The 72,089-nt window shown below is 43.2% G+C and overlaps 1 protein-coding gene across 2 annotated transcripts; it reads left to right on the top strand.

The window, feature by feature from the left end:
• Nucleotides 1-27,148: 27,148 nt before the first annotated feature.
• On the top strand, nt 27,149-68,220 carry GDF10 (growth differentiation factor 10). Of its 2 annotated transcripts, none has more exons than XM_030204854.1 (3): nt 27,149-27,204; nt 57,419-58,323; nt 67,291-68,220. In XM_030204854.1, the coding sequence occupies exons 2-3, from the start codon at nt 57,478-57,480 to the stop codon at nt 67,480-67,482; spliced, it is 1,038 nt and encodes a 345-aa protein (XP_030060714.1). In that variant the 5' UTR covers nt 27,149-27,204; nt 57,419-57,477; the 3' UTR covers nt 67,483-68,220. The 2 variants fall into 2 exon arrangements, with proteins under 2 accessions (XP_030060714.1, XP_030060713.1); XM_030204853.1 differs by lacking the exon at nt 27,149-27,204 and adding an exon at nt 36,608-36,874.
• Nucleotides 68,221-72,089: the final 3,869 nt, after the last annotated feature.

Raw genomic sequence — 72,089 nt, 5'->3', positions numbered from 1 at the left:
TGAATTAGTTGTAATGTACTCATCAATTTGCATGAAACACCCAACTATAGAGAGTTACAATAGTCCAATTATGTCAACAACTCGACAAGTACCCTAAAATGCTCTGTAAAAAAACAAGAGCAAACTAAGAGCTCCTTTTACAAAACTGCAGTAGTGATTCCTGGGTAGGGTTACTATATTTTGTCCCCCAAAAAGGACGACATATGCCCCGCCCCACCACACACCGCCCCGCCCCCTTTCACACCCTGCCCCACGTCACATTTTCCCCTCCCCCCTGTCACACACCCCGTCACCCCCTCCCCTTACCTTACTACTGCCCTGGTGGTCTAGTGACCTCTTCGGGACAGGAAAGAGCCTCCTCTTTCCTGCCCGGAGCGCTGCCCTGCATGCATCTTTCCTGTTGCTGATCTCGGCGCCAATTCAAAATGGCCGCCGAGAGTTGAAGTCTCATGAGGTTACGTCAACTCTCGGCGGCCATTTTGAATCGGCGCCAAGGTCACCAACAGGAAAGATGCATGCAGGGCAGCACTCCAGGCAGGAAAGAAGGGGCTCTTTCCTGCCCCGAAGGTGGAAGAGGTCACTAGACCACCAGGGCAGTAGTAACTAAGGGGAGGGGAGGCTAGCAATCTGCCCGTTTGTCCGGATTTCTGGACAAACGGGCAGGCTGGTGGGCGGGCCATGTTATAGGGCAGATTGGCAAAACCTGCCCGGTTTCCCGGACATGTCCTCAAAAAGAGGACATGTCCGGGTAAATCTGGGCATATGGTAACCCTATTCCTGGGTGCCAAATGTGACAAACTCTATAAGAATTGAATGAGCTTCATTGCATTTGGTGCGCCACTAATCCCTAGCACGGCTTTATAAAATAAGCCCTAATTGTACCTGTTTAAACTTACAAAAAAAATCTTCTTACTTTAGGGGCCCTTTTTCAAAGGCACGCCAAAAAGTGGTCTGCTTATGCCCACATATATGTGAAACTACCCAGAAGGACTGGAGGAGAGGACAGGTGAGAGGAAGAAGAATAAATACATCAAAGTCAGAGAGACGTAGGAGAGGAAATGAAGTGAACAGGAGAGAGTAGCTACAGAAATTGGAAAGGAGACCCTAAATAAGGGTTGAAGGTCCTGGAAGCAGAAAAAAGACCCCATGCCAATGTGATTAGAAAAATAAAATGCCCAGACCACAAAAGTGATTGGAATATGTCAGCTTTGGGAAGATGCATCTCTGATGTCTTAATATCTTGTGCAGCAGTGGATGAAATAAATTTCTGTTTCTCTTTCGCCAGTGTCGCATACATATAGAGCCTGGCAACTTGAGTTTTCTATTCCTTATTTAAGATTCTTCATTTATTTGGTGTTGGATTTAACAACTCGCTCCAGATTTTCATGAAAGTTTTAGTTTCTTTATACTCTCTAAAGCACCTTTTGCAGAGCAAAACAAAGAAGGGTGCAAATAAATTAAAATCCATAATGATGTTGACAGAGTGACTAATCAGAAAGGAGGGAAGCTGTTTAAAAAAAAAAAAAGGTATAGAAAAGGATCAGTGAAAGAGACAACTGTCTGGACATCAGAGAAAGGCCTATGAGCCCTGTGCTTATAGCATGAGCCATGAATCCTGAGCATTTTAGTTAGGGAATGCCTTGGCAAAATACCATGAGGGTCTTTTATTAAAGCTTAGCTTGAGTTATCTGCAGCAGGGCACATAGGAATAAAACGGGCCTTGCTGCAGGTAACTTGAGCTAAGCTTTAGCAGGGCTCTTTTTGAGGAGGTACTTGGGGGTACTGAGTACCGGCACCTTTTCCATTGTCTACTAAAATTGACCCATGGTCCCCAAATTATAATGAAAGAACTCAGGTTCAATACACCAATTCTGCCTTGCCATAGATTCTGTGACTGGTTGCAGGGGGCCTGACTATTGTGGGGTGGGTCCTTAAATGATCACCCCACCCCTGAAGGGTGGCCTGGCATTTGAGTACCGGCACCTTTTTTTGCTAGAAAAAAACGCACTGAGCTATAGTAAAAAATCCCCCAAGGGTCTGATATCCAAAGCGATTTAAATTGCTGGCTCTAAGCTACCTGGCAATATTCAGCGTCATTAAACCAGGCACTGCCACTGAATATTGCTGCCAAATGGCCAACCCCTAATCAGCGAGGTTAGGGCTGGGTCAGGGTTGGAAATTGTGTGTGGCATCACCCAACACAGTTAGTGGCAATATTCAGACTGCTAACCAGCTAGGTAAGTGCATAAACTTAGAACAGAAAAAAAGCTGTCCTAACTTTCTGCGCCAAGTTTAACCAGGCACTGGTTTGAATATCGGTCAGTGCCTAGTTAAACTCACCTCAGATCTTGTGAGCCCTTCCTGATTCCCAAAGAAAATAGAAAACTGCTCCAGCCCCACCCCACCCTCTTACCTCTGCAGGCCCCCGGGCATACCTAGAGATGTCCCTGGTGGTCTAGGAGAAAACTGGGCAGAAACGATGTCCACTTGATCCTGCCCAGTGCTGTCTCCTCTTGAAAAAACTGATGCGACCTCTAGCGGAGCCTTGCAGTAATTCAAGTACCATGGTACCTGAAGTACTCGCAGTAATTGAAATACCGCAACAGCCATTGTCAAGATGAGACAGCACTGGGCTGGATTGAGTGGGCATTGCTCCTGCCCATTCTTCCCCAGACCACCAGGGATATCTCCAGGTAGTTAAGAGGGGGAGGGCTGAGGCATCTTTCCATTTTCTTTGGAGGGTGGGAGGGGGGATTTGTATGAGGGGGGGCACCAGACTTGTGTTTTTTAATTTTTAATTTTTTAAATTTATGTGGGTCCCAGCTGAATATTGGCAGAACCCACATAAACCCCGGTAGCCACTAAAGCAATAACTAGGCCAGGATATCTGGTGACTGCTGCCGGCTGAATATTGACTTGCAAGTCTTCAACCAAGATTTACATTTTGAGAAAATACAGCTCAAACCTGAGTACAAGTGGAAGAGCATTCTGAAATGGTGGGGCAAGGTAAGTAAAGTGCTTCCTATTTGCAAAGAGGTGATCTATATTTTCATCTGTTCACGGTCCAGTCACAAACATCCAAAAGGAGTGAGTTAGCATTTTACAATAGATCCTGGCATGATCCCACATGCTTTTCTCCTAAATCTCTTCCTCTCTAATTGCGTTCTGGGCTTTTTAATACTGTACATTTTAGTTTAAAGTACCTTATCTGGCATTTCAGTCAAGTGGCCAGTGGCCAATGACCAGCAAAGATGACAACTTTGTGAAATTTGGTTTGGTGTGCCACAAAGATCAAACAAGCTCAAAAGTGAGGCTCGAAATTAAAAACAAGGTTGAGAAGCATTGTTTTAGGGTGCTAAATATCCATGCACTGGCCCTGGGTACACACCCGGAGTTCTGGGAAAAAACTCAAAAATAAAATTGCAGAGCTATTACTTCTCATCCATAACCTATCATTAAAATCAGCTGTAGTCTTGTGGATTAGAGGGTGGCCAGTGTAACACTAATTTTTTAAAAGGGCTCCAGAGGTGATGTTGGAGACTACAAACCAAAGAGTCTGATATCGGTGCCAAGCAAAATGCTAGAAGCTATTCTGACAAACCAAATTACTGACCATGTGGAGAGACATTGCTTAATGAGGCAGAGCCAATGTGAATTTAGCAAAAGGAGGTCTTGCATTACCAGTTCTTTAGTTCCTTCTTTTTTTTTTAAATGTGTTAATAAGCATGTGGATAAGGGTGAGCAGGCAGATATAATACACACACACACATGTTTTTCAAAGATATTTGACAAAGTCCATAAAAATCGTGGAATAGCAGACAATGCATTATGGATTGAAAATTGGTTAAAAGATATGAAACAGAGAAAAGGACTAAATCGTCAGTTTCTCAGGGGGGTCTTTTACTAAAGGTTAGCTCAAGTTATCTGCAGCAGGTCCCATTTTATTCCTATGGGCCCTGCTTCAGATAGCTCGAGCTAATCTTTAGTAAAAGACCCCCTCAGTGTAGGAAGGGAAATAGTGACACCCCAGGGATCTGTTCTGGAACTAGTGCTTTTCCAACTATTTATAAATGATCTGCAAAAGATAGCAATGAGAATAAATGTGCAGATGATAAAAAAATTATCCAAAATTTCTAAATCATAAACAGATTGAGAAAATTTGCAGGAGAACTTAGTAAAACTAAGGAGGAATATCTAAATAGCAGAGTAATCAAGGTGAAGTAAAAGACAGGTTTCTACCAGACCTTGATACCTGTGGTATCTCAGTAACACAGGTCACTGACCTCCATTGTAAATGAATAATACAGCTTGCAGGCCACCTCGCAACCAGTGTTATTTCACCAGCCTCAGAGCATCAGGCCACCAACCCACAGCCAAATGTTCCCAGGCTGCACATTAAAGGAGCCAGCACCTTTAAGAAATAGCAGTGGCCAAAGCAACCTACAGACCACGGTGGCCTTTGGCTGAATGGTAAACTGAAATGGTAGGGTAGTACTGTAAACTTTAAAGACAGCCTAGTCCAACTTAAAGGGACTTTTTCTTCCTCTTTTTACAACACTGAGATCACTGAAAACAGAAACAGCTTGCACAACTGAACACTTCAGATGGAAAATATTTATTTACATGCAGGGAAACATATAATCTGTTTTCTCCACAGGTCACAGGTAAATAAACATACAAAGTCACTTCTTATAGTCACAAGCATTCTTTCCAATGGCCTACTCCTATTTATTTATTTATTTATTTAGTGCATTTGTATCCCACATTTTCCCACCTATTTGCAGGCTCAATGTGGCTTACAGAGTTTGGTTATGACATAATCATTCCATGATATCAGATACAATTAGTAATATACGAAGATTAGGTGAGGGAAGAGAGAAGGAAGGTGTTAGGCAAGATATAAGGTGGACTGTAATAATTGGGTGAGTTGGTGAGGTAATTTGTAAGGCTATGGGTTCTCTTTGTAGGCCTTGTTGAATAGATGTCTTCAGAGATTTACGGAAGTTAATTATTTCATCAATAGCTTTCAGGGCTGTAGGTAATGCATTCCACAATTGCGTGCTCATGTAAGAGAAGGTGGTGGCGTGTATCAGCTTGTATTTTAATCCTTTACAGCTGGGGAAGTGCAGATTGAGAAATTTGCGGGATGATCTTGTGGCGTTTCTGGGAGGCAGGTCCACAAGGTTTAGCATGTAGATTGGGACATCTGCGTGAATGATTTTGTGTACAATCGTGCAGAGCTTGAACGCAATTTGTTCCTTGAGTGGGAGCCAGTGAAGTTTCTCTCTTAGGGGTTTTGCATTTTCTTATTTGGTTTTTCCAAATATGAGTCTGGCGGTGGTATTCTGGGCTGTTTGGAGTTTTTTTGATGGTCTGTTCTTTGCAGCCAGCATACAGTGCATTACAGTAGTCCAGATGACTCATTACCATTGACTGTACCAAGGTATGGAAGATATATCTCGGGGAAAAAAGGTTTTACTCTTTTGAGTTTCCACATGGCGTGGAACATCTTTTTCGCCCACAGCACGTTTGGTCACCCCTCCATCAGGCAACCCAGCTCCCTTGTTTCTTCCTGGAATCCCCACTATTCCACTCTCACTGACTTCCCAAATCACACTGTCTGCCAGGATATAAGACAAACTTGTCCTACCTGAATTCTGCTCTGTCACTTACGGGATAGCACTCCCTGCTAAGACCACTGTTCTTCCCCAGGCTCTTCCCAGGTACTGCAGTCTTGCTTGGATCCTCTGCACTCAGCGCCTCCCTCTCTCTCACTGACTCAGGGCATTTAATTCCCTCCTGTCCTGAGCCCCACCCCTCTGACATCATCTCTGCAAACTAGAGCCACCTGCTGTAAGGAGGCTGAACTGTAACGTCAGTGAGGGAATGTTTCTAGGAACGCCTGACACTATGTCACTCACTCTCTTACAATGGAATTATGTCATTTTTGAAAAGGAACTCATTTTTCCCTTCCTTATCTTTTGAAAGCTGTTGGACTCAGTGACTGCTGACTGGAACAGACACCTCTGCAGACTCTTACTGGATTTTGTCTATTTAAAAGAGGCATAGTGGGTCTTTTCTCTGCAGTAATCTTTTTTGCAGCATGTACCATTTCCGGCATGCCAGAAAACATATTTTTATAGCGCGGTGCTAACCCAGAGGTAATCGTGCATCACTGCACGTTGCCCAAGTTACTGTTGGGTTACCACAGGAGCCCTTACCACCACCTCAATGGGTGGCAGTAAGTGCTCGGGGGGGGGGGGCATTTTATCCGCTGCGGTAAAAAGGGCCCTGGTGCAAGGTAAAAACAGACCCTGCCACTACCACAGGACCCTTTTTCCTGCAGCTTAGTAAAAGGGCCCCTGAATGATCAAATTTGTGTCCTAACCACATGTGGCTAAAATAACAAATTTAAGTTTAAAGATTTTTTATTTACAGGACTCATATATGTGAACAAATACCATATGGCATTGTTCTTAAGCAAGAAAGCTCTCACTAGATTGTCAGCAGTAATGAGAGCTGCCATACCCATTCTTAACGTAAATATATATTAACAAAGGACACAAAATATGATAAATGAAACTAACTAAAAAATATTCAATTAACATACAAATATAGCAAGAAAAAACCCTTAAAAAAACAAAAAAAGTGCTCACCATATTGCTAGCTGTTAAAACACAAAGGCGCCGAGCGTATGAATATTGGTTGGCACAAGGATAACTTCTGGCAGCTAGGCACAACCCAGATGTTCAGTGACCTTGCCCAGATTGGGCCTGGCATTGAAAATCTGGGTGAACTTGTGACCACAGCAGTCAGCACCTTAAAAATCATTGCATAGTACAGGAGCTCATCATTTTTGTATAATGAATTTATTAATTGGCTCCCACTAGTATAATTGAGTAATTTACCATTTTCAAATGTCTAATCGTTTTTTTTTTTTATTACTGCATTGGAATGTATATATCACTAAGGAGGTGTAAAATTGATCTGAACAAAAATCAGGGGTCCAATATTCAGCCGGTGGCACTCAGCATGATACTGACTGCTGCCAGCATTATGCTGACTGCTGCCAGTGTTATGCCTGGGAATTCAATGCCAGGCCATGTCCAGGTTCCAGCGCTGAATTTACAGCTGTACAGAGCCAGAGAAAACATAGCTGGTTAAGTGCAATATTCAGCACATAACAGGTCAAGATTAACCACATTAAGATAGAACAGAATACCCTAGTGGTTAGTACAATGGGCTAAGAGCCTGAGGAACTGGGTTCAATTCCCACTATAACTCCTTGTGACTCTGGGCAAGTCAGTTGGCCCTTTTACTAAGCTGTGTAAGGCTCTAAGCGCACCCAATGCGCGCAAAAATGGAGTTACGGCACAGCTACTGTGTTGCTCTTGTGGTAATTTCATTTTTGGCTCATGGCCGAAAAATAATTTTTATTTTTGGCCGCATATAATGGACGCGTGCTAAGTGGCATTTGGTGCGCATTGGTCATTACTGCCCAGTTACCACGTGAGATTTTACTGCTAGGTCAATGGCTGGTGGTAAGGTCACAGGCCCAAAATGATTGCATGGCAATTTTGATTTTTCCACACATCGATTTTCGGCAAAAATTTTAAGAAGGCGTTTTTTACAGGTGCGCTGAAAAATGATTCTGCACACGCCTCATACCCGCGCCTATACTACCACAAGCCATTTTTCAGTGCACCTTTAAAAGGACCCCCTTCGGGGTCCATTTACAAAGGCGTGCTAACATTTTTAGCACACGCTAAAAATAAGTATTCACTAAATGTTATAGACGCCCATATTTTTTATGGTCATCTCTAGTGTTTAATGTGCAATAAAACCGCTAGCGCACCTATGTAAAAGACTCCCTTAACTCTCCATTGCCCCAGGGACAAGAGCTTAGCGCACCATTGTAAAAGGATCCCTTAGATTGGGAACTCACTAGGAGCAGATAAAGTACCTGTATATAATAACTGTATATTGTTTTGATTGTACCAAAGGAATGCTGTATATCAAATCCTATTACCCTTAACCTTACCTCTTCAGCAGTACTATCCAGTTAAGTGCAGATGAATATGACTGGTTAGCCTAGATCAAGCAATTTAAACTGGCCATTTCTGGCCAGTTAAAGTGCTTTGAATATCGACTCCCATGTTACCAGACAGAGGGGCCCTTTTACAAAGCATCGGTAAGCCCAACACGGGCTTACCGCATGCTAACACGGAACTACTGCTGGTCCATCGCGGCCGGCAGCCGTAGTTCTGCCTTGAGCACGTATTATTTCAGGTGAACCAGAAAATTTTTTTTATTTTATAATGTGACGCTAACCTAGAGGTAATTGAGCATCGCCACACGCTCCCAGTTACCAGTGGGTTACCACAGGAGCCCTTAACGTCATCTCAGTGGGTGGTGGTAAGTGACCCCCCCTGCATGGCCACATGGTAAGAGTAATCTTAACACATGGCCATTTTTAGGGGCTTTTTACCCGCTGAGGTAAAAAGGGCCCTGGTGAGTGGAAAAAATGGCCTCCATCACTACCACAGGGCCCTTTTTCCCGCAGCTTAGTAAAAGGACCTCAGAGACCATTAACTATGAAGGGGGATTATTAGCTCAGTACCACACACCAGGTGCAGTCCTTGTAGAATGGAACAGTGGACAGAGTTAGGCTTCTACCTCCAAAGCATGGCAAATATAGTAGTCTCCAGTCATTCAAATACTGAAATAAAAGCATACTTTGTAGCTAATCTTGCAGCAAAGTGTAAACTTAATAAGGCCAAGCTGCTATTTCTACATGGAGAAACATTCTAACTTGTTACCATTTAATATATTTGGTTTCATTTTTCAATATTTCCTTTACGTGGATTTAGAAGAAAAATATTTCAGCTCACTAACACACGTATCATTTATTTTTCCCACATACTTCATTACACCGAGCCACACGCTGGCAAGATTGCTTTGGAAAAATGTTAAAACCAGCAAGTTAAATTATGTGTCAAGAAAGTCTCCCCTCAAAAAGAACAGACTCAAAGTATTTTCAACTTCTGAAACCAGATTATCGAGTTAAATGAACAATACCCCTGAGTTATGAAAGTTATTTTGTATTTCAAATGATGAAACTATGCATTCAACTGAAGTTTTTCAGAATGAAGACCCCCCCCCCCCCCCACCCCACTCTCTATCATGGTTGCATTTTGATTTATGCAGCCAAAGTAAGGGGCCCTTTTACTAAGCTGCGGTAGGGCCTACGCGCATGCAGTGCATGCTAAAAAAAAGACCACCGCCAGGCAAATGCACCCCCCCCCCCCAATGGCAATTTCAGATTTGGCGTGCATTCATTCCAGCAGTAGAAGTTATTTTTTATTTTCTACTGTGCGTGGTATTTTGGGCGGTAATCACCAGTTGGTGTGCACCGAACGGTTACCGCATGTGTGGAGCATGAGCCCTTACTGCTAGATCAATGGGTGACGGTAAGGCTCAGGCCGTAAATAGGCGCATGCTCGTTTTAATTTTAGCATACGCACATTTCCTAGCCCATTTTAAAAAATGCCCTTTTTCCCAGACACAGTAAAAAATGGCCTGACATGCACCAAAAACACATGCCCACACTACCACAGGCCACTTTTTACCACAGCTTAGTAAAAGTACCCCTAAATTACTTTCTCTGCCAAAAATTAAAAAAATAAAATAAAATCCTCTGCAAATCCATTTTTTCCATTTCATTTTTAAATGCATCTGAAAGGGAACATATGCTATACAGTCCTTAAAACGTGTTCCTCAGAAGTCCTATATTTACATTTGGAAGGAATAATTCCAGATATAAAAGGGTACACTTACATAATCAGTCAGAATGATAGATGACATCACTTCATGATTCATGTGTGGACAATTATTTATATGTGGTGAGCCACAAAAAAACTAAATACCACTGTTTAACTGGTAAAATAAGTATTGTGCTTTCTCTCCCCAGATGATCAGAGCAAATTCCTGGATCTGTACCTATAAATTAAACCTGCAGCCTCTTTGTACTTGGCTAGGAGAATTGAGGTGCACATATGGGATAGATGGCACAAGCTTGTTTCTAATGCTTCCTCGGATTCTTTGTGAATGGAAAGAACGACAATCAGGCTCATGGGATTCTAAGGTTATCAGCACCAGTCCCACATAATTCAAAAATAAAACTTTTACTGGGAAACTTGTTTTAAAGTGGAAAAATCAATAGAGGCTCACACACTTGGTTCTACTCAAAATAAAATACAGAACTCATAATTTAGAGAAAGCAACATGTAGAACACAGATTCACCCGGATTCTATATAGCGTGACTTAAGTGCATGCGCAAATCTGGTCATATTCTAAATTTGCACGTGCAACTTAATTAGTTAACAAGCCAATCAGCACCAACAATTGCCACTTAACAAGCAATTATTGACAATAATTGGCATTAATTAGAATTTACACACACAACTGTCTAAGCATATTCTGCAATGTGATGCGCGTAAATTCTAAGTCGCATAGTTGAAAAGGAGGCATAGCCATAGGCGTGGAAGGGCGGGTCAAGGGCATTTCTCAAATCTATTCATGTTGTTATAGAATACATCTGGTCAGGCGTCGGGATATACACCAACTTTTACTTGGCATAACTGCCCGCAACAAATTTAGTCACAAGGACGGGTGCTCAGAGTATTCTATAAATTTAGGCTTATTCTATAAAGTACACCTAAATTTAGGCGTACTTTATAGAATATGCCTAGCTGTATTTTTGGCACAGATTTTCCAGGCGCCATATATAGAATCTAGCCTATTACAACCTTCTTCCTCCACTGCCCTCCGGTTTCTGAGGTGTTACTCTGGGAAAGGACCCTCCTTTCTCCTCGTGGTACCTCCACATTATAGGGAAAAATTCTATAAATGCTCAAAATTCGATATAAAAAATGGTGCTAAACAGTATTCTATAATGGGTGCTATGGGATCAGCACCCTTTATAGAATAGCGCATAGATCCGCGCTCAACTTTAGGTGGATTAGGAATTGGTTATTGGACAGAAAACAGAGGGTAGGGTAGTCATTTTTCTCAATGGAGGGATCCGCCCTCAACTTTAGGAGCAAAAAGTTATACCAACTGAAACCAGGTGTAAATCCTGGCATGCAAGTTTTCACATCTTGGAGTTTTGTTTTTTGGGTATTTTGTAAGATCTACTGCTTCTTTTTTCCATGCTGGATCTTGTACACAGGTGGCGTACCAAGGGGGGGGGCAGTGGGGGCGGTCCGCCTCGGGTGCACGCCGTTGGGGGGGTGCTGCTTTTGGCTCTTTGTTTTCATGCTCCCTCTGCCCCGGAACAGGTTACTTCCTGTTCCGGGGCAGAGGGAGCATGAAAACGAAGAGCCGGCAGGCGCGCGGCACCCCCCCCCCCCCCCCCAGCGGCGTGCACCCGGGGGGGATTCTTTCACTGGCGGATCAGGGGTTCTTTCGCCGGGGGGGGGGCATCGGCGATCCGCCCCGGGTGTCAGCCCCCCTAGGAACGCCACTGCTTGTACATCGATTGCCTATTTGTTTTCTTCTACCTGTTCTCCATCCATACCTTGCCTCTGAACATTAGAATTTCATAAAAGTTTGTGGATTCTTGTCTTTATGTGCATTTGTACAAGGGGTAATTTTATAAAGGAATTTTTTTGCATATACTCTCATATATAACAAAGGTGCTTATAAATCCCAATATATAAATAAACCCATGAAAATGCCTTTTTATTTATTTATTTATTTATGATATTTATATCCCACATTATCACAAACAAGTCTGAGTTCAATGTGGTTTACAATAAACAGTACAGGACACATAACAGCGACTAATGCATAAGAAAGTAATTTTTTATAAGAACCCAATTAAACGATACAATACAAAATCATAGATGTACTGGGATAGCTATGAATATTAAGATCTTTAAGTCTGTTTCCATATGCTTTATGAGGGAGACCACTTAAAAAATTACCCGCCATAGCAATTCTTCAGTGACATCCCCATAGTAGAACTTCCTGTCACAAATCTTCCCTTTGTTCATCCTTCTACCTCTAAATATTCTATCAGAGAGTTCTCTCATGTCCCAAATGCCTAGGCATCCTGACCTAGGGCCCTAGTCACCAAGGAAGTGCTGATAGCAGAAACTGCCTCTGCAAATAAGTAAATAGAACTTGTGAATATTCAGTTGCTGGGATATTGTTTGATTGAGGAGCGGGTAAGTGAGAAAATGTACAGTACTTTTCATACAAACATTTAAGTGGTTTACAATAAAAAGCATATAGCATTTGCGGTAAAAGAAAACCTTGAACCTTAAAACAAGTTCCACAACCACCCCAAGTTATATTGAGGGACTCATAATCAAAGAAAAAAAAATGTTCAACAATTTTAAGTGGCAGATAGACATGTTTCTCAAACGAAAACATTTAAACCATATTAAGTCCGATATTTGCCAAAAACAAAACATCTTCAGAAGGGGTGTAAGATGGGCAGTATTATGTTGACATACTTGTTTGGGTTATGGTTTTACAGATAGCAAAATAACTTCCTGGAGCCAGAAAGAAAAATGTTATGATTTAGACAGTGGCGTAGCAAGGGGGGGGGGGGGGGGGGCGTTCCGCCCCGGGTGTCAGCTCAGGGGAGGATGCTCCCTGCCAGCTCCCCCCCCCCCGGGTGCAGCACGATGACACCCCCCCCTCGCCGCATCACCCCCCCCCCCGACCCAGTACCTACCCTCCTCAGCTCCCTCCGGCTCCAACCAGCTCCCGCACCCTACCTTTAAAGAAATTTCGGAAGCCTCGCGCCTGCATGTAAAAGAAGCGTGGATCGTCATCGGGCCTTCCCTCACGCTGTCTGTCCTGCCCTCCGCTGACGCAACTTTCTATTTCCGCAGATACTTTCTTGTGGGTCTAACAAGCACACAGTCATTATAGTCGAATTCCCACTTAACTCAACAATTATCTGTGTACCACAAAATCAGCCTCCTTTTATTCACTTATATTACTTCCATAACTCTATATTACAGTATTTTAACATCATTCATTCAATAAAAGTATAAATCGTTACTCATCTGAGGATGCAAATTTACTCCCAGGTCAAGGACCGACTATAAAGAGCATACAGAAATAGTCAGAACACCCCTGACATGCCCATGCCATTCCCATGTTAATGCTCAAGTTACAGAATAGTGGCATAAGTCAGTTATGTATGCAACTGCTAATTAGTGCTTGTTAATGCCAATTATTTGTATTATCTCTAAGTACCAATTAAGGGAAAGGGAAATGGGACTTGATATACGGCCTTTCTGTAGTTTTTCAACTACATTCAAAGCGGTTTACATAGTATATACAGGTACTTATTTGTACCAGGGGCAATGGAGGGTTAAGTGACTTATCCAGACTCACAAGGAGCTACAGTGGGAATCATAGGAGCCGACTCTGTGGGTGCTTGAGCACCCCCAATATTGGGAAAATTGCTTGTATGTGTCCAGCGAGGGGTTATTTCCATTGGGCTTAGCATCCCCAATAATTTTGAAAAGTTGGCTCACTGGGAATCAACCCAGTTCCCCAGGATCAAAGTCCACTGCACTAACCACTAGGCTACTCCTTCAATTCACTAATAATATTACATGCGTAACTGACCCTATTCTATAACTGGGTGCCAAACTGAAAGCACCATTTATAGAATCTGGCATTATATAACCAGTACCTATAGTAGACACCTTGTTATAAAATAACCCTGAAGGTGACTTGTTTCAATGATATTGAAATAATTCAAAAGATATTTTCTTCACATGAATTCAGAATTATACTTCACCTATATAAATGCTTTTTGGAAGTATAAAGTGTGATTATGAGAAGATATTTATAGCAGATTCCCCAACATTATAAACAATTGTGCATACGTGCACCTTTGAATGATGATTAATTTTGGGGGTTTTTTTTTGGGGGGGGGGTTAGGTGAGTGATGATTACATATGATTTATTTTTTAAGAGTCATATATCCTGCACTGTGTACAAATCTGGGTGGTAAACAAAAAACCATACATAATTCAGTAGGATAAAATAATAAATGAAAGTAATATAAAATTACACAAAAAATTAAAAACAATACAAACACAAAATAAAAATATGATATACAAAAAATAACCATCAAACAATACTACAGAGCTACAGTACTGTACCAAAATAATACAGAATAATGCTCTACAATAAAAATCATAAACTGTCATAAACATCATCATCATAATGATGACACTAACATCCCTTTTTACAAAGCTGCATTAGCGGCTGCCGTGCGGCATGGGCTGTGTCGGCAGTACTGCACCGCCAGCCGCTAGCACAGCTTATAAACAGGAGCCTAAAACTTTTCCTTTTGGGATATGAATTATCACTTTATAACATACCTTTTTCATCAATTTTTTTCACAACTTTTTTTGAGTTGTGTAAACTGCTGATTAGGATTTCTCAGTTTGCATTTTTGTTAAGACAAATAATATATTTTTTTAATTTTACATTATATTTAAGTTAAAAAAACAGAATCTGTACATATCATAAAGCAATGCAGATAAAGAGAAAGAAAGAAAGAAAGAAAGAAAGAAAGAAAGAAAGAAAGAAAGAAAGAAAGAAAGAAAGAAAGAAAGAAAGAAAGAAAGAAAGAAAGAAAGAAAGAAAATTTAGGTTATACACCCAACATCTAGGAAGAACCAATAAGCATATTACACAGGCAACACCTAATAAAACATAAATCTGAAAAATCTCAAATATAGGGGTCCTTTTTACTAAGCCTCATTAAACAAGTAATGCAGGGTTTTCAGTGGGGTAGACAGTAGTACAGGTGACATGGGCAGGCAGAGGTGTGGTCAGCTGTGACAGCTAGAACATGGATTGGTACCACGCACTAGCTGTAATGACTGTCAAATAGCACAGCTGAACTTACCATCAGCTCTCGAACCCACCTAACACATTTACAACCCCCCCTCCCAGACCCTAACCCCTTATATGGAAGGATGACCCCCCTAGTGGCAGTATGGCAAGATTACCACTAGGGGCAGGTGCCATTTTGTATGAGAATGCCAACCCAGGCACTTTCAGAGGGGGATCACTGCTGCCAAGGACCACTGCCCCGCCAATGATGGCCCAGGTATGTCCCGGGGGAGGGATCAGGAGGTCAGGTGAAGGTTGGGGCTGGGTGGGGCAAGGCTTTCTGTTTTTGTTGGGGGGTGAAGGCCTAAAGGGGGAGTCTATCTTGTATGATTGGGGACGTTGGGGTCTGAGGGAGGGTCAGAATTGTGTCAGGTGGGTTTGAGGTCTAACCAGGAGGGTTTGGGTTAACACTACCGCAGGTGGCATTACAAGTGCAAGCTGATAGCACGTGACACAGTGGCCATGCATTAACTGTGTGTCCTGTGTGCTAAATACAGGGCATACCCCTTGCATTTACCACACAGGCTTTGCACTTATCCAATGTTACATTTTGCAGTAAATGTGTGATAAGAGCAAAAACTACTACACTTTAGTAAAAGGGCCCCCATAATACCTTTTTCACTGAATTATCCTATCTACGCTCCCATTTTTCAATTCTTGAGAAATAATAGCCCATTATAATTAGTAAGAAACTTAAAAGGAATGCTCAAGTAGAAATGTTTCCAACTGAGAAGGATCAAAGATATAAAAGCTGCCCTGAAAAGTCATTAAACACTTGCAGGGCAGCTTGCAACCAGCACATGAGGCTTTAACAGCATGAAGGACCTTCTACAAATTTGAATGGTCCATGCCATAGCCACAGCCACAAACAACTGAAATGTATAGTAACATAGTAAATGACGGCAGATAAAGACCAGAATGGTCCATCCAGTCTGCCCAACAAGATAAACTCATTTTACATGGTATGTGCTACTTTATATGTATGCCCAAGCTTGATTTGTCCTTGCCTTTCTCAGGGCACAGACCGTAAAAGTCTGCCCAGCACTGTTCTTGTACTAAAAGTTCTGAAGCTAACATCGAAGCCCCTTAAAATTTACACTCAAGTCCATCCATATCTATTCAAATATGATCAGGGCGTAGGCCGTAGAAGTCTGCCCAGCACCAGTTTTGCTTCCCAATTACCGGCGTTGCCACCCAATCTCCGCTAAGATTCCTTAGATCTATTCCTTTTAAAGAGGATTCCTCTGTGTTTTTCCCATGCATGTTTGAATTCCATTACCATTTTCATCTCCACCATCTCCCATGGGAGGGCATTCCAAATATCTACAACCCTTTCCGTGAAAAAATACTTCCTGACATTACTCCTGAGTCTGCCGCCCTTCAACCTCAATTCATGTCCTCTAGTTCTACTGCTTTCCTGTCTCCAGAAAAGGTTCGTTTGCGGATTAATACCTTTCAAATATTTGAACATCTGTATCATTTCACCTTTGTTCCTCCTTTCCTCCAAGGTATACATGTTCAGGTCGACAAGTCTCTCCTCGTACGGTTTGCAACACAAATCCCATATCATTTTTGTGGCTTTTCTTTGCATTGCTTCCAGTCTTTTTACATCTTTAACAAGATACGGCCTCCAAAACTGGACACAATACTCCAAGTGGGGCCTCACCAATGACTTGTAGAGGAGCATCAACACCTCCTTTCTTCTGGTGGTTATACCCCTCTTTATGCACCCTAGCATCCTTCTGGCCACAGCCGTCACCTTGTCACATTGTTTCTTCACCTTCATATCCTCTGACACCAACACCCCAAGGTCTCTCTCCTGAGTCGAGCTTACTAATCTCTCCCCTCCTGTTCGGTATCTCTCTTTTGGATTTATGCACACCAAATGCATCACTCTGCACTTCTTGGAATTAAATTTTAACTGCAAGACCCTCAACCATTCTTCTAACTTTTGGAGATCCCTTCTTATCGTTTCTACTCCTTCCAGGGTATCCACACTATTGGCTATCTTCATGTCATCCACAAAAAGGCAAATCTTTCCTTCCAACCCTTCAGCAATATCTCTCACAAATATATTAAACAGAATAGGCCCAGCACCGACCCCTGAGGAACTCCACTGCTCACCTTCCTTTGCTCCAAGCAGATTCCATGTTTACAAAAGATTTTTTTTTAACTACAGATTCAACAAAAGTAATTTATTCTGCAGTATAAGGAAGGTAATTTTCATTTCATTTTCAATCACAAGATACGGCCTCCAAAACTGGACACAATACTAGGGATGTGCAGGCAAAAAAAAAAATTCATTTTCTTTAATTTCTTGTGTTATTTGCAGGCAAGAACAATACTGAAGCAACACGAAACAAGCCCAGAGACAGGGCAAAAAATGCTTAAATCTGCCTTGAGCTGGTTCCTGCAGGAACAATCAGAAAACAGGAACTCAGATTACCAGAAATATAAGACACAGTTAAGTATTGACTAGGTATGGCAAATTCTGAAGAGGAAGAGTACCAACCTGAAGGTCACAGGTGGAAAGAAACCTGTTATTTTGTTATGTTTTCCTGTCCTTCTGGGTTAGACTTGAATTTAGCCTATGTTGTACACATCTTTGCCAAGATTTTGATATTGGCATTAACAAGAGAGATTGGTCAGTAGAAGCCAAAATCAGGTTCATCTTTCCCTTCCTTATGTATAAATGTAATGTCTGTCTCAGAGAGTGACTCATCAAGTAATCAGCCATATTCCTATAACTTTAGAATTTTTTTAGTATGGGGATTACAACTTATAGAAATCCAAAAGACACCCATCGACATATTGGGTCAAGACTCTTACTGAGTGGTAGAGCCTTGATAATATTTGCTATCTTTTCATTTGAAACTGGGGCTTCCAGAGCCAGTGCCATTCTAAGTTATACCTGAGGGAGAATTATTATTTCCACGAAATCATTGATCTCAGAGCCAGAGACCTTTATCTGCCAAGAAAATGGGACACTAAAATATTCTCTGAACAGTACAGAATGTGGATGGCAGAGGGTAGATTTTGTATTGTCCTGTTTGCTTCCTATTGTGGAATTGGCCTGTTTTTCTTAACTGCTTGTGCCAGTAATGCCTCTGGCTTGTCATCATATACTTAGCAACAGTATTTTGTGCTGTTTAGAGTTTTCTCAATCTGGCACGTAAGATCTTAATTTCATCCTTACCTTATGTATACATAGTTTATACTCAACACATAAGGTAAGGATGAACAGTTTAGTTTGCATGTTTCCTCTATGCTTCTGATTTTAGCTATAAGGAGATATTGTTTCTACATTGAAGGTGTGCATTCAATGGGAGACTCCTGCTTTTGCAGGTCATCTCCCAAACTCCCACTGGGGAGCAAAGAACTTTCACTAAGCAGCCTACCCTTCCATTGACAGCAGTAGATATGCTATTAAGATAAGCGGCCATATCGGGCTGTGTAAATAACTGGAATATCTTTGGTCGGTTTAAACTTAACTGGCTATCTCATAATATTAACTTAGCCGGTTAAGTCTAAACCGGTCAAAAATAAACCAGATATTCAATGCCGACCACCGGAAATGGCCCAGCATTGAATATCCGGGCTGACCGCCATCCGCAGGAGTTAGCCAGGCTCCCTCTGTGGTCTAAATGTCAACCCCCAAATCTATGAGCCTTAAAAGTAAGCATTTTAATAATTTCTGAAGTTTAATAGGGAGCCAATGGTGTTTTTGAAGTAAAGGAGAAACATGATCATATTTCCGAGCATGGCATAAGAATTTAATGTCTGTGTTTTGCATAGATCAAAGTTTTTTTCAGGTTTGCATGAGAACACCCCAAATATACTATTTTGCAGTAATCAAGCCTAGTGATTAATAAAGAAAGAATAAGGGAGTGAAATGTGTCTTGGTCAAAACATCGACAGACTAATCTTAATTGACGAAGAGCTAGAAAACTGGTCTTACATAAATTAGATATCTGTAGAGAGAAAGTAAGTTGAGAGTCTAAAGTGATTCCCAGATAATGAAAGGAATCAACCGGTAAGACAGAGGTACCAAAAAGTTAGTAGGTGTAGAGAGACCTCCAGTGAACCAACAGGCCACTGTCTTTTGTTTATTCATAACTAATTTATGTTCAGAAAGCCAGTTTGAGACTAGAGCTAAACAATCTTGAAGTGGACCAATAGATGGATTAAATGGATTTGTAGGAAAAAGTAGTAAACTATTGGCATAGAAGAGGAATGAAGTACCAGTTGATTGGATAAGTATAGCAAGACGACTTACAAATACATTGAAAAGAAAAGGTGACAAAACCACAATGGGGACCCCACAAGTCAAAGAACAAGTGGAGGCAGTGGATATAGCAGTGATAACCTTATAAGAGTGATTTGAGAGAAAGCAAACAAACCAGGCTAGGATAGGGCCAGTGAGGCTGAGTGTCGAAAGGTGAGACAGCAACAATGTGTAATTGACTAGATCAAAACCTGCAGAAAGATTGAGTAAGACAGCAAGAACAATGTTATGTTTGTCAAGATGGAAATAAATCTCATTACAGCTGCTAAAACTGTTTCAGTGTTACAATGGGGAGGGAGCTGAATCCGCTCTTCCCTAACCAGTAATATGTGTCAGGTGGGTGATTAGGGGCCCATGATCCTTATTATGTGGGGCCCAAGTCAGTGTCAGTCGAGCTCTAAGTCCTACACACAAACACATAAGAGACAGGCCCTGCTTGACAGAGTTTACAATCTATTCAATAAAGATAAACAGGACAAATAAGAGATTAGAAAGTTTCATTTATTACGAGAATGACTAAAACACCATGGGTATTAAACAGGCAAATAAGGGGTTAAGAGTTAAAAGCAGCCTCAAAAAGGTGGATTTTTAGCCAAAATTTGACTAGGACCAGGGACAGAGCATGATATACCTACTCAGGAAGTCTATTTCAGGTGTACAATGTAGCAAGATAGAAGGAACAGAGTCTGTAGTTGGTGATGGAGGAGAAGGGTATAAATAAGGGACTTAACTGATGAACGGAGCTCTCAGGAAGGGGTGTAGGAGCAATAAGATAGGAGAGATACTGAAGAGCTGCTGAATGATTGCACTTGTAAGACAAGTTTGAACTGTATATCGAATCAGATCAGGATCTAGTGGCATTACCTACAAAACTAGAAAAAATACAAAGTAAAACAACCAAAATGATAAAGAAGATGGAAAGGAGAGATTTTGGCTCACACATTTTTCAGTAGTAGCTTAAGATGAGTTACATTCATGTACTGTAGGTATTTTCCTGTCCCCAGAGGGCTCACAATCTAACCCCCCCCCCCCCCCCCCCCCCCCCCGTTTACAAAGCCGTGCTAGCGGCTACCACGCAGCTTTGTCAACAGAGGGGTAAGTTTGCACCCGAGGCAATGGAGAGCTGTGTGACTTGTCCAAGATCACAAGGAGCACCAATGAGATTTGAAAGTGGGTTCACTGGTTCTCAGCTTGCTGCTCTAGCCATTAGGACACTTCAACTAGAAAAGATGTCTGAAAGGTGATAGGATAGAGGTCTGTAAAAGTATGAGTAGGGTGGAATGAGTATTAACTTTTCAAACAGTACTAAAAATGGGCATTGCTGCTGGAGCTGAGGCTGAGAGTGCACCAGAAGATGAAAGCCCCGGAGACTTGTTCCTAATCTCCACTACCTGCTTTACTGGTGAGGTGTTCTTGGCCCTGCCAGTATCACTTCCTGCTTCCTCACTTGGCACTTTGAATACTAACAACTAGATTTCCCAGCCCATTATCAGATGTAAAACTTTCAATATTCTCCAATATCCCTCATATGATATTTCATCATATTCTGCATCTGCCAAAGCTGTTTCTTAAACTCATCAGTAGTGAGTGGGATGCACCACCTACTGTGCTCTGTTGGCAATGGTTTTACTAGTTGTTGGTTTTAATTGACTTTAATTAAACTAAATTAAAATAGTTATAATCTATCTTTTCTTTTTCCAGAATGTATAAAGTGGAGAACAAAAATTTTTAATAAAGTATATATTTTAATGTGAGGAAGGAAAATAATTCCTTTATTGACTGAGGGCACAATGCTCAAAGCAAAGTGGGCTTGCAAAGTTTCATTTAGATTGATTTTAGCCAGTCTAAATGAAATGGGGTTTTTTTGCTGCTAATGCACAGAGACTTTCGGCCACTGCTTTACCATGCACAGAAGCAGTGACTGAAAGTCTTATGCTAATGAGTTTGCTTGTATTAAAATGAGCTCATTAGCAATACTGTACAATGCTCAGAAACTCCTTGCCCTAACAACTAAAAGCTACCGACAGCTCGTGAGCTATTGGTAGGTTTTAGTTGTTAGGACAGGGTGACCTTTACAGCCACACTTGCCTCCCACTTCTCCTCAGGAGGCAGCAGCAGCAGCAGTTTTTTCTCTCTCCCCATGCACTTACCCCGACGCTTCCTACCTCCATCCACGGCTGAAAAGATTTCTTGCTTCCCCCTCCCATCACTGGACTTGTGCACAAGAACTGTGTCTACAGCACAGCTCTTGTGTGCGTGTGCCAGGAAGTTTTGAGCTCTTTAACCCAGCGTGCATACAATTTGCGTGCCGTTAGTGTTGAGCATTGGTCGCTAAAAAGAAATCGGTGCTCCGCTCGTTTTTTTTTTCCGGCGCTGTAGGGAACAGTGCCAGAGTTCTGTGCATCTCCCCCTGAGTCCTTTACAAAGGAATTAACTGGAATTGCAGCAGACTGTAGCAGGAAGCTGAAAGAGCAGAGAGCTACTGTTGGCAACTTTGAATGACTCAAATTTTCAGCCTAGAGGACCAGTCAGGATTTTCCAGAGAAAGAGAGTTTGAAGAGGTACGCAAGCTGGAAGGAGGAGAACCAACTTCAGGAATTCAAACACACAAGAAATAATTTGGACTTCACCAGCCCAGAAGGAAACACAGTCACTAGATACTTTAGCTACTGTGCTTCTCATAGACAGTGGAAGACAGAAAAAACTATTCTAGAAGAAAGGAAAAAAGATATACTCTCCTAAATTTAAGCAGAGGTGACATACTATTCAAATCATAATACAGCACTGAGGGGGTTATTATATCTTCTGTCTGGAATCCTATCTGAAAGCAGTAACAGCCCCAACAGCCTCCTATATTTTCATTGAATTGAACTTAATGCATTCTTTGTCAGGTGTAGCAGTTTGACATCTAACTGACTGAAACCCCAGGTCGTCCAGTAACATTTGCTATTTAAAAGGAAATACTAATTATCTTCATGTTTATATACTGGTTCTTTCCCTTGTATATATGCCCTATGGCCTTATTATTCCTGCTTTTTCTTGTTAAACCTAGTTCTCTCCAGAAAAGTTGTTGTGAATTATACGTTGCCTCTCTAGTTTTAATTTTTGTGTGCAACTGACACAGAAATCTTTCTCCAATGGATCAGTGTTCCAGTACCCTGTTTTTTTTCCAGGTAAGGAAGTGTTGTATATTCACACTGCTTCTATATCTGAATGTGTCTTCTGGCCTGCCTCCTATAAGCTACAGGGTACCTACCACAGGAGCCCAGGGGTTACGTTCATATACAAAAAAACCACAAATACAAAAATTAAGATTAGCCACAGAAATCCCCTACTCTAGTCTGCTTCAATATCTCACTCCACTGATTTAAAAAAAAACGGTTCTTTAGATGTGGACAACAGATAGGTAAGTTTGTGGATGCCTTTTTGGATGCCTTTCTAGAAACCAGAATTTGAGATACTATCAGAAAACCCAAAGAACCAAATCATGCCCCCCTCCCCTCAACACCCAGTTTATGAGGGCTTGAAATTTAATTGGTACTGTAGTTCTGTGTGATCACAGTTCCCACCCACTCTCCCACCTCCTTCTGATTAATCCTTTACATAGCAGGGAAAGCTTGTTCCTTTTCTTCTCCACTTTGCTGTGCTTCTGCTGGCACTGCAGCAGCTCAACAGGATTTTTAATAGATGAAAACATACACTTTATGCAGGAAATGCTTGTTTTCACTTTTATAAAATGCAGTAGTGCTGGCAGAAGTACAGCACAGTGATAGGAGTGAAGGAACGAGCTCCTGCCATGGTGAAAAAGGGAGCCAGTGAAACTAGATTTCAATGCTTTTAAGATTGAGTACTCTGAGCCAATATGTTATTATGTGAAGAACTATAGAAGCATCTTATGAGACTGGAGAAATGACTGTCAAAATAGCAAGTGAAATTTAGGGCCCTGTTTACTAAAGCATGTCAATGTTTTTAACATGCCTACAATTAGCGTGAGCGCTGTGTAGGCACCTATAAGGATTTTGTAGGCGTTTATACTGTTAATGCGCATACATGGTTAACATGCGTTAAAAATGCTAACGTGCCTATAACGTGGCTTAGTAAACAGGGCCCTCAATGTGGGCAAGTGGAAAGTGATGCATATAAGGAAAAACAATCCTGACTATACTTCTACAATGCTAGGTTTAGTATTAGGATCACTACCCATGAAAAAGTCATTGTGAACAACATCTTGAAATCCTCATTTCAGCATTCAAGTTCAAGTTCAATCTATTTGATATACCACAAATTTTTGAGAAGAAATCTAAGCGGTGTACAATACATAAATAATTGGGGAAAAGGGGGAACTGCACAATCTCACATATCACAAAATAAAACGAAAACAAAATGTGCGGCTGAAGTCCTAAAAGCAAATAAAATGTTAGGAATTATTTGGAAAGGAATCCTATATAATAAAACGCACCTCCAACATTCTGAAGCCGAGAAAGTGAAGCCTTCAAGCCTTGAAGCATTCCTGCAACGTTCTGGAACTATGTGTGGTCAATTGAGGAGATGGAGCCTTACAGAGTGCACAAATGCTTCAAGGCTTGAAGGCTTCACTTTCTTACACACACACACACACACACACACACACACACTCACTCTCTGTCTCTCACATACACTCTCTCTCACACACAGACTCACACACACACTCTGTCTGTCTGTCTGTCTGTCTCTCTCACTCATTCTCTCTCACATACACACTCCATCTCTCACATACACACTCCATCTCTCACCCACACACTCTCAATCATACACACTCCGAGGAAAGGGGGGCATGGAACACGCTGGGGAGGAGAGGGAGGGGGGCATGGAACTCGAAGGGAAGGGGGGGCCAAGAACTCGGAAGGGAGAAGAGAGAGAGAGGAAGAGGGAGGGAGGGAGGGGGGCCTGCACCTCCGACGGAAGGGGGGCCTGGAACTCGGAGGGGAGGAGAGGGAGGGAGGGAAGGAGGGGGTCATGGAACCCAGAGCCCCATACCACACACACTCACTCTCTGTCTCTCACATACACTCTCTCTCACATACACTCTCTCTCTCTCTCTCTCTGACACACACACACACACACACACACTCTGTCTGTCTGTCTCTCTCACTCATTCTCTCTCTCACTCACACACACACTCCATCTCTCACACACACTTTCTCTCTCTCACACACACACTCACTCTCTCTCTCTCTCTCAAACATACACACTCCGAGGAAAACCTTGCTAGCGCCCATTTCATTTGTGTCAGAAATGGGCCTGTTTTACTAGTGGATAATAAAACACAAGTTATTACAATGCCTCTGTGAAAACCCACCTTGAACACTGTGTGCATTTCTGGTTGCCTCATCTCAAAAATAGCATAGCAGAATTGGAAAAAATACAGAAAAAAAAGCAATAAAATTGATAAAAGGAATAAAACAGGTCCCTTGTGAAGAAAGGCTGAACAGATTAGAGTTCTTCAGCATTGAGAAGGGATGACCAAGAGTGAAGATGACAGAAGTTTACAAAATTATGCCCTGAGTGGAACAGGTAAATAAGGAACAGGTTATTTATGTCTTCAAACTGTATCAAGACTAAGGGATACCCCACAAAACTAACAGAAATCAGATCTGAAACAAATTAGAGAGCACATTGTTTTACTCAATGAACAATTATGTTGTGGAATTTGTTGCCAGCGGACATACATGGTCAAGGCTTCTAGCATAGCTGGATTTCAAAGAGGTTTGGACAAATTCCTAAAAAAGAAGCCCCTAAATAATTATTAGCCAAGTAGATGCAGTGGCATAGCTATATGGGGTCATGGGCGCCTGACTCCCCCAAACTTCCTCTGGGCCCCTGGTTTTGCTGGCATGGGTCCCCAACCCCCGACAGCTGAAGCATTGTCCAGTGCCGGTCTCCGGCACCACCACATTGCTTGCCCTGCTGTGTCTTTCCCTCACGTCCTGCATGCTCATCCATATAAAGTATTCCCCCTCTATGGGACCTTGAGGCTTCTCTTTCCCTCCCCCTCAGGGTCCAGAAACAAAGGACTGTGGTATCTCCCTTCACATTTTAACTTTTGGATATGTCCAGGGAGGAAAGGTGACCAAGGTAGAGGCTACACCATTTCTCCTTTTAATTTTAATTCATGTTTCAAGAAATAATTCACCCTCGACAAACCTTATTATTATTATCAGGTCATTTTTATCTTTCTCAGATCCTCCTACTACTACTACTACTTATCATTTCTAAAGCGCTACTAGACGTACGCAGCGCTGTACACTTGACTATTTTATGACTTATTCTACTGTTCTTTTTGATATATATTATTTTTGATATATATTTTTTTTCTTGGAATGTATATTGTTGCTCCTAGGGATGGATTTGTGTAGGAGTCTTGTAGGTACAGAAGGGGTGGAAGTCTTTCTGGACCAGGCTGTCCTTCTTTCAGTGAGGCTCTTTCCCTTGCTATTGAGGAAACTCACAAAGATGGAGGCTTCCAAAATATTACAGTCTTTAATAAAAAAAAATGTAGCATAAAAATTATCAGGGCAACAGATGTTTTATATATTTTAAGTGTGTCCTCAAGTGCATAAAGAAGCTCTCAATATATTTCCAAAAAAATTGTCACAGCCCCAAGCTCTTAACTTCTTCCCCTCCAATGCCAGCCTCATCTCTCATCTCACCACTTTCTGGTTAAAAGTCATTAAAAGTCATTTCAACATAGTCTTCATTTCAGCTGCTGGCTACAGGGGTTTTTCAGAAAAGGCCACAGTTTCTTTGTCAGCCTCCCAAGAACAATAAAACCATCTTATGCTTACCAAAATTCAACAATGACATCCACCAAAGGTACAAAAGAAACAACTCAGGCTGAGATTTATGGTTTTCAAACTTTACTCCAAACACTTCTCCAATTTAAGCCTATTTCCCCCATCTTATAAAATTCAGAAGCATTCTCTCACTCTGCAGCATCTGCTTAATTAGTTTCATGCTTAATTGCAGCTGATGGTAGAGAGAAACACCAGCAGTTCAGGGACTTCACATACAAAACCCACTGCTCTTCCAATGGTTTAGGAAAAACAAAGGGGAAGGTCCCACCCTTTTGGCATACACAGGCCAAGTCTTCCCACTGACCTTCCAGACAAACACAAATTACAACACAGCAACAAAAAACAAGAAAATTAACAGACACTGAGGTTCTTTTACAAAGAGTTCTCACTCAAGTTGTTCAGCTGTTTCAATATCCAAGACTTCAACTGAAGCAGCTTCAGGAAAATCATAACCAATCTCTATCTCCTCTGGCTCAGACTCTGAAGGCTCATAGCGGCAGGGGCGTAGCTACGGGTGGGCCTGGGTGGGCCCAGGCCCACCCAATTTCAGCTCAGGCCCGCCCACCCAAGCGCCCACACACTGTGCAGCAGCCTAGCCTAGCGAGTAGCGACCACGACAGAAATGAGAAACGGCACCCGCTCACTCTGGCTCAGCTGAGCTGATCTCTCCAGGCTCCTTCAGGCCCGCCCACCCAAGCGCACACACACTGCGTACCACATCGCGGTCAGGGCGGCTCAGCTGATCTCTCCTCAGTCCACCTACCTTCGGCTCGGCGGCGGCACTGAAAAATGAACTTGCAGCAGCAGCAGGTCCCATCGCGGCCGCGCAGCGCGTCGTAGTTGTTCCCTCCATCCATCCTACGCAGTAGCGCCGTAGCGGTATCGTATAATGACGTGGCTCTGGGTGTCCTCCACCGTGCCAGCAGTAGCTGGAGGAGCTATTGGGCCCTCCCAGGCTCTCTTAATCAGCTTTCAGTTGAGCCCCCTTCCCCTAGGCCTCAGTCCTCTCCTGCAGCCACAAACAGGTCAAGCACAGGAGCTAGCAGCACACAGAGCACAATCTACAGTGCTCTGAGTCATCTGTCACTATGTGCACACAAGTGTATGGTGTGTATAAGAATTTGGAAAACTGAAGCCCAGCTGCCCAGGTAAAAAAAAATAAATAAATAAAAAAAAAAAAATATATATATATATATATTTATTTATTTATTTATATTATATACAATATTTATATTATATACAATGTAATGCTTGTGGTGGGCTTCTGGGTGGGGGTGACTCTTCACTGCCTATGGAAAAAAAGTATAATCATTAAATATACTTTTTTCCCCTCAGTGACGGGCCCACCTTCACCCAGAAACCCACCAACAATAAATTTTAATAAAGGCGAGTTTCTGGGTAGGGGTGGGCTCTACAGTGCCCAGGTTAAAATAAAAAACAAGTTTTGTATTTAATGTAGGCAGGTTTCTGGGTGGGGGTGGACTCTACAGTGCAAAGGACATTAAACAAACCAAAATGTTTTATATTTAATGCTGGTGTGCTTCAGGGTGGGGGAAGGGCAAGGGATGGGTAGAAGTAGGGCAGGGCTGAGGCTATAGGGAGGGGTGGGAGGGGTGGGAGGGCTGATGCCTAGCTACGGGAAGGATGGTGAGGAAGGGAAAGGCTGGTGCTGGGCTATGTGGATGGATGGGGAGGTAGGGGAGAGTAGGGGAGGGCTGATGCTGGGCCACTGGGATGGATGGGAGGGGGGGTAGGGAAAGGAAGGACTACAGGACAAATTTAAAATTTTGGTCCTTTATTTTGTAATTGATAAGGTTGGTCTGTGTTCTACCTGTGACCGAGCAGGTGAGAGATTCTGCTGGCATGTGGTTTGTATGAGGATCTATGAGTCTGACTTGTCTGGCTATTCCAATGGGATGTGTATTGCTGTTGTATTCACTGCTGCCTTTTTAAAGGTACTGTTACTGGTATTCCTATTCAGAACTGGTGTTAAGGTTTGCAGCATAGGCTCTAAGAAGCCTCTTTGCAGGATATAGTGTTACTTCACAAAGTACCTGGCAGTGAAGGGATTTTGTGTTGCTATTATTGAGGTGCTATCAGAATTTGAATGCATTTTTCCTATGGAAAGCTGTTAGAGGAAACATTCTAGCTGCTATATTATGTATATATCCCAAGAAAGGCTACTCATAATCTATATACATAGTGCCCACCCATGTTAGCTCTGGGCCCACCCAAAATGTCAGGTCTGGCTACGCCACTGCATAGCGGACAGACAGGAGCTACTCTTGTTTTCTTTGCTATCTCAGGGACCGCAGGGTATATCTCCTGCTGGGCTCTAGATAGGTCTAATCCCCCTGCTCCTTGACCTAGTTACAGGAGGGATTGATGAGCTTCCTGAATCATCTCCTGGGAAGAGGGGCCAGAGAATATCCGCCTTATTTTCGAAAGAGAAAGACGCCCATATTTTGACCCAAATCGGGAGATGGGCGTCTTTCTCCCATTGGCGGCCAAATCGATATAATCGAAAGCTGATTTTGGGCGTCTTCAACTGCACTCCGTCGCGGAAATGGCCAAAGTTGACGGGGGCGTGTCGAAGGCGGGACTGGGGCGTGGTTATCGGCCGAACAGAAATGGGCGGCTTTCGCCAATAATGGAAAAAAAATAGCCGTTTTTAGCGAGAATTTAGGGCACTTTTTTGGACCCTTTTTTTTCACGGACAAGTCCCAAAAAAGTACCCTAAATGACCAGATGACCACTGGAGGGAATCGGGGATGACCTCCCCTGACTCCCCCAGTGGTCACTAACCCCCTCCCCACCAAAAAAAAGAACTTTAACAACTTTTTTCCCAGCCTGTATGCCAGCCTCAAATGTCATACTCAGCTCTATCACAGCAGTATGCAGGTCCCTGGAGCAGTTGTTAGTGGGTGCAGTGGACTTCAGGCAGGCTGACCCAGGCTCATCCCCCCTACCTGTTACACTTGTGCTGGTTAATGCTGAGCCTTCCAAACACCCCCAAATCCCACTGTACCCACATGTAGGTGCCCCCCTTCACCCCTTAGGGCTATGGTAATGGTGTAGACTTGTGGCCATCTTTTGTATGCAGGAGCGCTTGCAGGATGGAAAGTGAGCCTTTTCCTTGAAAAAGCTTCACGCGACACTTGGCCATGTCGGCGGGGGTTCTCTGATATCTTTAAGCTGCTGCCTTTTAAGATAAGTGTTCTTAGAAACACTAGTTTTTTCATGAGATTATATACTGTTTAAAAAAAAGAAAAATAAGAATGAAACAAATAGTTGTAAAATAATGAGGAGAGCTCATGAGGATTTGCACCACACCATTTCGCTTATTGCGATGGAACAACGTTTGTTCTGATGGTTGTGTGAGGCAGTTAGATCTGATGTTCTCCAGATATTAGAATGTTACTTATCATGACCTGTGCTCCATATTGATGTCTGGGACATGTTTATGTATATTATTTAATAGTCCCCACATCTTCTCTTTTGGTGGTTTTTTGTGAAGAGTTGCTTTATGTTTCCCAGCATTTTCAGGTCACTCCCCCTAGGACTTGCTCTCCCTGCTTCAGGAAGTTGTCTTATATCTGCCTCTCTCCTGCAGATTATAGTTGCTACTTTCACATGTGTTCTCCCAGGGATTTAACTGCAGAATTCTCCAGTAAGGATCTCTCTCTGGGGCTTCTCCAGCAGGTTCCCAAAGATCAAGAGGCTTCTAGGGGTCTCTGAAAGGGATAGACTGCTTCCTCTCTTGTGCTTTGCTCTGACCTATTGAATTTAATAACACATAATTGAAAAAGTGCCCATCCTGCTCCATCTCTGGGTCCTCATGAAAATCATGTTCGTTTAGATACAGATTACTTTATGTTTGCATTTACAGCATTGTTTGATTGATTACAGGGTGCATAGTCTTATGGCTTGTTTTAGCAAATGTTACCAATGTTGGTCTTTCTGAAATATAATTAAATTAAAATCATAGACCACGCCATTCAAACTATACTGAAAGCACTGTATACATGGAGAAGATGGAAAATATCAGAGTTTGGATATCGAGCATCAAAATAATAGGAACTTCATAAATGTATTATTTGCTTGCTATGCTATACACCAATGTTACAACACTTTTTGAAATCACACCCAAATATTAATTGTAATGTTAAAGTTAACTGAACTTCAACAATAAATTTAAATTTGACATCACAATGTAATATTTTCTATATGTGACATATATGTCTGTATGCACAACTATTGCCATTCCAACAATGGTAGTTTCTCCTGATGTAACAAAGCCTTTAAATATTTATTTATTTGGATTTTGCTCACACCTTTTTCAGTAATAACTCAAGGTGAGTTACATTCAGGTACACTGGGTATTCCTCTGTCCCTGGAGGGCTCACAATCTAAGTTTGTACCTGAGGCAATGGAGAATTAAGTGACTTGCCCAACATCACAAAGAGCATCAGTGGGATTTAAACTGGCCACCTCTGGATGTCAAGCCTGGTGCTCTAACCACTAGGCCACTCCTGCACTCCAGGCAACATGTGTAATATTCCATGTATCTTCTGCTTTGCATACTCAAAGGCGCTCAACTATTGCCATTCCAACAATGGTAGTTTCTCATGATGTAACAAAGTCTTTGAATATATTTAATATTCCATGTATCTTCTGCTTTGCATATACCAAGGAGCATAACTAGCTAGAGTTACAGAAAAAAATCAAATTGTCTGTCTCCCACTCCATTACTAACACTGCATGTGATCTTATTCTCAGGTCAGTGAAATTGCATCATTTTAGCTCTACTATATGGCCACAGCTGTTATTCAAAAAATATCACCCCAAAGCTTTCATTGTGTTTGTTCATGTCATATCTGTTGTTGTTGTTATTATTATTATTTATTACATTTGTACCCCGCACTTTCCCACATACAGCAGGTTCAATGCGGCTTATATAGTAATGTTCTCGACATGTGAATCGATGCCTGTATCAGACTCAGATTAGTACAATGCTACTCCATTTATTCAGATTCACAAGAGGGTGTGATTAAGAAAGTATCTCCTCTTATAAATGAGAATGCAAAAGGGCATCTTAATTGCCTTTGCTTTTTTTTTTTTATCCCATAAACTGCCAGCTGAACTATAACAAGCAAATTTGGTTGTACTGTTTAAGAGTTATTTATATATATTTTATTTTGTTATATTCAAAAAAAATCTAAAAAGCCTGCTGTTCACTTTTATAAGTAATAATTACGCCAGTTCCAAAATGGAAGCTATGGCCTTTCATGAAAGTAAGACACAGTAGAGTTCTTCGCATGCTGCAGACTTACTGCCTGCTCATTACTTTTGTGAAAAGGAAATGAATGGCTTATCCCATTGCAGGTAGCAACCAGAAGTCTGGGCCAAAGCCCAAACTCTTGTATAATTTATGGTTCATCAATTTCCCTTGAGTCTTTAACTTCCATTTCAGCTGCCACTGCCTCAACTGTTCAAAAGAGAGAGCATACAAAGATAAAGTGGTGCTGATTGTTTCAACACAGCACAAATGTGAAGGTCCCTCTGTTCAGTCCATTTTTATTCCTTATTCCTCTAAAGTTACAGATAGGCAGCAACATATTTATAAAGTCTTCCAGCTATGGTGTACTGAGCCTACTGGCCAGTAACAATGACTCCTTTATAAGTCTCTGATTCTATAAGGAAACCTCTTTTTTTCTTCTCAGATATACACAAACGTTTATTAATGGCATGTAGCACATTATTTATAGATTAGGCCTGGAGGATATGAAGATTTTTAACAGGAAACAGCATGAAACATTAGATCTGTTGTTTGGAATTTTGAATAGCAGCTTTAGATAGATGAAACCTAGATAGGTTTTACTCCAAGCTGTGGCTTGAGCTAATAAAATAAAAACCTCTTTCCTTGGCAAGGACTTTAATTAGCAGAAATTTCCACAGTAGGGCTACCATTCTGCATGAGCAGAGATTGCATAGCTCTTGCTCGTAGGTGCCTTAGAGATGCCATTGATTGTCCATATTCAGAATGAAGGAATGATGTGACCCAATCTTAATTTGAATTCCTTCACCAAACACACTTTATTTCATCATCAGAGCTGCATAAAAGAGCCAATGCACTACCGCTTAAAGACTTTTGAATTCCTGCTGCTCTTCAATAAAATAAGGCAAGAAATATTAGCTATCCTGGTTGATGCTTCAATTCCTTACTAACCATGTCAAAGTATCAGTGTCCTATATGTTTTAGCTCAGGGTAAAGACTGATACAAAGTGTTAGCTAGAAGACTGGAGCAAGCTGAAGGGGACAGTGAGTTTGATGGGGACACTGGCCCAAATAGCCCAGCTTGTTAGTACCTCCTGCTGGCTCTTCCTCCCTTTCACAGGGCCCCGATTGTATAGAAACACTACAGACAAAAAACACAACTGACAGAAGGTTAGATCCCGCCCCAAAAGGAGGTCATGATCATGCTGTCATGAAAAAGCATCAAAAGATGGCCTTGATTATTTATAAGCAAAAGATTAATTAATTGGCACCTTTGAAATTTTACAATCTTAAATTTTATCAGCAAAGTAATAAAGGTCTGGTGTACTGGGTGAGACTACTTCCAGCGTATCTATTTAAGTTTATGTTCTGCAAGGTTTTGAGGTTTGGTTTAGAGCAGAAATTATGATAATTAAAATTTGATATACAAAGCTCCCCCAAAATGTATAAGGATCTGGTGAGATTTTTCTCTCGTGTATTTGTTTATATGCTGAATTATGGTGTCCAAGAACATGATACATCCTAGTCTGAAACTCCCGAATAAAGAAATATTAATACAAATATTAAGTTCAAGTTTATTAGGATTTACTAACCTACCAGTCGGGAATGCCATCTAGGCGGCTTACAATTTCATAATAAAAAGAAGAGAAAATAATGAGGGAAGGAGGGAGGAATGCCATTCATTCAAGAAAAGGTAGGGAAAGGGTGGGAAAAAACAAAAGAGATGCTCTTGAGTGAACTGGGAAGGTAATATGGCTTTCTGTATGTGAACAGACCAGGGGCGTAGCCAGACAGCAGATTTTGAGTGGGCCTAGTCAAAAAGTGGGTGGGCACCAAGTGTTCTCCTCCTCCCCCCCCCCCCCCCCCCCCCCAATGCGATGAGGCCAGTATCAGCAGCTTAGGAAGCTTAGACTGCTGAAGTGGAAAGCAGTGTTTTCAGCACCATCAGGGGGAGGTCTTCAGCTGGCGAAGCTTGGGATCCCCACTAGCTAGCACTAAATAAGTGCTGCTGTTGGGTGGGCCTGAGCCCTAAGTGGATGGGTCCGGCCCACTCAGGCCCACCTGTGGCTACGCTACTGGAACAGACTGAGAGGCCCTTTTACAAAGGCGCAGTAGGCTCTACGTGTGTGCAGCACGTGCCAAAACAAGGCTACCACCAGGCTAGCACGCCCCCATGGCACTAATTTTGGATTTGGTGCGCGCCCATACTGCCGGGACAAATTATTTTTTATTTCTTACTGCATGCGGAGTTTCTGGTGCTAATCGGCAGTTGGCACGTACCGACCAGTCACCGCACGTGAGCCCTTACTGCTAGAACAATGGGTGGTGTTAAAGGCTCAGGCTGTAAATAGGCACATGCTGGTTTCAGTTTTACTGCAGGCCCTTTTTCCAGCCCACTGAAAAAAGCCCTTTTTCCCAGACATGGTAAAAACTAGCCCGGCGCATTCCAAAAACATGCGCCCACACCAGTGGTGTAGCTACGTGGGGCCACGGGGGCCTGGGCTCCCCCATATTTGCTCTGGGCCCCTGGTTTGGCTGGCAGGGGTCCCCAACCCCCACCAGCTGAAACCTTCATCCAGTGCTGGTCTCCGGCATCGCCACATTGCCTGCCCTGCTCTCTCTTCCCCTCATGTCCGGCACGCTCCTTTTAGTGAATTTGAGCATGCTCAGTTTCACTAAAAGGAGTGTGCCAGACGTGAGGGGAAGAGAGAGCAAGGCAGGCAATGCAGTGGAGCAGTAGATCAGCGCTGGACAAAGGCTTCAGCTGGCAGGGGTTGGGGACTCCCACCAGCCAAGGTATTTCTGGCAGCGGTGCTTCACCAGGCGGGGGTTGGGGACCCTCACCAGCCAAGATATGTTAACAGCGGCGGCAGTGGGTGAGGAGTGGCGAGGCGGAGGGGGGCGGTGGACCAAAATGTGCCCCCCACCTTGGGCTCTGGCCTCCTCCCATCTTGAGGTCTGGCTACGCCCCTGGTCCATACTACCACAGGCCAGATTTTGCTGCGACTTAGTAAAAGGACTCCTAAGAATCTAAATAAACACATCTTGAAATATGTATGTCTTAAGTTTGTTCCTAAAAATTTGTATAGAATTCAAATGTCGCAAGGAAGGAGGGAGAAGGTTCCATAGGTGTGATCCTTGAACAGAAAAAATTGAAGCACAAGTGTGCTCATGAAAAACTTGCTTGTAAGTCAGTACAATGAGTAAATTCTGATCTTGCGAGTGAAGGGATCGGAAGGGAGTGTATTGCAACTGAAGGTGATAAAAGGTAAAAGGGTTCCTTGGAAGCTAAAATTTTGACTCAGTATTTTAAAGCATTTTTAATAGTGTCTAGGTTTTCGTGCTAGTATGCAAACATTAAACTTGTACTTCAAAACAGTGTGCAGGAACACCAGAACAGAAACACATGCTGTATCAAAATAATGAAATTTCATTGACAGATTAACAAATGATTACTGTCTGGTCCAACTTAGACTAAGTGAGATAGTATTGCACACAAAATGTTTTGCAATGTTTTTAAAACAGAGGTGTGTACCCAACTTTTTGAATGGAGAGTAATTATTTAAAACACATATACTACACTGTTTAATAAACTTTATAAACAGGCTGAAATTGAACTTTCTGCTAAAAACAAAATGTCAGTTCCAACTTTTCTGGAAATAGTAATTCCATTTCCTGGGTTTTCATCTAATAGTTAAAAATTAACTTAATTGTGTTGTTCTGGAAACAAAGGCATTTTATGGGAAGATCTTGTAAGTTATTGCTTCAGGGAGCATTTTAATAACTTCTATTTACTGAGAAAGTTAGTGTTTTTTGTTAGTACTTTGCATTCTTTCCGTGTTAATGTTTCCAATCCCCCCACCTTTTTATTTTGTTTTAATCTCAAAGCAGATTCTAACTATACATAAAAACCACAGGATAATTCCTCCTTTAATTTATGGATCTAACTAATGAAATGTCCTTAACCGTGATTTAGTTCTAGTTAATTTAGATTTTTGGCATTTTTACGGGACACTCCATGGAGATCCATGCAGTTAATGTTCCTTATATTTTATGAAATTCACTTTAAAAATCCAAGAAATAACTTTATGACTGATTTTTTAAATTGAATTGATGACATTGAACACCTTTTGAAGGCACAATTATTCCGGTTGGCTTTTGATGTAGCCCTGCCAGGGGATTAGGGGTACTGAATTCAGGGGGTCTGTTTGGTTAGTTTTTCTGGCATTTTTGCCTTTTGTGGCTTTTATTGAGGTTGTGGTTGAGTTGTGCGTGATCTTGTTTGAGTGGGTCTGTCCTATCTTTAGAGTTCTTTCTGGATTGTTTTTAATGCTTTATTGGATTGTAAACCACTGTAATCTCAATTTTAAGCTTGGTAGTACAGCAAGTGGAATAAACTATAACTATATGGGACTAATATTACTATGCTATCCTTCCTCCCCCCCACACCATGTGTTTGATTTTTTTTTTTCAGCTTTGTGACCTCTATATAAGGTGGCATTTATTTGACATAAATACATTTTCTGAAAATTCTTATAAAAATAGTGCCAATCTCACTGTAAACCAAACTGTCTGGTGCCCCTTCTGTGGCAGGGCATCTAATATTTTTTCTCCCATGATATTTTCTGGGTCAGTGACTTTCCTCTTTCCAGATCATATTAAGCTGAAGGGAGAAGAGGTACAAAAGAAATTCCACAACTGTTTTCAGGATATGCAAGTCTCCTCAGCGAAAAGTAAATTTTTTGTAATATCATTATTGAAGGCTCATGGTTCTGAATTAGCATTTGCATCCTTGTCCGTTTATTTTCCTTCTGCAGCTTTCGTAAAGTCAAACTGACGAAGTATTGCTGTTCGCTTTGTAACTTTTATCATTTAAACATGCTACTACGGTTCATGATAGCCCTACACGAGGCTTTGTTATGTCTGACATATTTCACAAAATGACACTATTCCAGTCCATCACTGGATTATATAGCTCCCACTGCAAGCTACCTCCCCTTCGCGCAGGCAATGGTGCGGTGCCCGAGCACCAAAGTTTATCCCCCATCCCGGGCCGAGCTCGCCAGCAGCACCAAATCTCCACTGTTAGTCCTAGACAGGAACAGTGGACGTTCGACCATTGGCTGCAGACTCAGTGCTGCAAGACTGATTGGCGGAGGTGGTTCTCTCCTCGAACACGGAGGTGAGTCCTGGGAGACGCAAGGGCGGGGCATTCCCGACTGGGCCCCGCCTTCCCACCCTTTCTCCCAACCTACTGTGCTCTCACGGTTTCTTCCAAAGGCAGACGGTGCCGGTGCTGCGGTGGGGAATCTGCAACGACACTCGCTTGTCTTCCGTGATTCCTTCCCCCATGGCTGTCGCCGTCCTCCTGCTGTACCTGACACTGCTCGGTGACTGCAGCCCTACGCGCGATGCTGCAGCCAGCGCCTCCGACCGGGACATCGTCTCCGTGCACATGATGAAACTATACGAAACATACAACCGGGAGGGCAGTCGACCCCGCGAGGGCAATACCGTGCGCAGCTTCCGGGCTCAACTGGGTAAGAACAAAAGGCGTCCTAAATACAGCTGGTAGTGGGGGCTATTACTGGCAGGGTTTAGTGCGCCCATGATGTACAGACTGTAGATTAATGATGAACACACATGCATGTGTCACTTCTGTATACAGAACTCCTGTCATGCATATCTAACAGCTGCCACACGGTGCATAAAAGTGTGTGGGTTGTGGATTGTTTGCAAATAATGAATGAATTAATTTCCTACTGTAGTATTCAGGTTACTCTGCATATACGGTAGTGTGCATTACACGTGTAGCGGCAGCCTGGACTGCATGTATGTAATAACTTTCTGTAGTACATGAGTAAAATCTGCATTGTATAATATCGATATAATGACAAGTGAGATTATTACAAAAAAGCAAAAACTAAACTGAGAGGAGCGCATAGATGTTGAGTACTGACATTTTCATTAAAAGAGTTTAGCTAAGGGACTCCCGTGTAGAAGAGAGTTTCTTTTTTATTTTATACTTGCATCTCAGAATTTTTCCAAATGACAAACTTTTAATGAAATAGGCTTTGCTGAAAACGGGGTTTCCTGCGTTCAAACAGCGTGTACCTCTGCATCAAACATCGGGAACTTTGCGGTAAGAACAGCGCCATCTGCAGGTTTTGTTAAAAATTGTTGAAAACTCTTAGCCGACTTTAGTTCTGCTGCTCGTTCTTATTTAGCAATTGCTGGTTATAGTTAATGTTTTTCTTTAATCAGGACGTGAAAAGACGTTCACATTTGATATCAAACTAATTTACACCGCCATTATCTTTTATACAGTACATTATCTCAGAGCGGCCTGAAAGATTAAAGCTTTGGCATGACACCTTGATAGAATGGAACAGCTTGTTTTACTGAAGTGGTGAAAGCACAAATATTGATTTTTTTATTCAGTAAACGTACAAAGGCTGGTTGAGTGCTGCATATAAGCAAAAATGAACAATTATAAAAGAAATCCAAACACAGTTCAACAGGATGTGCCAATTTTGTTTAAATTTATAGTTGATTCCACTATGACTAAACTTTTTTGCAAGCTGTTTTTACATTCATTTTATTTCTGGTGTCATAGTGAGTTTAAAATTAAGTAAATTAATACAGAAAGGCTAGCTGATCCTTTTGAGCTTTACTAACACTCTTGAGGCCTGATCCAATAATGCTTTTCAGTAAGCAACATTTAAGTGTAAATATTTACCTTTGATACTAAGATATTTGAACTGAACAAATTATATTTCCCCATTATATCAACTCTGTAGGGTGCCCTTCTCAATCAAAGTTAGATTAGTAAGTTTTAATGGAATCTTTGTAGGTTGTGGACAAACAGAGACTAACTATATGGGGGAGGGGCGCTTCCTAATGGATAGCATGGACTAATGCCATTAGTGCATGCAGTTACTAAATGAGACTTCTGATTATTTTTATTTATTTTTGTTACATTTGTACCCCGCGCTTTCACACTCATGGCAGGCTCAATGCGGCAGGAAATGGAGGGTTAAGTGACTTGCCCAGAGTCACAAGGAGCTTGCTTGTGCCGGGAATCAAACTCAGTTCCCCAGGACCAAAGTCCAACACACTAACCACCCTAACTCCACTCTGGAGGAGTGTGGAAGCCACATATTTCAGGTAATGATGACCTTGAAGAGGAATATGACTTCAGCTTCATGGTGGGACATTAGATTCTCATCCTCCTTGTAAAATTCCGAGTAAGATACTTCACTGAATGAAGTGGCTGTTGTAACCAGGTAAACACAAGGTGGTACAGCATTGTACATCTGTATCCTACACAAAACGAAATAGGCAGCTAAATTTCAGTGCAGGCTCTGCCACTATGTAGACTATGGGGCTCATTTTCGAAAGAGAAAAAAAAAAAGTACCATAATCACCATTTGGACAGATTGCTTACCTGTTTTGCAGACATCTATGTTTTCCGTCTGCAGAGCATCCAAATCACAAGGGGTGTGTTGGGGGCGTTTTGAAGGCCAGGTTAAGGCATGCCTAACATTTGGACGTTTTACAGTCATAATGGAGCAAAACCAAAACGTCTAGGGTGAAAACTTCAACGCTTTGGTCTAGACCTTTTTTTTCTGATGAATAAGACACAAAAAGGTACCCTAAATGACCGTTGGAGGGATTCAGGGATGACCTTCCTTACTCCCCCAGTGGTCACTGACTCCCTCCCACTCCCCAAAAATATGAATAAAAATAGTACTCACCTGCTTCTATGACAGCCTCAGATATTATAGGCAGGACCATTAGAGCATCACACAGATCCCTGAAGTAGTGTAGTGCACTGTGGACTCAGGACCATAACTCCTTCTACCTGTTACACTTGTACTGGAAACTGTGAACCCTCCAAAACTCACCAGAAACACTCTGTACCCACATATAGGTGCCTCCTTCACCCATAAGGGCTATTGTAGTGGTGTACAGTTGGGAGCAATGGATTGTGGGTAGGTTTTGGAGGATTTGGCAGACAAGATAAGGGAGCAACGATGAGATGTGTACCTGGGCGCATTTATATGATGTCCACAGCAGTGTCCCCTAGGGATGTCTGGGGACCAGTCTGCTAAAAATGCTGGCCCCTCCTACATTCTAAATGGCTTGAGTTTGTGAGTTTTTTACTTCTGTAGGGTTTTTTTTTTTTCTGAAAATGGCCTAAAAAGATAAACACATAAAGCAGAAAACCTTGTTCAAAATGATATTTTTGAAAAAAAGACATTTTCTTTTTTTGAAAATGGGTATATATTTCCTATTCGGATTTGGTACATTTAGCACAAAAAATCCAAAGTCCGACTTAGACGCACTTTTGAAAATGCTCCTACACGTGTTCATCTAGGGCAGCAGGAGTTGGGGACAGTGACAGCTGGACAGGAGTGCAGCACTTCATCTTCACCTTTCCCCATCTCCTGCCAGTACCTCCACTGCCCTTTCTCTGCAGAGTCTTGCTCCATCCCCTCTGATTGAAAGTTCTGTGTCAGGGGAGCAGGACGCAGCAGTGCTTGAGTGTGGGCCTGTTCCTCTTGTCCCTACACTGGCATTGAATCTTCTTGCCTCTTTGCCGTTGGAAGAGTGAAGGCTGTTGCAGTGGCAGGAGGAAGGTGTAAAGGGGAGATGACATGATGAATGAGTAGGTGATAGAGAAGGAAAGAGGAGATGCTAGACTGTGAGGGGGGCATTGGAACAGGAAGGGGAGATGTTGGACTGCAGAAGTAGGTAGGAACAGGAGGGGGAGATGCTGGGTTGAATAGCTCTTTTTCTTATCAAACAGCATTTATTTAGAATAATCTTTCCTTGGATTCAAAAAAATGAGTGGTAATATTATAGATTTTGGAGGAAAGTAAAGACATTTCGTGTTCAAAAGTATTTTATTGAAGCTTCTTAATTTTAAGTATGTTCATTTTTATATACATTGCTTATATTGTTTACAATTATATAGATCTTGTGTTATTTGCTGAATTTAGCTTCTTATGCTATGTTATTTGCTGAATGTAGCTCTTTGTGCTTGTATATCACTTAGGACCTATTGGAATAGGCGATTAACAACAACTTGGATTAGATTAGATTAGATACTGGATGGGAGGGATAGGGACAGGAAGGGGAGATGTCAGATTGGGGAGGATAGAGACAGGAAGGGGTGATACTGAATTGGAGGGGTAGGAACACAGAGGATGGGGAAGTGCTAGATTGTGGAGGGGTTGGAACACAAAGGGGAGATTCTGGTTTGGAGGGGTAGGAACACAGGATGGGGAGATGCTGGACTGGGGGTAAGCACAGGAAAGGAAGATGCTGGATTGGAGTGGTTGGAACAGGAGAGAGAGATGCTGGATTGGGGAGGTAGGGACAAGAAGGAGAGTTGCTGGAGTGGGGGTTCAGGACAGGAAGGGGAGATACTAGACTAGGGAGTATGGACAGGAAGTGGAAATTCTGGAAGTGGAGATGCCAGATTGTAGGGGGTAGGGACAGAAAGGGTTGATGCTGGATAGTGAGGTAGGGACAGGATGGGGTAAAGTGGAGATGCTGGACTGTGGGGGTTAGGGACAAGAAGGGGAAATGCTTGACTGTAGTGTAGGGAAGGAGAGATGCCAGATTGTGTGTGTGGGGGGGGGGGGGGTAGGGATAGGAAGGGGAGATGCTGAACTGTGGGGTATAGGGACAGGAAGGGGACATGCAGAACTGGAGGGTGGGGACAGGAAGAGGAGATGCTAGACCGTGGCAGATGTGTGAAGTTGGGGCAGGAGGGGGAGCTGCTAGACTGTGGATGGTGAGAGGATAGGGATGGGAAGGATAGATGCTGGAAATGTGGCAGAAGGGGTGTTAGAAAGGGAAAAGAGGTATGCTGGACTGTTGGAGGGTAGGGAAGGGGAGATGGGAGATGCTTGACTATGGGATGATAGTAGTATGAGCCTTCAGCTATCCTGGGGTTGGGGGGGGGACACATGGCTGGAGGGTTGCCTACAGTGTTGGATACCCTTGGGTCAGTCTTAATAATTATTTTAGAAATGATTTAGAATAGAATTCTGCATGAAAATACTTTAATAACACATTAGAATATTACTATAGAATATTATTCAAATAGTATTTTCAATTTTTGTACTCTAAAGTTCCCCTCTCAAATAAGCTATTCAGTTCAATGTATATAATTACCACAGTTTCTATATAGTAATGTGTTCCAGGACCTTAACTAATCTTAGACCCAAAGCCCATACAAGCAAGGAAACTAAAGGAAGTTATGTATAGGAAGAATTTTTCTGGACTGCTGGTAAAATATGATTCACTTATATTTTCTGGTTAATGCCATCTTTTACTCATTCTGTTCTGACCCATGGAATGGAATCTTCACTTTTGAAAGTTGTTCAAGAAATGCATTGCTAATCCAATACATCAGATAGTTCTGCACATATATCTTTTTTATGTTTGTATTTGTTGAACTTTTATTGCTGTTGAAAAATGTTGAAAGATACAGACAAGCAACAGGACTTGTGCTACTGAAGGAACAGACTGTCCCTAAAGCACAGAAAGTCAACAGTGCACACACACACACTAACACTGTAACACAGGGAGGGAGTGTATAACCTAGAAAAGGTGTTCAAAATGACACATACAAATAAGACAAGAGAACACAGCAGGGGGCAGACCTGTGCACAATCAGAGCCATTCTGTGCTCTTTGGTCATTTGAAACAGCAGACTTGGAGGACAGAGCAAGAAAAGGAGTTGGAAGACTCACTCTTTGGTTCCACGTGTGTATATTGGCTGGTGTATGATCTGGTTTTATCCATGAGTGTTGATGGGCAGATCAGTGAGAGTAGGAGATGGCAGGACCTGGCCTGGAATACACTCTCCCCCTCATTCTGTATAGTGCACCAAAAGTTAGCGACACATAACTTCTGCACTTCAACAGCAGTTACACACCCTGCTAGCCAACATGTGTGAAAGCTGTGTGGTAGAAGATGTCAGGTGTTTTGCTGGAATTGGATGGATAAAGGTAGCAGTTCCTCTCTGTGTGATTTCTGGGGATATAGGGTAGCTAATGCAGTGATGGAGCCCTTGTGTGTGTGAAAATCAAGGCTTCTTTGGTCAGTGCGCCTGTACTTGCTGGCCAGTTGGCATAAAAGCATAAGAGCCAGGGGCGTAGCCAGACTTCGGCAGGAGGAGGGTCCAGAGCCCGAGGTGAGGGGGCACATTTTAGCCCTCCCGGCACCGCCGACATCCCCCCCCCACCATTGCCGACCCTCCCTGCTATTGCCAACCCCCCCCTGCCGCAGCCGCAGCCGCCGCTGCCAACTTTGACGACTCCTGCTGAAGACCCTCTCGACCCCCCTCCCATCAACGAGCTTCTCGACCCCCCTCCCGCCACCAACCCACTGCTGCCGTTGCTGTGGGCTACCTTTGCTGGCGGGGGACATCAATCCCCGCCAGATGAGGTCCTCTTCTTCCTGCGAAGGCTTCGTTCTGTTTCTGACGTCAGACTCACAGAAACAGAACGAAGCCTTCACAGGAACATTGACTTGGGATATAAATTCAAAAACAGGACTGGCCAAAGTTTCCCTCCTGGACTGGAGCTGGGTAAGTTGGCAGCTCTGCAACCGTGGGATCAGAACCAGGGAAGCTGGGCAAGTCATATTGTTTCTCTAATGTGTCTGTACATATCTATTTCATTTAAAATAACATCACTCTATATTTGTTTCTTCACCGGAGGAGGCTTTCGCCCCACGGCGCTATGTAAGCCACATTGAGCTTGCAAAAAGGTGGGAAAATGTGGGGTACAAATGTAACAAATAAATAAATATTCACTCTCTATTGCATCTGATACAAACCTGAGATTCCAAGGATGGACTGCCCAAAAGAGTAAGATTTAAGGGCAGTGGGTCCGAGACAAATTTACAGAGTTTTACAAAAAGCAAAATAAAATATTTTAGCTTTTTTTTTTTAATGTTTCTGAAAGAATATAGGCAGAGTGGAGGCATCATTAGGACAGTGTTCAAAGGAATTTGCCCGCGTAATTTAACCCTTTAGTGTCCAATGTTCCCATCAATCTGTTCCCATATGGCTTATTATGGGAACACTGGACACTAAAGGGCAAGGTAAATTCCCTGGGCTGAAAACGTCTATTCACTTAGTATGTGCACAGGTACATTTGTACCAGTGAACTTCCCCATTCCAGCTCAGATTTTCAAAGGGAAGCTTCATTTCTATGAGGCTATCCTCATCAGATACACAGAAACATCCACAAGTACATGACATGCTCTCTTTTCTAGTGCTGGCCTACTGCTCATGCTAATTCAGGGAGGCAGTGCCCCCACCTCCCACCAGGTTTGCCCACCATCATGTAAAATTCTGGCATTTGCTGCTTGTTCTTTTGCTCAGCAGACCCCTTCTCACTTTCTCTCCTGCGCCTAAGGACAGGACCCTCGGCTTAAGAGCCAACATATTTTTACATCACTTCTGCATCTCATGAGAAAAATCAGGAAAAATCTGAATTTTTGATCCTTCATCTTGCAGAAATAACACTGTATTTCAGTCAGGTTCCAGTGCAAAGCACATAATCAGTGTAGTCCAGTGTTTCCCAAAGCTGGTTCTTAAGGTATCCACAATGAATACTCATGAGAGATTTGCATTCAGTGGAGGTAGTGTAAGTAACTATCTCTCATGAATATTCATTGTGGATATCCCAAAAACCTGACTGGCTGGGGTGCCTCCAGGATCAGGTTTGGGAAACACTGGTGTAGTCTGTTCTGTAATTACTTCCAAAGAACTTTCCAAGAACTCTGTCAAGTTCATAACCCGCAATGCAGCTTGACAGCCAGTAGCATCTGGAGATTGATTTAATGTCCTAATCCCAGACAGATACTAGGCCCTTACAATTGGAGGCATGTTTTCAGATTAAAATTGAATGACCTCTCTCAGATACGTTTGGACCATAGCCAGTGGTGAGATTACTGGTGACTTTGGAAAGTTAAGGAATCTTGTTTCTTCTGAATGGATTTTCTAAATGCTGTAGTTTCCTAGCCAAAGCCACTCTGTCACGGTCCTGCGTCTCTGCTAATAACACTGCAGACCCCATATAACACTAATGTTTGGGTCCCAGATATCTGACTGCATTATAAGTGAATCTTCGTTATACGGGAGCTAAAGAATTATATGTAATACCAAAAAGAAAAGGAGGTGTCCGCTCCTTGACCACGTTGTAAGTGATCCCGCGTTATATCAAGCCACATTATATAGGGTCTACAGTGTAATTGCAAGTTACCCAAGTACTTGTCATTTCGTCCTTTAGATTGTAAGCTCTTTTGAGCAGGGACTGACCCTTTTTGTTAAATTGTACAGCGCTGCATAACCCTAGTAGCGCTATAGAAATGTCAAGTAGTAGTAGTAGTAGTACTTCTCCACTTGAGAAAACCTTGCAGAATCTTGTTTATGCACCTCTTTCTGAGTTAAAAAATCTTGACTAATTTTACCCACAAAAGTAGAGAAATCTCCAAACCTTTAATTGTGTTCCATAAAGAATCCAAAATAACTGCTGGTCTCAGTGCCTTGACTTCCTCCCAAAACCTCTCTCTATAGAAGCAGACCTTCTGCTGTTCCAACAGAGTCATTCAACACTGCTGAATAGACAGAAGAGCCTCCCTGCATGCCTGACTACAGCTCCATCCAGGGCCACTGTGAGACAGAGCTAGGCCTGGGGCAGGGCTGCAGCAGCTACTGCCCCCCCCCCCCCCCACTCTGGCCACCACCACCACCACTCCTCCACTTGGACTGCTGCCACCGTCCTGCCAGGACCTCTCGTGGCAGTTTTGTGAGGCTTCCACAGGAAGTCTCAGCAGCCATTTTGATGGAGCAGCAGCACGGAGAAGGAACGGGTGGGGTTTGTTTCTGCCGCCAAAGATGCCACTAGACTTACGTGGCTTGCTTCTTAAGGTGGGCCCAAGGAGGGCCTTTAGGTGGTTGGGTAGGATGGAGGGGCAGAGAATGATCACAGGCGGGTTGAGGGGGGGGGGGGGGGGTGGAGAGTGATCACAGGAAGGAGGGGTGGAGAGTTTCGGTTTCAGCCAATAATGCACTGACCTTTTCAGCTAAAACCTGAACCCAGATTTCAGGCTGGTTTCAGTGCTAAATCCAAAACCAAACCCCAAAATTGGTCATCCTCTAATCAAGCCTGGAGTGGGATTCAAAGGCATCTCTAGTAGTTGGGAAGTAGGCAGCTATTTTGATGGAGCAGCAACACGACGCAGGAATAAATAGGGTTCATTCTTGCCTCCAAAGAGGCTACTAGACCACCAGGGCTTCTTAAGGTAGGGAAGGGAGGGCCTACAGGTGGTTAGGCGAGATGGGGGTGGAAAGAATTATCGTGTAACCCAGGCTCTGTTTTGGCCACTTTTGGCCATTCTGGTTAGCCCTTGGGGGGGGGGGGGGGGGGAGGGGGACAGAGGCGCTTTGGTGCCAGGGCTGATTTTGACCAGCCCGAGGTGTTTCGGCCATTCTGGGCTTTTCTGATCCTGCCCGGATGTTCCGGGCATCATCGGGCCCGCTTTGGACCAGTTGCAGCTGACATTGGTGGCCGGGGAGCTCCGGGGCATTCCAAAGCCGGGAGCGCCGTCAAAACGCATCAAGCCGCGAAGGCGCGCTGGATGCGAATGACGGAGCTCTGGCTGGGTCCTGGCAGGAAAAGGGCCAGGGGGGAGGGGGAACTGAGCGAGTGCAAAGTTCGCACATACTCAGTCCATCCCTGGAGCTCCGGTTAGGCCTCGTTGAAGCCTGGGCCTCAATTTTAGAGCTGCCACCAGAGTTCCAGGGATTTTTGTACTTTGTGGGGTCTTGGACCCGATTTTTGTTGGGGACCTTCGGGACTGGAACCAATGGTGGTCGCCAGGTCAGGGGACCTTAGAGGTTCAGGTAAGGGGTCTGGTGACTCAAAAGTTTATTTGGTTTTATTTTAAATTGTGGGTTTTGGGACTTAAATTTACAGAAATTAAGGGGTTAATGGGATTTTAATTCTTTATTTATTTATGGGCTATTAATTACCTCTTAACATTTTCTTGGGGGGGTTAAAATTTGGAAAATAGATTTTAGATGGTAGTTTTCACTGGGGGATTTAAAAGGGGTCTCCGCCGGGGTTTAAAATCAAATCTTCGATGGGGTAGGTATTTAAGGGTTTAACTAAATTTTTGGTGAGTGTTTTGATTTATTTTAGGATTTTAAAAGGGGTTTTATTGATGAAAAATGAAGGATAACATAGTAACAAAGTAGATGACAGCAGAAAAAGACCTGCACGGTCCATCCAGTCTGCCCAACAAGATAAACTCATATGTGCTACTTTTTGTGTATACCCTACCTTGATTTGTACCTGTCCTCTTCAGGGCACAGACCGTACTAGTCTGCCCAGCACTATCCCCGCCTCCCAACCACCAGCCCCGCCTCCCACTACCAGCCCCGGCACAGACCGTATAAGTCTGCCCAGCACTATCCCCGTCTCCCAACCACCAGCCCCGCCTCCCGCCACTGGCTCTGCCACCCAATCTCGGCTAAGCTCCTGAGGATCCATTCCTTCTGAACAGGATTACTTTATGTTTATCCCACGCATGTTTGAATTCTGTTACCGTTTTCATTTCCACCACCTCCCGCGGGAGGGCATTCCAAGCATCCACCACTCTCTCCTTGAAGAAATACTTCCTGACATTTTTCTTGAGTCTGCCCCCCTTCAATCTCATTTCATGTCCTCTCATTCTACCGCCTTCCCGTCTCCGGAAAAGGTTCGTTTGCAGATTAATACCTTTCAAATATTTGAACATCTGTATCATATCACCCCTGTTTCTCCTTTCCTCCAGGGTATACATGTTCAGGTCAACAAGTCTCTCCTCAAACATCTTGTAACGCAAATCCCATACCATTCTCATAGCTTTTCTTTGCACCGCTTCCATTTTTTTAACATCCTTCGCAAGATACGGCCTGCAAAAGTGAACACAATACTCCAGGTGGGGCCTCACCAACGTCTTATACAGGGGTATTAAAACCTCTTTTCTTCTGCTGATCACACCTCTCTCTATACAGCCTAGCAATCTTCTAGCTACGGCCACCGCCTTGTCACACTGTTTCGTCACCTTCAGGTCCTCAGATACTATCACCCCAAGATCCCTCTCCCCGTCCGTACCTATCAGACTCTCCCCGTCTAACACATATGTCTCCCTTGGATTTCTACTCCCTAAATGCATCACTTTGCATTTCTTCGCATTGAATTTTAATTGCCAAACGTTAGACCATTCTTCTAGCTTCCGCAGATCTTTTTTCATGTTTTCCACTCCCTCCGGGGTGTCCTGTTTCAAATCTTGGTGTCATCCGCAAAGAGGCAAACTTTACCTTGTAACCCTTCGGCAATGTCACTCACAAATATATTGAATAGAATCGGCCCCAGCACCGATCCCTGAGGCACTCCACTACTCACCTTTCCCTCCTCCGAGCGAACTCCATTTACCACCATCCTCTGGCGTCTGCCCGTTAATCAGTTCCTAATCCAGCTCACCACTTCATTAAAATTGGTTAAATTTGAAAAGTAAAACTATGGTTTTGTGGGCATTTTAATGTATGTTTGGCTTAGTGAGTTTGGTTCAGTTTTTGTACAATTCATTTCAATAATTAGTAAATAGTATTTTTTCCGTTATTTTCTATGGAACAGTTAAGAGTTAACATTTATTTATTTATTTATTTATAACATTTATATCCCACAATATTCCCGCCCATGGGCAGGCTCAGTGTGGCGTACAGTAGTTAATAAGCAAACCATAACACAATAGCACAAAGTACAGTGGACAGGGTCACAGAAGGGGGAAAGAGATGACTGATGAGGGTAGAGGAAGAGAGAGTGGGTGATTGGGTATCACAGAGTGAGCTGTTGGCTAAAAGGCTGTGGCTCCTGCAGGACTCATGGCAAACGCTCTGCCAAAAAGGAAGGTCTTGAGACGCTTCTTAAAGGTCAGGTGATCCGAAGTGATTTTGATCTCACGAGGCAGCCCGTTCCACAGTTGAGTGCTGAGATAAGGAAAAGAGGAGCCATAGATGGCCTTATATTTGAGGCCACGGGAAGCAGGGTAATGGAGAGTGAGGTATGAGCGGGTCGATCTGCGGGAGTTCCTGGGCGGTAGGTTAACAAGAGGGTCCTTGTAGGAAGGGGCATCTCCATAGATAATTTTGTGCACCAATGCACAGGTCTTGAACGCGATGTGGTCCTTCACAAAAAGCCAGTGCAGCGTCTCATGCAATGGTCTCGAGCTTTCAAATCTGGATTTCCCATAGACGAGCCGGGCAGCTGTATTCTGGGCTGTTTGCAATTTTTTTTAGGAGCATACCTGCACATCCTCTGTAGATACTATTGCAGTAGTCAAGACGGCTAATCACCAGAGACTGGACTAGATTGCGGAAAACACCCCGAGGGAAGTAAGCCTTAATACGCTTAAGCCTCCAGAGAGAGTAGAACATTTGTTGGACTGTAGAGTTCACATGCTGCTCCAACGTCAGGGTTTGATCAACCAGGACATCCAGGATTTTAAGGGATAACGAGATAGGCAGGGTGCGCTCAGGAGTAATTAGCGCAGGAGGCCAGAGTTTACAATAAGGAGAGGATCAAGCAGTGCATTTTCTCGGCGTTGAGCTTGAATCGAAAAGAGTAGGCCGAGTCAAGCATGGTGTTAAAGCCGTGACGAATCCGACTGGTAATTTCATTCAGGTTCTGCTCAAATGGGATGTAGATGGTGATGTCATCTGCGTAAATAAATGGGTTTAGCCCCAATTTGGAGAGAGCCATTGCCAGGGGGATCAACATCACATTGAACAGGGTGGGTGATAGCGGGGAGCCTTGCGGCACTCCGCAGTCAGCTTTCCAGTGAGACGACAGAGTGGATTTGGCTTGTACTTGGTAGGATCTGGATGTTAAAAAAACCCCTAAGCCAGGCTAATACATTTCCACTTGCACCGAAGTAATCGAGGAGCCACAGAAGTATATCATGGTGAACCATATCAAAGGTGCTGGACATGTCAAACTGCAAGAGTAAAATGCTCTTCCCCTCAACTATCTCTCGCTTGAAGTTAGATAGGAGAGTGACAAGCACGGTCTTAGTACTGTGGAGCGGTCGAAATCCCGATTGTGAGGCATGCAGAACATTAAATTTGTCCAGGTGGTCACTGAGTTGCTTATTCACCAGGCTCTCCATAAGTTTTACGAAAAGGGGAATAGAGGCAATTGGCCGGTAGTTGGACAAATCGTTACTTAGTTTCTTAGCATCTTTAGGCACCGGGGTCAGCAAGATGTTACCATGGCTTGCTGGGAACTTGCCTTCACCAAGCATATGGTTTAGGTACAGGGTCAGGTCTTCAAGGAAATAGGCAGGGGCACTTTGAAGCAGATAGTTGGGGCAAACATCCAGCCTGCAGTACTTCCTAACAAATCGGCGAAGCTCCCTCTTGACAGAATCAACTGAGAGAGTGGAAAAGCTGGAGAATAAACGGTCCGCTGGCTGCTCGTCAGGCCCCGGGTCAAAGCCTGCAATAAAGTCTCCAATGTTGGAATTGTTGTGCGGAAGGGCACTCTGCAGCTTCTTAAATTTGTCCTGGAAAAAATTTGCTAAATTGGCAGCAGGCGGGGTACCACCTCCCGTAGAGGTAAGTACCGCAGTATCCATTAGCTTGTTTACAAAGAAGAAGAGTTTCTTGGCATCTTTGAAATCCAGGCCAATTTTTTCCTTGAAGTAATTCTTTTTCGCCTGCCTGAGTGCATAGTTGTACGTTCTGTGAGACTGCCTCCACATAGATAAATGCTGAGTGTCCTGGTACTTTCGCCAGGCTCTTTCAAAATGGAGAATCAGTTGGATTTAGACAGAATTCTAAGTATCTGTAAAAAAAAAATGTGGATTCTGAAGAACTATTTTTATTGGCCGGGAGGTGTCAGGTGTGCCAGCTGAGTCTCTGTTGCCTTAGCAACGGCTGGCTTGTCAGTTGCCGAGAGAGAGGGCAGGAGCAGCTGAGGAGAGAGGACACCTATGGCGAGAGTGTTTGTGGCAGGGGGAAAGGAGTAAGCAGTTAGGAAGTATTTGAGGGGGAATTTTTGTGTTAAACAGGGAAACATTGATCCTGTGATCAGTGTGGTACTCACACTGGTAACAGACAGCAGTTCTAAAAGAGTTTGTATGGATTTGGCTGATGTGCATGGTAGAGTGGGAAAAGATGATGTAAAGCATTATTAAAGGTGATCTTGCTGGTTAGGGGAGTGAGATTAAATTACTGGAGTATGGGTGACTTGGAGATTTTTGGTGAAAGGAGTGAAAGTTTGTGAGGGAAGAGGTAAGAGTGCTAGGGTGTGGGTAAAGTGCCAGCGTGATAGCTTCTGTGTGTTCTTTTTGCCCACCTAAGTACAGGGAAATAAGTGTAAAGCAGTAGGCCTGGAAGAAAGAGAATATTTTAATTAATTTTGTTTTAATTGGTATAATTGGCCACAATCTATATATATAAAACTCACCCTCAACGTTCTATGTTCACTGACGTCACTGAAGCCAGGTTCGTAAGTTCGAAGCTCTGAAACCACAGAAAATCACAGTCTCTGGGCCCCGCCCTCATGTCAAACGTTATGACGTTGAGGGCAGAGCACATTCTCAGCTCCAACGTTCTACTGCACGGTAGCTCTGCTCCGCCCTCGCGTCAAAACACCATGACGTCGAGGGCGGGGCACACGTTACTCTATCGGTTTCTACTGCAGGGGCATTGACATGACGATAAAATCTTCTGTTTCGGCAGGTCAGTGGGGTGGGGGGGCCTTCGGAGAGGGGGGAGCGCCGGCAGCAACGACATCGGTGGGGGTGGAAGGGGGTGCACTGGCAACAGAGACATCGGGGGGAAGGGAACGGTGACGGACGCTGGGGGGCGTGGCAAAAGAGCCAGGGTGAGAGGACATTCGCAGGGAGGCTGCAGGGGGGCAGCGACACAATATAATCGCTGGCTGGCTGCACGGGGAGGGGGGGGGGCAGGAGACACACCTAAATCGCAGGGTGGCTGCAGGGCAACAGGGGACACAGGAAAATCACTGCCTGGCTGCATGGGGGGGGCAGGGGACACAGCACAATTGCTGGGTGCCTGGAGGGGGGGGCAGGGGACAGAGGACAATCGCTGGGTGGCTGCAGGGGGGCCAGGGGACACAGGACAATAGCAGGGTGGCTACAGGGAGGGCAGGGGAGATAGGATAATCACTGGGTGGCTGGAGGTGGGCCAGGAGACAGACAACAAATGCAGGGTGGCTGGAGGGGGGGCAAGGAATATACAACACTCACTGGGTGCCTGGAGGGGGCGCAGCGGACACAGGAAACTCGCTGTGTGGCTGCAGGGGGGGCATAGAACACTCACTGGGTGCCTGGAGGGGGTGCAGGGGACACAGGAAACTCGCTGCGTGGCTGCAGGGGGGCAAGGGACAGAGGAGACTCGCAGGTTGGCTGCAGGGGGGGCAAGGGAGAGAACGCCATCGGTGGGTGGCTGCAGGGGGCCAAGGGAAAAAGTATAAGGAGGGGGGGCAGGGGAGAGAGGAGAATCGCACGGTGGATGCAGGGGGGCCAGAGGAGACACACTCGCACCCAGCACTCTCGCTCTCTCTCACACACACACACACACACACTTGCACATTCACTCTCACTGTCTCACACACAGTCAATCTCACACATACTCTCTCAAACATACACACTACAAGGAAAACCTTGCTAGCGCCCGTTTCATTTGTGCCAGAAACGGGCCTTTTTTTTACTAGTGTTTTAATAATCCCTTAATGTCACTTATTGGAGTTTTATGAACAGTGATAGGGAGATAGGGTTTTCCTTCAAATTTGGTTTGATTAAGTTAGGTTTAGGAAGAAGACTACAAGGAGGAGGAAGAGGAAGTTGCAAAGCACTGTCTGGAAGCTCCTTTGGGCCCCACGCAAGAAAGAATTCTACATTTCTGTATTCACCTGGACAACTACATGTTCTGTTACAGCTAAGTAATGGCATGCAAGAAAAGTTAAGCTGGTATACTCACCTGAACATTGCTTGATTTTCTAAGGTGAACTCTGTGAATAACCCCCCCCCCCCCCCCCCCCCCAAAGAATCAAATTCTTATGATCAGCAAGAAAGTTACAAGTTTTTAAAGAAAATTGATACGTTCTAATGTTAAATATATATATATATTTATTTATTTATTTATAAAATTTTACTGATGTTTATTTTTTTCCAACAGAATTGCTACAGATCTTAGCAAAAAGACAACCGTCTGACGGTTGTCTTTTTGCTAAGATCTGTAGCAATTCTGTTGGAAAAAAATAAACATCAGTAAATTTTATAAAGGCATATTGAAGACATCTTTAAATGTTTGGAAAAATATATTATTAGGTTATTGAGAGGAAGGTTAAATACTCATCAGATTGAGTTACGGGAAAATAAAAATAAGTAAAACTTGAATATTTGTATTTGATTTTATAAAGTAAAGTAAAGTAACTGAAATTGATTCAGCTTTTATTCGCATACCTTGGGGTTAAGAGTGGAATTTAAGCTTAATGTGCACCCTCCTTCTGCTCTTGGTGGTGTGATCTTAAACACTGGGTTCGACTACAAACATTAACATCAGGTGTCCTGAAACACACAGGGGGTGGGGTTTACAATCGCAAGGGGGGAGTGGAGAGTGAGTGGAGCTGCCATGGGGGGCATTGGCTCAGGAGGGGGGCTTTTTTGGTCAGGTGGAGGAAGGGAGTGGGGGAGGGGGGAAGTTTTGATTTCTACTGAAACCGAGCAGTCAATTTTGATTGCAGATTCGGTTTTGGCAGAAACCAAAAATCCTAGTTTCACAGGCTCTAGCCTTAATCCTGATCTGTCTTTGCTATTTATGGGACCCAGACTGTAGAAGTATGCCCAGCATTGGTCTTAGTTCATAACTTCTGTTGCTGCTGTCCAAGCTCACTCTAGCTATGAGGTCATTTAAATTTTGCATTAATTGGATTCCATCCTTTTTCTATATAGTAATTTTCTGTGTTTATCCCATGCATTCTTGAATTCCATCACAATTTTTGTCTTCACAACCTCCTGCAGGAGGGCATTCCAGGCATCCACCATCTTTTCTGTGAAAAAGTATATACAGGGGGTGCTCATTTTCAAAGCACTCAACTTACAAAGTTCCATAGGTTACAGGCTCCCATTGCTCAACTATGAAGTCTTTCCTCTAAAAATAATTTAGTAACCCCTAATTACATGGGCTCTTCTGTAGCAGTGACTGCAAAGGCTTTGGCAAGGGATGGAACCTTGAGAGTAATCCATGTGGACTTACAGGGCCTGGCTTTTCCCCCCTCCATTCTAACTGTGTGTGTGGTCTATTTAAATAGCTGAATCAGACCATCTAAAGTAGTTGGAGGGAGGGGGAGGTTGACTGCATGGGATAATCCCTTCCTAACTACTTCTGTCAGGCTCTGCTTATATGGTTCATTAGTGCACATGAATTTCACTTTCTGCGAGAGCACCAACATCTAATGTTTGCAGTGTACTCTTTGAGTATCTCCCCTGGCAGAAGGCACGTAAGGTGGCCGCAGAAGAAACTCTTATGTCAGGACTGTCATAAACAACCACCATGACTTGAATAAATAATTTGAGAATAGTGACTTCTGGGCCCCTTTGCTTGAGGCCTGTGACTCACCCTGTACTGTATAAGGGACTTACTTTGGTCTGTAGGATAGTAGTTCAGTCTCATAAAAAAGCATTTATATCTATTCAAAAAAGTGTGGAAGGTGCCCCAGCCTTCAGAAAAGCAGTCAGGGAAAGGCACCTCAGTGTTGTGTGTTGGTGCAGGATTCATAGCTACTTCTCCAAGCACAGTACTGGATTCTGAAGGTTGCTGTCAGACCAAGGATAAATACTTTGATGTGTTCTTTTGCTAGTCTGACATTGTGTGAGCCATCAAAGCAGTCATTTGAGTGTCAACTAGTTAGATCAGTAGTAGACACCCTAGGAGGCATGTTTGGGATGCAGCATTATCTGGGGAATCTACTGGCACCATGAAAATCCCCAAATAATGTCACTGTCAGGTCAGACACTACAAGGAAAACTATGGATCCTGGGCCTACCTGCTGTATACTGCCTTGGGTCAATCTGTTCATAAAGGCAGTTAATAAATCCTAATAAATAAATATAAATGTTTTCTCCTATAATAGCCCCCTTTCACTTCAGGTTGAGCCCTCTAGTACTTGGCTGTTAGGACTTGGAGCAAGGCAGAGTAGATCCATGTTGCAAGGTAGAAGGAGGCAGGAAATGAGCTGGGGTGCAGACCCAACAGAATAATCTTGCCAAACAGGAACACCACAAAAACATCAGGTGGTCAAGAGGTCAGGGCTGGCAGAGCAGATTTGTAAGAGGAAGGCAGGCAAGGGTTGGATACCAAGGATTAGCAGAAGTATAGCACCCAGGAATTTGCAAGGGAGACCTATCCAAGGGCGAGGTAGAATGGGAGCTTCAGGGGTTAAATAGGTGAAGGGAGCCAATCAGAGAGCACATTAGTCCAATCAAGGTAACCTGCATCATCAGTCTGTGACTAGAAGCAGTACAAAAGAGAGGACAGGACTGCAGCTTACATATGCTAGGGAAACATGACAATAAGTGTTTCAGTGAGATGTAAATGAGGTAGTATAGGTATTTAAGCATGTGCAGCCATTTTTGGCTTCTTGTCCTTAGATCGTGCAGACTTCACAGGCCATGCTTGTCCAGTGAGTTTCCTATCCAATTCCATTGGTTTTTGATTTCAAATTAACAACTTTGCAGATCAGGAAAGGGATAATGAAACTCACTCGTGATGCAATGAAGTGGTGAATGCATTATGTTCTGAGCACGTATGCTTGAAGCACTTATGAAATGCTTCTTTATATCCAGTTTATGCTTATTCAGTTTTCTGAATAGCTCCTGCTCCATTTTCGAGAATCAGATATTTTTATTTCCTAGTCAGCTGAAAAAGCTATTCACTGAATCCTCCTTTTTGGCCTCAAAATGAGTGATACGATCCCCCATCATGTTTTATTTCTGGTTTGAATTAACTGCTGGTAGGTAGCTTTTGAGAAGTAAATTGTATACTCTGAAATTCTGTCTGCTCATGAGTGAAGAGAAATTGGACTTGGTGGCAGCTGACAGGTCAAAATATAGATGGTGCCACAAATGCCTTTTCCCCTTTCCACACTGTCTCTGTCACTTCCCTTCTTTCATTCTTTTTAGTGGTGTGATTGCTGTCTCTATAGTTGCAATTAGAAAATCCATTGTAAATGCAGCTATAAGAGGCTTTGTTAGATTTGCAAGTGTAAAAAATGCCATTTACACATATCCATCAGCATACATATAAGTGGCAATTTTAGAAGAGATGCTGTTTAAACTTCTATATATCTGGCACACACAGTCAAGGCTTGGTTTGGGTAGATCTTAAAATTATACTTTAGGGTCATGCATTCATTAGCACATTCAGGGTCATAGTAATCAGCGTAGACTACCGTTAAGGCGTGTTATTTTTACACTAACTCATGCTATTTTAGCATAAGCCCCGTTTCATGCAGTGAAACCCAGGGCCGTTCTACCAAACCGTGGTAAAAAGTGGCCTGCGGTAGTGTGGGTGCGTGGGATTCTTTACCGCAGTGGGGAAAGCCCTGTTTTTAAATTGAGGTCTTTAATGGCTGTGCACTAATTTTCCAATTGGCTGCATCCATTAACTGCCTGAGCCCTTACCTCCACCTGTTTAGCAGGTGGTAAGGGCTCACATGCTACTCCCGTGGAAATCGGGTGGTGCGTGACGAAGGCTATGCGCTGCCACATTACTGCCAAGAATCCCTACTTTCCACCCCCCCCCCCCCCACTCTAGAAAATAAAAAATATTTCCTAGCGCAGGAAATGACGCACACCAAAAACAGGCCACGCCAGCAGTAGTGGTGTTTTCCCATGTGTTAGCCCTACCACCCTTTTGTAAAAGGGCCCCCCATGTTTCTAATAATTGGGGTTGACAGTAAAATAGCATATCTTAATGGTAACCCACATTGATAATTTACCCCCTCAGTTTGTTATTGCATCTTAGAAATGTTAGTGTATGCAAAGTCCATTTGATGAACATTGTCATAATGCTAAAAATAATTTTTTTGAGGGGGCATATTGGGGGGGCAGAGAGTGGACATTCCTGTGCTAATCAGTTAGCGTAGCTACATTACCATATTACATTACAGTCAACCACCTCAAAAGTTCTATTCGGATTACAAGTTCAAGAAGTCCAATACAGATCATGGAGAATTACATCAGATGGTATTAGTTCCTCACTACTCGTTAACATAGCATGTTGTTATTAAAGTTGTATACCCTTGTGTTGGAATTTCATTGGTCTTCACCCAATGTGCTTTACCTGTTCTCTTTTTTGCAATTGAGAATTACGTTAAATTATGCTAGTTCCTCACTACTCATTTACATACCAAAATGTTTGCTTTGTTGCAGTGGCGTTCCTAGGGGGGGCGGACACCCGGGGCGGCGCCACGCCCCCCCGGGTGCAGCACCCCCCCCCAATGCAGCGTGGAACCCCCCCCCCCTTTGTGCACGCCGCTGGGGGGTGCCGCAGCGCGCGCCTGCTCAGAGTTCCCTGACTTCACGCGTTCGCTGCAGCTCCCTCTGACCCGGAACAGGAAGTAACCTGTTCCAGGGCAGAGGGAGCTGCAGCGAACGCGCAAAGTCAGCGAACTCAGAGCAGGCGCGCTCCGCGACACCTCCCAGCGGTGTGCACCCGGGGCAGACCGCCCCCACTGCCTCCCCTTGGTACGTCACTGCTTTGTTGTTATTAAAGTCGTATACTCTTATGTTGAAATTTCATTGCTCTTCAACCAATGTGTTTTTCCTTTTTTCTTTTTTGTAATTGAGACATTCTGCTGAAAAACATTCCAAAAATAGTCTGAAACACTTTAAGAAAGGAAAAAGTCCAGGTTTTTAAAAATCAATTTTCTGCGTGAAGCTCCACACACTAAACTGTTTGTTTGAAATTTTTCTTACAGAAATAATTGACCAGAAGCCTTTCTATCGTTTTAATTTAACATCCATCCAGGAATCAGAAATGATCTTGGCAGCAACATTTCATTTTTATACTGACAAACGCTCCAGACACCGAGATGTATTCTGCAAACGCTCGAAGAACTCATCCTGCCGTCTTCTCCATTTTCCACAGATACCACAACTCAGCCTCATCTTTCGAAGCATCACACAGGATTCTGATTTTGGGCTCATTAAGGACAATATTACTGTTTTTCCTCAGCGTAGAGGCACGTGGCATGTGAAAGATATATCACACATCATAAAAGAGTCCAAAATTCAGGGGGAGCTTTTAATTCTTGCTGAAATAGTTTATGGAAAGAAATCTGAGAGTGTCCATCAGCGGGTCATGCACAGCCATTTGCCGTACATTCTGGTCTTTGCTAATGACCTTGCCATTTCAGAACCCAACAGCGTTGCTCTAACTTTGCAGAGATATGATCCATTGCTGTCTAGCGGTGGTGATCCAAGTCATTCTTCCAATGCGTCTTCTGACACTCGTGTGAAGAGGGATACCTACAATAAAAGCCCTATCTACAACAATGAATTACCAGAAATAGAACACAGTAGCTACAACAAGCATGATTTGTGGGAAAGTACCTACAAGTCTCTGAAGCCTAAAATATCTCGAAAAATGAGGAGGAAAAAAGGACAGGAGAACATTGATTCATTAAGTAAATCTCAGGTTTTACATTTTGATGAGAAAACAATGAAAAAGGCAAGGAGGAGACAATGGAATGAGCCCAGGATTTGTTATAGAAGATACCTGAAAGTTGACTTTGCTGACATTGGCTGGAGTGAATGGATCATATCACCAAAATCTTTTGATGCATATTATTGTGCTGGGTCTTGCGAATTTCCAATGCCTAAGGTAGGCCATTCTCTCTATATGCAGCTGATATAGTTATATAAACTGATCCTTGCTGAATTGCATGACACATATCTGTCATGGTCCTTGGGCAGTGATCGGGATTTCTACCAGGTTTCAGTTGGTGAACATCCTCAGAAAGGTTGGCGCAGAAATCGGCTGTAAGTGTATTCTATCAACAGTGCACAAGTTGAAGAAGCACTGTTTACATAGTAGTACTCCGCGTCAATTTGTTTTGGCACTATTTATTTATTTTTTATTTTTATTTTATTTTATTGCATTTGTATCCCACATTTTCCCACCTATTTGCGGGCTCAGTGTGGCTTATTGAATCTAGTCCAAAATGGGCCTTTTGATGAGTGACTTGGGGGCCCATTTACCAAAGGACGTTAAGCTCTTAGGGCTAGATTTCATATATGGTGCCTGAAATTTCCGCACGGAACAAAAAATACGCCTAGGCATATTCTCTAAAGTATGCCTTAACTTTGTAGAATTGGCTTAAATTTTCACACGGTATATAGAATATGCCGTGCGCCGATTCATGCAACTAAATTTAGTTACAATCAATTACTCCAACTAAACCTGGTGTAAATACTGACACCTAAATTAGGCTCAGAGAAGGTATATTGTATAACAATGTGCATAGATTTTAGAAACGCCCATGACCTGCCCATAACCACGCCCACTTTTCAACTATTTGACTTAGAAATTATGCGCACCATGTTATAGAATACGCGTAGACAGTGTGTGTAAATTCTAATTAATGCCAATTAGTGCTAATTGCATGTTAACATCCAATTATCAGTGCTGATTAGCTTGTTAACTGAATAAGATATGCGCATTGTCATGGAATACACTTTGATTTCTGCGCAGAAATCTTGGTGCGGTATATAGAATCCCAGGGTTAATGCGCAATTAGCATGTGGTAACAGGCTACCACACAAATGCATTAAAGCATTTTGCAGGAGTTTGGCTGTTACCATGCATTATTGAATTTTCCTTTATTTTTCTTTGAGGGGGCCTAGAATGAGTGTGGAGGCATTAGCCAGTTAGCACGTTATACTTAGCGCATGCTGCTAGTGCAGAGTTAATGTGGAATCATTTACTGTGTCCTAAATAGGAGGCAGTAAGTGCTCCCATGTTAACTGTCTTCAGTTACCATGTGCTAATGATAACATTAGTGCACAACCCATGAAAAAAGGGGGGAAAGCCTTCAAAAAGTGATGCACAAAATTTTCAGCTATTAGTACATAAGTATTGCCATACTGGGACAGAGCAAAGATCCATCAAGCCCAGCATCATGTTTCCAACAGTGGCCAATCCAGGTTACAAGTACCTGGCAAGATCCCAAAATAGTACAATACATTTTATACTGCTTATCCTAGAAATAAGCAGTGGATTTTCCCCAAGTCCATTTTGATAATGGCTTATGGACTTTTCTTTTAGGAAGCTATCCAACCCTTTTTTTTTAAACCCCACTAAGCTAATTGCTTTTACCACATTCTCTGGCAATGAATTCCAGAGTTTAATTATATGTTGAGTGAAGAAATGTTTTCTCCGATTTGTTTTAAATTTACTACTTTGTAGCTTTATTGCATGCCCCCTAGTCCTAGTATTTTTGGAAAGAGTAAACAAGCGATTCACATCTACCCATTCCATTCCACTCATTATTTTATAGACCTCTATCATATCTCCCCTCAGCTGTCTTTTCTCCAAACTGAAAAGCCCTAGACACTTTAGCCTTTCCTCATAGGGAAGTCATCCAGTCCCCTTTATCATTTTCGTCGCTCTTCTCTGTGTCTTTTACTAAGGTGTGTTAACAGATTTAGTGCACACTAATGATTAGCGCACACTAAATGGTAAGACACTCATAGAAATATAATGGGCTTCTTATCATTTAGCACATACTAATCATTAGTGTGCGCTAAATCCATTAGTACACCTTAGTAAAAGGACCCCTAAGTGCAGTAGAATCCTGCATTAAAATGAGTTAAATGTAAATTCTAGTGCACTTTAGTAAAAGGTCTCCTTTCATCACCTTTGATATTGCACTATGAGGGCAATTTTTATAAAACGTTGTGCAGTTAGAGAGGGCAAGAAGACACCTGTTTTTCGCCTATTTTATAAAGATGCATGGTGCCTCTTTGACTATAAAATACTAGCACAAATCCAGCACAAATTGCAGCTGAAACAAAGCTGCATGCATGCATGCCTGCTCGGGAGCAGGAGTAAGTGTTCATTCATAAAGTAGATGTGTATAAGTATGTTTTATAAAGTACGCACATAAATAATGACTCTGCCTGTGATTTCCCTAACCCCACCCTGAACACACTTATACCTGGGTCATGTGAATGTACATGCTTTCTTGTCCATTGCATTTACTTTTATGCATGGGGTAAGTTTATAAGAGAAGAAATCCGCCAAAAGACGGAGAACTAAAAATTCCCCACGGTGAACAGTAGTACAAGAATAAGAGTGGGAGGGCGACCAAGGATACCAAAGACTGGAAGGTGTATGTCTTTGGTATCCTTGGTCGTCCTCCCACTCTTATTCTTGTAATGTTATAAGAAACATTTTAAGCATGTATATATTCACATACTTGTGAAAATGCTTTCAGAAAACTACCCTCCATAAGGCATACCATGACTTACTGAAGTTAACTCAGGGCCCGATATTCAAAATGATTTAAATGTGTAGTTAAGCTCTGGAATTCGTTGCCAGAGAATGTGGTAAAAGCAGCTAGCTTAGCAGGGTTTAAAAAAGGTTTGGATAGTTTCCTAAAAGAAAAGTCCATTAGCCATTATTAAGGTGGACTTGGGAAAATCCACTGCTTATTTTTAGGATGTGCAGCATAAAATCTGTTTTACTCTTTTCCACCAGTGGCTGATCCAGGTACTTGGACCTGGATCAGCCACTGGTGGAAACAGGATACTGGGCTTGATGGACCTTCAATCTTATATTCTTATGTTCGTAACGTGAGACTGGCAGCAGAAGATGACCTGTCATTACTTCATCTCCTGTTGCTGATTGAGGGGGACGCTGCTCAGCAGGAGATCTTCTCTCCCCAGTGGGAGATGAACCATGAAAATGGGAGGCTCCCACTTAATGCTGGACACATGGCAGATCTGCTTACCATGCCATTAGAGAATGGTACTTAGTTGTTTTGCTGCCATTTACATAAACTTATGCACAAAAGAGACAGTATTCTGTATACTTATGTGCTCAAGTGTCATGTAAATGTGGGTGCCCTGTTATAAATTTTCTCTTTAATGGTAATAGCACTATTTGGCATCTTTTTGGGCAGTTTCAGCAGAGCAGCAAAGGGATAAAGAAGCGCATTCCAATTTTAGGACCTCACAGAGAACAGGTGAGGCACATGGGCAGGGCCATGTAGGGGAATTCATAGTAACTTCTGTGAATATGGAATGATTCCAATCTGATATTTTTCTGCTCAATGAATTAACTAGAAATGTTAAAAAATTAATTTTAAAAACTGTTGAATAGGAAGAAAAATCTCTGGTGCTTGGTAATATACCTTAATTTTTTAAAAGTCTGATAAAGTAGTGTGCATAAAAGCACCTATGTATTTTTCGTCAGTTTATGCTATTCGCATAGGGGGGATTCTATAGTGGTGCCTAAAAGGTCAGTGCAGAAAACATTTTTGCCTAAGCGTATTCTATAAGTGGCACCTAGATTTAGGCACGTATATAGAATTATGATTAGATGATATCCCAGCGCCTAAAACTATGCACATCCATTTACACCAACGAAAACGTGGCGTTGATCCCGGCACATAGATTTAGGCACACTGGGACATATTCTATAACTACCCATGTAAATTTCAAAACACCCATTTCCCTGCTCATAACCATGCCCCCTTTTGGCTGCACATATTAGAGGTTGGGCGCACTGCGTTACAGAATATGCTTAGCGAGTTGTGCACATAAATTCTAATTATTGATATTTAGTGCTCATTATTGCCTGTTAAGTACTGTTATCAATACTGATTGGCTTGTTAAGCAAATTAAGTTGCACGCGTTGTAACAGAATACGCTTGAATTTTGATGCGGATCTTTAGGCGTACTATTTAGAATCCGAGGGATAGTGGCTGGTGCTGAATATCCACATAAGGTGGTCTCCACTGGAACTTATCCAGCTAGTGCCAGTATTCAGGGGCCCTTTTACTAAGCCCCATAAGCGTCTGCGTTCACCCAATGTGCACCAAAATGGAGTTACCGCCCGGCTACCTGGTGGCTTTTGTGGTAATTTCATTTTTGGCGCACGTCCGATACGCGCATCTGAAAATTTTTATTTTCGGACACACGTATTGGATGTGCGCCAAATGGCATTTGACGCGCATAGGTCATTTCTGCCCGGTTGTTGCGTGAGACTTTACTGCTAGGTCAATGGCTGGCGGTAAGGTCTAAGGCCCAAAATGAATGCACGGTAATTTTCATTTTGCCGCACGTCCATTTTTGGCAAAAATTTTAAAAAGGCATTTTTTACAGGTGCGCTGAGAAATGAATCTGCGTTCACCCAAAACTACTACTACTATTTAGCATTTCTATAGCGCTACAAAGCGTATGCAGCGCTGCACAAACATAGAAGAAAGACAGTCCCTGCTCAAAGAGCTTACAATCTAGTAGACAAAAAATAAAGCAAACAAATCAATTAATGTGTAGAGGAAAGAGGAGAGGAGGGTAGGTGGAGGCGAGTGGATACAAGTGGTTATGAGTCAAAAGCAATGTTAAAGAGGTGGACTTTCAGTCTAGATTTAAAGATGGTCAAGGATGGGGCAAGACGTAGGGGCTCAGGAAGTCTATTCCAGGCATAGGGTGCAGCAAGACAGAAGGCGCGAAGTCTGGAGTTGGCAGTAGTGGAGAAGGGAACAGATAAGAAGGATTTATCCAGGGAATGGAGTGCACGGGAAGGGGTGTAGGGAAGGACGAGTGTGGAGAGATACTGGGGAGCAGCAGAGTGAGTACATTTATAGGTTAGTAGAAGACATTTGAGCAGGATGCGAAAACGGATAGGGAGCCAGTGAAGCGACTTGAGGAGAGGGGTAGTATGAGTAAAGTGACCCTGGCGGAAGATGAGACGGGCAGCAGAGTTTTCAACCGACTGGAGAGGGGAGAGGTGACTAAGTGGGAGGCCAGCAAGAAGCAGATTGCAGTAGTCCAAACGAGAGGTGACAAGGGTGTGGATGAGGGTTTTGGTAGAGTGCTCAGAAAGAAAGGGGCGGATTTTACGGATGTTGTAAAGAAAGAAATGACAGGTCTTGGCGATCTGCTGGATATGAGCAGAGGAGAGAGAAAAGTCAAAGATAACCCCAAGGTTTTGAGCTGAGGAGACAGGGAGAATGAGAGAGCCATCAACAGAAATAGAAAACGGGGGGGGGGGGGAGCGGGGAGGTGGGTTTGGGGGGGGGGGGGGGGAATGAGAAGCTCGGTTTTGGTCATATTTAATTTCAGGTGGCGTTGAGACATCCAGACAGCAATGTCAGACAAGCATGCTGACCCGTGCCTACACTACCGTAGGCCATTTTTCAGCGCACCTTAGTAAAAGGACCCCTCAGTCTGTTATCTGGATAACCCGTACTGCCTTCTATCTATCCTAAATTATCTGGATAGCTGACTGAATATTGCCACTATCTAGGTAAGTTCAGGGACCACTCCAGATAATGCCGAAGAGGGGTGTAACGATATTCAAAGTACTTATCCATATAGCAGGTGATGTTATCAGGATAAATGCGTTTGAATATTGCCTCTGAAAGGATATAGACAGAGTGGAAGCAGTATTAACAAAGTTTTCCAATACCAGTACCAATAATCTCTTATATTCTGCAAAATCATTAAAGTTCTGTGCAGATAACAACATAATCTGAGATCCAGACAGTCACTGGAGAAGAGCAAAAACTAATACATTTCAGCTAAAACTATATTAAAAGTTTATTTAAAAAAGAAAGCCGTCAAATTATTTCTAAACTAGAGGAACCCATCCCGTTTCCTCAACAATGAAACAGGCCCTAGAAAGGCTCTCTTGTAAGCGAATTTTTGTCTCTCCCCTGCTTTCCCTCCCCTCAATGTCCAGCGATTCTTCCCTCCCCTCCCCTGCCATCCCATCCCCTCTATGTCCAGTGATTCTCCTCTTTCCTGCCCTCCCATCCGTGTCCCGCGATTCTCTTCTGTCCTGTCCTCTCCTCCCTTCCCTTCCCATCCCATCCATGTCCATCGATTCTGCTCTGCTCTGCCCTGCCCTCCCCTCAATGTACCGTGATTCTCTCTTTCTTTGTACCTCATTTGTTTTCTGGCTGGCCTGACTTACTTCTCTTCCGTTGGTAACATCCTGACGTCAGCTCGCCTCCAGCGTTCCCTTCCCTCTCACTGTTCTGCCCTCTGACATCATTACGTTTTGACGCAAGGGTGAGGCAGTGAGGGGGAATGGAACGCTGGAGGATGGCTGGCGTCATAAGATGTTACGAACCCAGGCAGCCAGACAGCGATGGAACGTTGGAAGTGCAAATTATTATATAGGATAAGTCATATTTTGTCAGTGTTCTAATTTGAATAGGAAGATCATTCCACACATGTGCAGCTAGAGAAACAAAACTAGATGAATTTGCCCAGGTAACTAAACAGCTAGGTAAATTCCCCAGGCTGAAATTTTCCATCCACTTAGTACAACATACGTACCTTTATATCAACAGACTGTTACACTCCAACCCAAAGGGAAACTTTTTATGTGACACTGTCCTCACCACAGAAAGGCACAGAAACACACACCTGCACTCTTTCATCTTAGAGACACACAAGCTCGCTTGCTCTCTTTCGGTTTTTTTCAGATGTATACATACGGATTCTAGCCACAGTTTGTGCTGCTAATGACACTGCAAGCAGGCAGATCAAGCTAATTTATTTTGGGAAGGGGAGTGTAGTTGAAGAGGTCTAGAGCAGTTCTTCTCATCCCTCTCATAGAGCTGAATCAAATCAGTTGGGTTTTTAGGGGCCTTTTTACTAAGCCGTGTAGGCACCTATCAGGCTTATTTTCGAAAGAGAAGGACGCCCATCTTTTGACACAAATCAGAAGATGTGCATCCTTCTCAAGGGTTGCCCAAATCGGCATAATCGAAAGCCAATTTTGGGCGTGCCCAACTGCTTTCCGTCGCGGGGACGACCAAAGTTCCCGGGGGCGTGTCGGAGGCGTAGCGAAGGTGGGACTTGGGCATGCCTAACACATAGGCGTCCTCGACCCATAATGGGGAAATAAAGGGCGTCCCTGACAAGAATCTGGATGACTTTACCTGGTCCACTTTTTCTTATGACCAAGGCACAAAAAGGTGCCTGAACTGACCAGATGACCACCAGAGGGATTTGGGGATGACCTCCCCTTACTCCCCCAATGGTCACTAACCCCCTCTCACCCTCAAAAAAATCTTTAAAAATATTTTGTGCCAGCCTCAAATGTCATACTCAGGTCCATCGCAGCAGTAGGCAGGCAGGCGGACCCAGGCGCATCCCCACCCCCCACCTGTTACACTTGTGGTGGTAAATGTGAACCCTTCAAACCCCATCACAAACCCACTGTACCCACATATAGGTGACCCCTTCACCCTTAAGGGCTGTGGTAGTGGTGTATAGTTGTGGGTAGTGGGTTTTGGGGGGTTCAGCATACAAGATAAGGGAGCTATGTACCTGGGAGCTTTTTCTGAAGTCCACTGCAGTGCCCCCTAGGGTGCCCGGTTGGTGTCCTGGCATGTGAGGGGGACCAGTGCACTACGAATGCTGGCTTCTCCCATGACCAAAGGGCTTGCATTTGGTCGTTTCTGAGATGGGCGTCCTTAGTTTCCATCTCTAGGGATGACCTAAATGTAAAGATTTGGGCAACCCCGACCGTATTATTGAAACAAAAGATGGACGCCCATCTTGTTTCGATAATACGGATTTCCCCTCCCCTTTGCGAGACGTCCTGCAAGGACGTCCTCGGGAAAACTTGGGTGCCCCTTTCAATGATGCCCCTCCAAGTGCGTCCAACATGTGTCAATTTGGAGTTACCACCCGGCTACCGCTTGGCCCGGGCGGTAATTTTGTTTTTTTTATGAGCGTCCACTAGAAAATCACTTTTATTTTCTTTCTTGCGGCAAAAAACAGGTGGTAATCACCATTCGATGCGTGTACATAATTACCGCACACTTACCATGTGAGACCATATTGCTAAGTCAATGGGTAGCAGTAAGGTCTCAGACCCAAAATGGATGCACGACAATTTTTATTTTGCCGCACGTCCATTTTCGGCAAAAATTTTAAAAAGGCATTTTTACAGGTGCGCTGAAAAATGGATCTGTGCACGCCAAAAACACGCGCCTACACTAGCGCAGCCCATTTTCAGCACACCTTAGTAAAAGTACCCCTTAATTTTTCAGGCTTACTGTGGTGAATATGCTTGAGATAGTTGCATACAATGGGTCTCCACTATATGTAATTTTATCTCATGCATATTCAATGTGGTAATCTTGAAAACCCAGCAGGCTAGGTGTGCCACCAGGAGAGGATTGAGGAAATGTCATTGCCATCCTTCTGGCTTCCAGACACTAGTGCTAAAATATTTATTTATTTTTATTGTATTTATTTAGATTTGCTCAAGCCTTTACAGTAGTAGCTCAAGGTGAGTTAGTTATATTCAGGTACACTGGGTATTTCTCTGTCCCTGGAGGGCCTGTGCAATCCAGAAAAAATCTAGACAGTTGGCAACTGTAGCCTACTAAATATTGAGTACATCTGACTCCCCTCTCCCCCCCAATCATTTGGGCCCTTAGTTTGGCTCTGAGTAGACCCCATTGACAATAAGGCAGGATCTGCAGGTTAGTAAAACAGTCCTCAATTTGCAAATAAAACAACTGACTGAGGAATTATTCTCTGCTCTCTATTATATTAGGAAAGTAAAGTAAATTGTGAATATTGAATTTTATTCCAGGTTGTTCGGCCATCAAACCATGCTACAATCCAAAGCATCGTAAAGGCAGTAGGAATCGTTCCTGGCATCCCTGAACCCTGCTGTGTTCCAGATAAAATGAACCCTCTCAGCGTGCTTTTCTTGGATGAGAACAGAAATGTGGTTTTAAAGATATATCCCAACATGTCAGTGGAGACCTGTGCCTGCCGATAAGTCTGCAGACTCTGAATATCAGCTGCAAAATACTGTCTCCTGTTACATATGGAATGCTGTTAGTAAGGTGGGGGGGGGGGGGGGGGGGAGAGTAACCATTTGTGAATCTGTCTCAGCATTTTCTTCTGCAGAACTGTGCAGAGATTGAAATCTTACCTTCTCCCCTTGAAAGGTCTGTTCTGCGCAAACCTTTTTTTCAAGCAGCTGAAATTTTTTTTTTCCTGATATATTTTTCCACAGTGAAAATAGGTGTTTCATGCCTGCCCTCTCTTTAAGACAAGGAAATAACACAACTTGCAGGTGTGCGAGATCTTTCCCAAAGAATTTTGCTTATATTGGCCCATTTACTAATCTGCATTAAGCGCTACCATGCGCTTAACGCAAGAAAAATGGCCTAACATGGGACGCGTTAAAGGGTTTTGCATTAGTTTTGCCATTTCTGCGCGCTAACTGCATGGTGGTGGGAGAATGGGTACAGAAGCGCTACTCACTGAGGTGCCCTTTTACTAAGCCATGTAGGCACCTACGCGCACCCAACGCTAGCCAAATTGGAGTTACCGCATGGCCCTTGTTGTAATTTCAATTTTGACATTCGTCCGCTACGCGCGTCTGAAAAAATATTTTTTCTTTTCTGGCATGCAGCAGCTACACGCTTCTGGCATGCAGCAGCTACACGCGTCAAGTGGCATTTGATACGCATAGACCATTACCACCCGGTTACCGCGTGAGACCTTACCGCTAGGTCAATGACTTGCGGTAAAGTCTCAGACCCAAAATGGACGCGCAGCAATTTTCATTTTCCGCATGTCCATTTTCGGCCTAAAAAAAGGGCATTTTTTTTGTAGGTGCACACCCAAAACATGTGTCTACACTACTGCAGGTTATATTTTAGCGCACCTTGGTAAAAGGACCCCTTAGCATGCTGACATTAGTTCACGCTAACTGAATAACGCTGACTTAACATGGAAACCTTTAGCGCCTCCTGTTAAACATTCAGGCACAGCCAGAAAATGAAATAATTCAAAAAGGCTGAATTTACAGCTTTAGTAGAAAAGGGCTTAGGACATGGAGACACGCTAGGACACATTAAGCCCATTTACCAGAACAGCTTAGTAGCTGCGGCAAAAGGGGGCCTGCGCTGGTGTCGGCATGTATTTTTGATGTGCGCCAAAGCCCCCTTTTACCGCAGCTGGTAAAAGGCAGGTTTCCCTTTTCTTAAAGAAGTGTCCGCTCGGCAAGTGAACCACTTGCCGCGCGGCCATTTCGGGGTGGGAGGCACTTACCGCCACCCATTGAGGTGGCGGTAAGGGCTCCTGTTGTAACCCGGCGGTAACCAGGCAGCACGCGGCACTGTCCAATTACTGCAAGGTACACACTGGCACTACAAAGATTGAAATATTTTTTTAGCGCCAGAAATGGTGCATGCTGGGGGCAGGAACTACCGCCGGGCTGCTGCAGTAGCCTGGCGGTACTTCCCTTTTAGTGAGCGGTAAGCCTATGTTGGGCTTATTGCCACTTCGTAAAAGGGCCCCATAGGAAACAATGTTAGGATTTTGGATTTTCTGTGTTCACGTTTTCACATAAATCCAGTAGGTTCCACTACCCTTTTACCATGTATGTTACTTTTTATGTGTATTACTTTAAAATAGCGCCATGCTTAAGGGCTTAAATGTATATTTTTGTACACAGTACACTTGTATATAACCATGTTGGTTGCGATTTTTAAACATATACATTGTATCACAATAATATGAGATAACTGTCTTAGGGGGCCTTCTACAAAGCAGCAGTACGCGCTAACATGTGCTTACCGCACGCTAAAAAGGCACTACCACAGGACACGTTCATGTGTCCTGCAGTAGTTCTGGGACTGGTGCACGCCAATCCCTCGCTGAAAGATATAAAATATTTTTTTAGCGTGGGAGCATGTTTGGAGGTGGAGAATAGGCGCGCCCTGCGATAATCAGGTAGTGCGGGTAAATTGTCATGCACGGCCTGATAAGTGCGGGAGCCCTTACCGCCTAGTAAATAGGTGGTGGTAAGGCTGATATGCTAATTGGGAAATTAGCACATGGCCATTAAGGGGAAAATAGAAATTACAGCCCTTTTACCGCCATGCTAAAAGTGGCCTCAGGGCATGGGAAACAACGCAGTGAAAATAGTGCAGGCCATTTTTTAGCACTGCTTAGTAAAGGGCCCCTTATTCATGTGTTGCTGATTTAATTTCAGGTCGCTGAGCTTACTTGTATATCCTTTGAGTAATAGAAATGATTTAATATGGTTAAATACTGAAATAAGATAACAAAGAATTATATTTTTATAAGTTAAACTTTATAGTCTGCTGACATACGTTTTCAGCACTGCCCAGTACTGGGCCAGTTGTACCAATCATGTTTCTTACAAAGATAAAATGAGATTAAAAAAATAAAAATAAAAACAACCATAGTTGGTCCAAAATGTGCTGCATGTAAAATAATTCAGGGGCCCTTTTACTAAAGGGTTGCCGCATGGCAACCCGGAACTACCGCCGGCCCAACGTGGCCTCCGGTGGTAGTTCCGCCTCGAGCATGTGCCGTTTCTGGCGCAATGAAAATTTTTTACCATGGCGTTAACACGGCGGTAATCAGCACTGCCCGGTTATCACTGGGTTACCGTGGGAGCCCTTATCTCAGTGGGTGGCAGTAAGGGCTCCCTGCCGCATGGCTACATGGTAAGAGTAATCTTACCGCATGGCCATTTTCATAGGAGCTTTTTACCCACTGTGGGAAAAAGGACCCTGGAGTGAGAAAAATGGCCCCTTCCACTACCACAGGGCCCTTTTTCCCGGAACTTGGTAAAAGGACCCCTTTGTGTCCAAATGAAGGGGCCTTTTTACTAAAGGACATTAAGCCCTAACGTGTGCTTAGCATGGGAAAAAAAGGCTACCGCAAAATGCTTTAAAGTGTTTTGTATTAGTTTGCTTGCTTGCAGACGCTAATTGCCATGTTAGCTATTTTTTAAAAATATTTTTGGGAGGAGGCGTGTCATGGGCAGAGAGCAAGTGTGGAAATGTTAACCAGTTAGCGCGTTCGCATTAGCCTGCGCTAACTGGCTAATGCAGAGTTAATGTGGCAGCACTTACCACCTTCTAAATGGAAGGCAGTAAGGGCTCCTGCATTAAAACCCCCTTTTACTAAGGCACGCTCATGTTTTCAGCACGCGCTAAACATTAGAGATGCCAATGCATTCCTATGGGCATCTTTAACATTTAGCATGCGCCCAATTTTAGCGCACGCTAAAAACATGAGCGTGTCTTAGTAAAAGACCCCCTAACTTTTCATAGGTACCTTATACCTGAATTTCAAAAAATGGAAAATTCTCTAAAAATCTGACGCATTAAATCTGGCCTTAACGCACAGGAAAGCCCCACCTAAGAATGTGTTCTGCTCAGATTTCAGCACACTTTAGAAAAAGGGCTCTCAAAATGGCAATCATTCTCATTTCACATAATAGCTGGTAATATTGTAAGCTCTGTAAAATGTCCATTTGGATCTGTGGCAACCTGGCTGGCTGGGGAAATGAGTCATTATCTCCTCAGGGATGCCTTGCCTTCTTGCATTGAATGGTTTAGTAGGTCCTATTATCTGCTCCCATGCCTAAAAAAAAATGTTGACACAGTGAAATATATCAAATTTATATTTTTTGTAATAACAGTCCCCCTAGCTAATTGGATTTTTCTTCCATACCCTGTCAAGGTTTAAATGCCTTTTATTTTGACTTGGGGCTAGACCATGTAAATGCCTCTACCAGCAGGGTTGTTGCGTAAATGCTAGATATTTCAGTTCTGCGCCTTGACTGCAAGTTAATTGTTTATGGAAGTGGAAGAGACGAAAGTCTGCATTTCTACACAGAATTGAGTTAGGAGCCCTTGCCAGTCTGAGATCTAGTGCCATTGGCAATGGAACCTAACATGAAAGGGGTCTTGTGTTTCAAATGCCTGTACACAGTTTATTTTATTGTTACCAAAAAAAAAGAAAGAAAGAAAAGAAACTTCCTTGAGGTTTTAGTAAAACACTGATGTATTGTTCAGAATTTGTCATCTACTACTTGTTTGGTTGCCCCCCCCCCCCCCCCCCTCTGTTTTTTTTATCTGGTTTCATTATGGTTGTGAATAATTTTAATATGAATATTTATATATTTTACATTCTAATTCTCTTTTCAAAGTGTTGCTCAAAGTAAAATTATCTAAAACAATATTTATATTGTAGCAATTCATTAAAAATGTGTTTTTTTCCCCATGTAAAACTATTCTGTTTTTCTTGCAGTTTGCCTTATCCCCATTTATATCCATGTTGTTCTTTGACTTCGTAAGTTTTGTTTAGTCTTGAAGGCCTCACTTGTGGGGATCCTTTTACAAAGTGCATTAAGCACTTCATGCATGGTTAATGCGCAGTTACAGGCCACGTTAGGTGGTTTTTGTAGTTCTTAAGTTTTTAGAATTTCTCTGTCTGGGGATGAGGCATGGGTGGGAAATGGATGAGGAAGCATTATCCAGATTGCGTGCTGCACATATCGGACGCTAACTGGCTAACGCACTGTTGACATGGGAGCAATTACCATCTCCTAAA

This window comes from Microcaecilia unicolor, chromosome 5 (assembly GCF_901765095.1).
Source record: "Microcaecilia unicolor chromosome 5, aMicUni1.1, whole genome shotgun sequence".
In the NCBI taxonomy this organism is placed as follows: Eukaryota; Metazoa; Chordata; class Amphibia; order Gymnophiona; family Siphonopidae; genus Microcaecilia; species Microcaecilia unicolor.
The sequence above is the reverse complement of the archived record's forward strand: the minus strand, read 5'-3'. Positions and strand labels throughout refer to the sequence as shown.

Bases quoted from the DNA above. Each gene is read 5' to 3' on its own strand.
- GDF10 (XM_030204853.1), top strand. From the start codon at position 36,685: ATGGCTGTCGCCGTCCTCCTGCTGTACCTGACACTGCTCGGTGACTGC. The intron at 36,875-57,418 runs GTAAGAACAAAA...TTTTTCTTACAG, and splicing joins CAGCTTCCGGGCTCAACTGG to AAATAATTGACCAGAAGCCT. The intron at 58,324-67,290 runs GTAGGCCATTCT...ATTTTATTCCAG, and splicing joins GCGAATTTCCAATGCCTAAG to GTTGTTCGGCCATCAAACCA.